This window comes from Artibeus jamaicensis, unplaced genomic scaffold (assembly GCF_021234435.1).
Source record: "Artibeus jamaicensis isolate MK-2021 breed Jamaican fruit bat unplaced genomic scaffold, CSHL_Jam_final contig_391, whole genome shotgun sequence".
Lineage (NCBI taxonomy): Eukaryota > Metazoa > Chordata > Mammalia > Chiroptera > Phyllostomidae > Artibeus > Artibeus jamaicensis.
In genome coordinates, this window is record NW_026521814.1 from 9,023,531 (window position 1) to 9,086,556 (window position 63,026).

The 63,026-nt window shown below is 47.3% G+C and overlaps 1 protein-coding gene across 1 annotated transcript; it reads left to right on the forward strand.

The window, feature by feature from the left end:
- Nucleotides 1–4,966: 4,966 nt before the first annotated feature.
- Nucleotides 4,967–47,828, forward strand: GAD1 (glutamate decarboxylase 1). The gene is made up of 17 exons (XM_037139537.2): nt 4,967–5,064; nt 6,454–6,598; nt 9,842–9,904; nt 15,381–15,539; nt 16,865–17,107; nt 27,223–27,313; nt 33,037–33,149; nt 34,371–34,486; nt 34,571–34,650; nt 34,874–34,928; nt 36,212–36,328; nt 37,394–37,458; nt 40,561–40,639; nt 41,687–41,836; nt 44,201–44,308; nt 45,520–45,609; nt 46,431–47,828. Exons 2-17 carry the CDS (start codon nt 6,517–6,519, stop codon nt 46,602–46,604), a joined length of 1,785 nt encoding a protein of 594 aa, XP_036995432.2. The 5' UTR covers nt 4,967–5,064; nt 6,454–6,516; the 3' UTR covers nt 46,605–47,828.
- Nucleotides 47,829–63,026: the final 15,198 nt, after the last annotated feature.

Genomic DNA, 63,026 nt, shown 5'->3' on the forward strand with positions numbered 1-63,026 from the left:
GAGCTACACCAGCCAGGGCTGACTTGAAAGTTTTTGCTTTTCCTCCTGTATGAGGCTGCTGAGAAGACTTCATGAGGTCCTTGAAAGGAGTCCTTAGCACTCACAACACAAGAAGACTCCCCAGTAAGGGGAGTCACAAAATACTATTACTAAATTATTTCAGATAAATGAAGCCTTATCTGGTCTCATCTGATACCCTAACTCTCCCATTACGGGAATCCGGAGACGGTGATTTCCCAAGGTCAAGTGGTTTCCGTGGCAGAGTTGGGCAGCCTCCCTGAGCAGTGTACAGGGCACTGGGACTGAAGGAAGAAGAGTTTCCAGCCCACTTCCCACGAAGGGTGTGCTTTGAGAAATCCTGGAAGCATCCCACTCTTTTAGGAAAGGACCGAATTTGCCTCAGTTTTTGTTGAACGAAGAACTGAAAACACAAATACATCCTACAAGCTGTCAGAACTGCAATCCAAATCTGTTACTTCCTCGGTCTCCAGTTTCGCAGTGAGGACCGTGCCTAAGGGTTCCCTTCGGACGGGCATCTTAGAGGAGCAGCTCCGGGAGAAATGGACACTCTGCACCTCCTTTCGCCAAAGGGACAGAGACTCGGGGTGTCCCAGCCACTTCCGGCGGCACCTCTCCGATTTGGAAAAGGCTCCGCTTTGTGAAACACGGCAAGGGATGCGCGTGACCGGCAGGGCCTGCAGATTCCCGGGAAGAAGTGCCCCTCGTGGGCCGTCGTGGGTGCTCAGAAACTGTTGTCTGTCGCCACCTGGTGGCCCTTTGTCTTCATATTCGGAACCACAGGAATCGGGCGTCTTAAGATTGGTACAAGATCTGCCCTAATACAAACCGCTCCGTCCTCCCTGATTAATTCCTTTCCTATTAGAACACTTTCATCCTCTGGATGTCAAGGGGGAAGGGACCGTCTGCCTGCTCCCGGAGCGATGCAGGGAAGAGGAGGGAAGGCGGCGATTCCGGAGTCCGCCCGGCGCCCGGGCTGCGAATCCGCCTCCCTCGCGGCCCGTTTAACCCGCCCCGGCCGCGGGGGCGCGGCGGCGGCCTCCGGGTCCAGGACGATCGGGGGACTATCATTCAAGTCCACAGACACGCCGGACGCGCCCCGACGAAGCACAGCGGGCGCCCGGCTCGCACCGCTCCCCACGGCCCGGTCCCGGGGGCGACGCCGCCGTTCGGGCTCCTTCACATTCCCGTCTCTCATCAGACACTGAAACAGACCCCGAAGAGCCGGCTAAAAGGAACAAACCCCGTGGCTCTAAATCACCTTTCCCGGAGGCTGTAAATGCTAAACACGTCAGAAAGAAGAGAAACAGAGAAAATCGAGATGGACGTTTCTCATTCACTCACCTTGACGCGGACGCTATTTTACGCACGAAACTCGCCCCCGCGGCCCGTGGGGCGCCCGGTGCCCGCCTCGCCCTCACCGCCCACCGCTTCCCGCGCCGAACGGCTCGTCCCGAGTCCGGAGGGACCGTCACCTCAAGCCTCCGGGGACCGGGCGCCGTGGGCGCGCTCGCGGCCCGGCCCACGCCGACCTGCCGGGGGGGGGGGGCGCGCGGGCGGCCGGGGTCGCGGAGCCGGGGCTGCGGGTACTGAGCCCGGGGCACGGGGTCCGGAGCGGGCGCGCTCGGTGCGGTTCCTTCAAGGCGCCAACACTCGGATGCAACGGGAACGAAACAGCTGGGCGGCCGCCGCCCCCTCCCGGCCGCCGCCGCCGCCCGCCAGTCCCCGGAGAGGAGGTCGTCCGCCCGCCCGGCCCCATTGTCCGCAGCGTCTTCCCCGGCGGTAATAAAAGATAAAAAAAGAGGGTGAAAAAACACAAAAATAAAGATTCCAAATGTTCTGAAGAGCCAAAAGACGGCCACAACCACCCCTCAGCGCGACGTCTTAGGAGGAAGCGAGAAACGGGCGAAAACTCCACCACCGCCGGCGAGAAGGGGAGCGAAGCGCAGCCGCTGCCCGGGGAGGAGGCGGCGGGCCGGGCGGCCGGGCCCCGAGCAGCCGGCGGAAGAGGCGCGACGACCGCCGCGGCGGGCGCTGTCCTTGGTGCTGAAAGGCCCGGGCCCCGCCTCCGAACTCGACTTGCTGGAATTGTGTGGGATTCCAGACCCCCAGTTCCTTCCCGTCTCCTCTGAGCCCAAGATTCTGGCTTGGGATGAAAGATTATGGGAAAATAAATCAAAGTCCCCCAAGTCTGTTACTCCCCCCCCCCCGACTGGGAGGCCAACTCCCCGAGTGCAGGGATAATACGAGTTGTTGGGACACTGTAAGCCCCATGAGAACAGTGTCTGGCACATAGCAGGGGCTAATATTCGTTTAATGTCTAATATTTCATTAAACATTTTAAAACTAAGGGAGAGCCCTTATCCCTCCCCGTCCATAAAGGAGAAAGGGAGGGATGTCCTCGCAGCTGGACCAACTGCGCTTTACTTTGTGATACCTGGTCTCGGAGACTGCTTTTCCCAACGAGACTTTTCTGCGCTAACACGTTGGGGGTGAGCGGTTTGGACCCTGGGGTGCGGAGGGGAGTGGCTGGAAGTTTCTCGGTCTGATGACACAGGGGAAGGTGGGCAAGTCCGCCTGCAGGAGACCCGGGCCCCGGGAGCGTGGAGGAGACCCGGGGCAGGCGGGCGCCTTCCCAGAGCCGCGGACCCCGAGGGGCGCGGGGAGGCGTCGTCCCTCCGCTCCCGCCCCGCCCCCGGCGCCCAGCGTCGGGCACGAATTAGCGCCGGCGCGGGGCTCCGCGATTGGTGCGGCGACGCCCCCGGAGGCCAGAGGAGGGGGCGTGGGCGGCGTTCGAAGCCCCAGCCGATGACGGTGCACCGCGAGTTTCCAGCCGCGCAGAGCAGCGGCGCGGGGCGCGGTTCGGACGGATCCCCGCGCGCAGTGGGCACGCCCACCCTCCCGGGCCGCGGACTCGGGTCTGCAGCCGCGGTCACCCAGGCCCGCCGTTCGGGGTGCTCTCGTGGCTCTAAACAGCGCCCGCGCTTTTATGGTAAGGCGAAGAGAGGGCGACAACGGTATTTCCTTTAGTCTCAAGGACAACGCGGTTGTTCCAAACCTCACAGCGAAGGTCTCTTACTGATCGGACTGTGTCTGCTCGGGGCGAACCTTCCATCTCCCTCACGGAATTTTCAGAGATTCGTAAGATCTCTCCGCATTCCCACTGTGTCGTGGTGGATAAGGCGTTGGGAGAGGAGGGCCAGGCCCCGGGTGGACCAGCAAGGCCGCGAACCTCTCCATAAATAACCTTTGCCGGCTGCGCCGCAAAAGGGGAAAAAAAGTCACCGTGAAAACGAGTAAAGGTTACCCGGTGTTATCCAGACACACAGAAAGATCAATTTTGTTTTGCCTTAAATAAAAAGAAGCTCAAGCAGAGTAAAGAGGAGAACATAATGTAGCAGCGAGGGTCGCTGAAGGGTGGCTTGGAGGGGCAGCAGAGCGCAGCCCGCCCCTCCAGGTGCGAGTTCCAGCCGGCGGACGGCCTCGCGGTTTCTGGCGCCCTCTGGTGGGCATTTTCCCCAAACGCCTTTTTTGGTGAGGGGCTTGCAATTCATTAAATACGCTTAAATATTGCAAAAGGAGAATCCTTCAAAAACCTAGGGCTTACACACCAAAAACACACACCGTGACAACACAGTGCTCGGGTTCCCCCATGTGGGTAGAGAAGCCTCGGACATGTTCTTAACCTTCAGATGTGATCGGAATACTTCTTTCCCCATCACCAAGAAGACCAAAGCCAGTGGGGAACAGAAAAAAAATAAAGTCACTGTAGTCAAGCTGCTAAATTACTAAAAAATCAAGTAGGTTGAGGCATGAGGAAACAGTTCCACTCTTATTTTAACTAATCTGGGAACTTCAACTTTTTTAACTCCCCGGTCTTGCCCCAGCGCCTGGATATCCACGAAACCTCCAGGCAACCCCACGACCGCCCGTGAGGACGGAGGAGAGAGCGCGCGGGGGTCCAGGCCGCCCGACAGCCGCTGCCGCACCGCCCTGCGGCCCAGAGGACACCACCTCGCCTCAGCCCAGAAGCCCAGAATGCAGGGCTGAATTTTAAGAATTTTTACTGTGAGAATCCTCCGCCTATCTTCCTTTTTTGGAACTCTCTGGGTGTTGCCTAATTGTGTTTCTGGTGTGCAAACTCTAAAACCCTTGACTCTATCTTTACCACTTATTTCTAGCCCAAGCCCCCGATTCGTTTATACTGGGCGGACACTCGGAGGGGGCGCACAGGAGTGGGAAACGGGACTATTTTCTCTGCCGTGGCCCTGGGTCGCTGTGCTCAAACCACGCACTTTCGGGGAGACCTTGAACGGAACGCGAGAACAGATGCGAAGGAAGTGGAGATTCCTTCAGGGGTCTGGGCGCCCCCCTCGCCCCTGCCTCCTTTGCTTCTAATCCGGGCTAAGTGGGGAGCCAGGGGGCCCACAGGACGAGCTCTCTCGCGGAAGGGCCGCCGACCTGGGGAACTACTGGAAAAGAAATTGAGGCGAAGCGGCTGCTTTCGTCTCCTCAAATACGTGGGGGAGGGGAGAGCAGAGGGAGGAAGGGGCGCCAGCCAAGCAGAATTCCTCCCGGGGATTATCTTTGCCCTCGCCTCACTCGACACTCCCTGTTTTTAAAAAAGTGGACGGCTTTGAGTACATTCTGGATTACTCATAGGGCCCCCCCCCTTTTTTTTTTCCGTGCGCAAAACCGTGATCTGGATTTGTAATCGCCGTATAAAGCTCCAGAAGCGGTCAGGCACCTGCAAAGGAGCCCCGCGGCGCTGCCGACTAGCTGCCCCCGCGAGCAGCGGCCGCGTGATTCCCCCGCCGAGCCGGTCCCGCCTCCCTGCTCCGCCCCCGCCTCCCCCGAAGCCGAGCGGCAGCCTCTCCCCGCGCCCGGCGCTAGCGTGCGGGACACTGCCAGTGGGAGCGCGGCGGCAGCTGGAGGTGACGCCGGGCGGGCGAGCCGGTGTGTGGAGGAGCCGGACGAGCCGACCCGGTCGCTGGGCGCTGCGCGGCGGAGCGGCGGGAGCGCTGGGCTTGCTGTCTCCGAGCCAAGGTGGGTAAGCGCGCGGGCGCCCGGCTTTCCAGTGCCCGGCCTCGGCTGTGCCGCTGGGTCTTCTTCACCCGCGGATTTTCGGACTCCAACACCCGGCGTCCGCCACCCACCCTCCGCAGCCAGGGCCCACCGCCGCCGGTCCGGGTCCTGGCTCTCCGCCGGTGCGCCGTGCGGAGACCCCCGCCCTCGCCCCCGTAACGAGAGGCACGGCCCGGGGATGCACGGCCCGAGGCTGAGGCTGGCGCAGAAGTGGATCAAGAGTGATTTTCCGCTGCGCTTCCCAGCTGCCAGCACCCGTCTCACCTGAGGGCGGCAGCCGCCGAAGGCGCGACTGGGAGCGGTAACCTGTTACTTTCCTGGAAGCCACGGCCTGGCCGCGGCCGGCGTCCCCGTGCGCGCGGGGCTAGGCGTGGGGTCCTAAGCAGCGCGAGGAGGACGCGGCGGCCGGTGGACGTTACTCTGCGGGCTCTGAGACCCGCCGCCGTTCGCCCTCACTCCCAGCCCCGGAGTCGTCGGACGCCAGCGCGCCCGCGCGGGGCGCGGAGCAGGGGGCGCAGCGCGCCAATCCTCGTCTCCCGCCGTCAGCGCGCTGGGCGCAAATGTGTTTCCCTGGTGACGTTCCCCCTTTGTGCCTTCCTCATCCTCTCGGAATCTGTGCGGCGAGAAATCCGGGGACCTCAGAGATTTGGGTGGAGGGGAAACACAGAATCCTGGACTGAGCCTTGTCCGGGGCTTCGAGATGGCTCAAAGCGGGGTGGGACAGGAGGGAGACAGGCGAGGCTGCCACCCTCTGCTTTCTAGCTGTTTGGGGTGCAGGTGGCTGTAGTTCGTCCCCGGCCAAGTCTGAGTAAGAACGGTAAGATCTGGGCCTTTTCTTTCCTCACCTTGTCTCACCGAAGTCCTCGGTCCCCAGGGCAGTTAGCCTCCTTCTTTCCAGGGAATTAGCCAGACACAACAGCGGGAATCAGACACTGAACCAGACGTGCCCGCCCCGCGCACCCTCCCCGCGTCTGCCCGCCCGCCGGCTGCCGACAGCCCAATGGGGCTTGTCGCGGCTCGGCTGGAAAATCGCGCCCTGAGCCTCCGGTGCCCGGCCCAGCCCCCATATCTGCGAGCTCCGCACTTGCCTTGGGCTCCTCTCGTCTCAGCGCTGGGCTCCAGGTCGCCTCCCTACTCCGCCGGACCGGAGAGCCGCCCGGGGCTACGTTGCCGGAGCCTCGGAGCTGGCGCGCGCGTCCACCTCTCCCGCACCCCTCCCGGCGCGCCCCGACCCAGAGGGCTAGCTGCCCTTCCTCCCGCTTCTTTCCCCCCAGCCAGGAGTCCAGTGGGAGCCTACGGCGCGCCGGACCCCGGAGGCCCTCCCCGCACAGCTCTCGCTTTTCTTTACAGCCTGCCCCTGCTCCTGACCGGCCGAGGACCCCGGACAGCAGAGGCCCCGGGACGACCGAGCTGATGGCGTCTTCGACCCCTTCTTCAGGCGCTACCTCCTCGAACGCGGGAGCGGACCCCAATACTACCAACCTGCGTCCCACAAGTAGGTCCTGCCCCAGATTCCTGTCTAATAGATGCGGGGAAGGTGAGGACGCTGGGACGTGGGGGAGGCTACGCTGGCGGAAAGGGGAGAGCGCGACGGTGGCGGCTGGAAAGAACTGGGTCCCTGACCCTTCGCGGCCAGAGGTCATTCGACTGACAGGGCTGCCAGGCGATTTGGGGGCGCTGGAGGGTGGGAACCTCGCAGGGCCGGGGCGGCAGCGATCCTTGAGGGCTTCGCGGCGAGGGGGAGGGACAGGCGGCGAGAGCGTTGTTTTTCTTGTGCGTGGTTTCTTTGCTTAATAGGACGTCGGGTGTCTGGATAGGGAGCGGTGTGAGGAGTGGGGAGTCCCCGTGGGAACTGAGTTTTCTGTCTCCGGCTTTCGTTAAGCGGAGGTCTGCCCCCCTCCACTTTTCCCCCTGCACTGCGCTCAAAGTCTGTAATCAGCGGAAATTTAGACGTTAATTGCAGCTTTTAGAAAACTCGGGGTCCCTAATTGCTCCAAATTTGCCTCGAGCTATTGACGAGTGAGAGAGAAGCCAAAGGCGAGAAAGGTGCATAAAATAGTTTGGGGGGGGGGTGAGCCTGGACGTTTAAGACAATTAATTACATCTCAGAGACCAAAAAAAAAAAAAAGGAGCGGCAGCACTCAGAGTGCGGAGGGTTGAGGGACCAGGAGGCCAGAAGGTTTGCCCCGGCAGGGCGAGAGAGCACCCCTCTGTTTTCTTGGGGGCAGGAGACTTCTCTGCAACTGACTCGTCCCCAAGAGAGAAGAAAAGGGGAGCCGGAGGGCGGAGGCGAGAAGGAAATGTATGCTTCCTTACTCCTAGCTCAGTGAGCTCTTCAACCCATTCCAGAATCTGTCTTTAATCCAGATGGATTTCCCAGTTTTTTTGTAGAGCCAGGGAGGTGAGGGAATTGTTTTTCTTTTTCCAGTTTGGATTGAAATGTGCCTCCCCCCAAATCGATCCGTTCCAGATAGTAACGGCCCCCAAATTTCTATGTAGGAGAGGCGCAAGGACGGCAGTGTGTTCGAGAGGGCTATTGTTGTGCTTTTGTAGGGCTTTCTATGAGGCTAAGAGGACGTGGATTGTTTCCACCTTAGAAGATGGGGGATGTTATGGGGTAAGCCCCCCTCTCCAGCCTCTTAGTGCTGTCGGGCTGGAGTCCTTATCTTCAGCCCTTAGGCTGCGTCTAGTTCCCTTTGCAGCCGCCTCTCCCCGGCGAGCTACAATTGCCCGCACAACAAAGAGGGGCTCCGGAGAGCCGTCAGCCCTGCCCGCACGTGAGTCCGGCACTGGCGGCCGAGCTGGGTGGAACAGGCCGAGAGGAACGGGAGGCCCGCGCCTCTTTGTTCGTTGCTTTGGCTTTGAAGGGTTCCTTTCCAGCCTTCTCCACGTTTCCCGCCCCTCTTCTGCTGCCCAATGGGGGCTGGGCGGCCATTGTGTTCCCCTGCCCTTGAGTCCTACATCCCCGCCTCCGACCGAGCTCCTACTTCTCGGGGGCAGCCGGAGGTGGGGTGCATGTGCCCACCCCCGCGTCCGAGACCCCCTGGAGGATCTGAACTGAGTTAGCACGCGGCCTGACGCAGTTGCTAATCCGCCGAGGCAGCCGGAAGATAGTCGAAAACCCCGCGAGTAAGAGCATACAGGGCTGCCCGCCGCCCACGGCCCAGCTGCGGCGTGAGCACCCCGGGCCGAACTCGCACGCCCGGCTCCCCCCGGCCCTCCGCCTCCGTCGCAGACAAGGCCTCGGCCGTGCAGCTGGCTCCACTCGTTTGCCCCTGCAAGTTCTCCTGGGAGGTGGCCCCGCTCGGTCTGCACAACTGAGCTGGTCTCTTGCTCCAGCGACCCCTCCTCCTCGCTCTTCGCCACTGACTACATCAAAGGCTCTCTCAGTTCCTCTCCCCAGTCTCGCTTTCCTTTTCTTTTTCTACCATCCCCAACCCTGAAAGGCCGAGCAGTAAGTCTGAACAACCAACGCCCCAGCTGAGTGACCTTGTGAAACTCGCTTAGTCTCTCTGAGCATCAGTGTTGTGTGTTTGTAAAGTGAGTCTTCGATGAACACTCCTCTTGTTTCATAGGGTTGTTACGAAAAGTAGCTCAGACGGTATTTAAAGTGTAAGCACCTTATAGGCTTTTTACCTGCCAGGTATTGTTCTTAGGGGGTTGCTTGCCCACCGATTTCCTGTCTGTGAAGGGTTGTCTCACAGACGTCGGGCCATTTCTTCTCCCCGCTGGGTATCCGGTGCGCTTTGGTTTTAATGGATGTCACTCTTCTCGTGGCAGCCGACAGTCGTAGGGGACTGAAGGCACCGGCTAGGGTGGGGTGGGGGATGGAAATGGGTGGGGGAGCCGTGCCTTGAAGGGTCGGGAAGGGAATCGCACAGTGGGCGCACCACCGGACTCACAGGGGACTTCGAAGGCACCCTCGCCTCCCTGCTGGAAGTTGAGCCCCGAGGGCAGGATAGACCCTGAGGAGTTTGATAATGCGGCACCTTCCGGGCCCGCGGTCGGGCCCCAGAGGAAAGGTGCTTGATTCCCTTCGCCATCGCCAGCCCGCAGGTGTTGAGGGGAGGGTTAAGGAGGGGCCGGTTGGGGAGAAAAGAACGGGAATGGAGATCGGATGCGCACTATTGTCTGCTCGACTCCCCGGCCAGACTGAAGGGCATTCAGGCGAGTCCGATCATCTAGTCAAATACTATTTTTCACCCAATTAATTCCTGAACTCTTCCGCGACCCCATTTCATGCCAGTTTATTTTAAGCTGCCACTCGGCTGGAGACCCGCCAAGAAATTATGAGACGTGTTGGTCCCAGATGCCTCGGTGTTCCCTTTCCGGGCCGCTGTGGTTTCCTTTCGAGTCCTGGGGCGGAGACCGAGAGACAGGGCCTGGCGGGTGGGTTCCGGGCAACTCGAGCTGCCGAGCCTGGCCCTTTGCTCTTCGGGTCAGTCTGCCCCAGCCGGACCCCCACCCACGCCCTTGCGGCTCCCCAGCAAGGGTCACTTGGAGGCCGGGCGGGGCGCGGGTGCGTGGCCTCTCAGAGACACTATTCTGTACCTGAGAGTGGGAGCAGGACACGAGTCTGCCCGTCTGCCCACAGATCCGGCTTCTCGCTCCTTCCAGGAAAGAGCTTTTAAGGAGGCGCACTGGCAAAGACCTGCCCCCCCTTTCCCAGAAAAACCTTTGCCATCACCCGGGTCTCCCGCGGTGCGAGCCTCACTGACCGCCCCCTCTTGCTTTCCAGCGTATGACACGTGGTGCGGCGTGGCCCATGGATGCACCAGAAAGCTGGGGCTCAAGATCTGCGGTGAGTGCAAGGTCCTGCTGGGGCCGGGCCGGGCGGCGCGGTCTGCGGGCTTGCGGGTGTCGGAGAAGAAGGCTCGCGAAAGGGGACTCTGGCTATTGGGTCTAGTTTTCTACTGTATCTACAGCCCTGAGGCGGGGCGGAGACGGAGCTCTACAGCCCTTGAACCTCCTCTGCCCCCTCCTGACCAGGTCCCGGGGGCGCTTTCCGCTGGCGTCCAGGGCAACCTGAGCCCGCCAGGCTCCCCTCCGCGCGTCCAGGCTGCGGAGCTCCCCCACAGCGCCCCCGTGCGGCAGCCCGGCTCCTCTGGCCGCGCGCAGGGGCCGCTCCTCCCCTTGAGCTCTGCCCCGCGCGCGCAAAGGTCGTGCAGGGAAGGGGAACTGGCCCGGCTTTCCCGGAGAGCAGGCCTGTGGCGCGCTATCTGCCTAAGACGGTGGCTGACACGTTGTCCCCCTTCCCTCTCCACCATCCTGCGTTGAAAGCGGCCTCTCAGGCTAGAGATTTTTGCCCCGAGATGCCATAACAGATTCAGGTTTCGTTCTTTGGGGCCTCGGAGGGCAAGAGAAAGGATTGTCCGCAGCCCCCGGTGCCCTGCCTGGGGCGAGTGCTGGCGGCGCGGGCCTGAGGGTTTGCTGAGCTTGCCCTTAAAGTAGAGGCCGGCAGGGAAAGGGAGCAGGCGAGGGCGGGGGTGAGGGGCCTGCAAGAGAGAAGGGGGGAGCCGGGTGCGGTCTGCCAGAGAAAGGAAAATAGATCTGGGAGCTGCAAAGGAGAAAGAACAGCTCTCTGGAGACGTGCGGGTCTGAAATGAAAACGCCCAAGGGATGTAATTTTTTTTCAGAGAAAAAGGAGATTCGCACGAATGGACACAGCCAAGTGTCTCTGGCTGAACAATGAGGACTTGCTTTCCTTGATACAATTCATCGTCTAAAATCTTTAGCATTATCGGGCTAGAAAATACGGGCGTCCCCGGGCAGGGGGTGGAGCAGCCCGGTAAGATTAACGAGGGGCTTGTTAAAGAGCCATCCATCAGCTGCTGCGCGCCGGAGATAGCGGCGGAGCCGCACCGAGCACGCCGCCCGCCCGGGCCCCCGAGCTCCCGCTGGCGGGCGAGCGGGTGCTCTCTGGGCCTGAGTTTCCCGGATTCCCTGCGTCCCGGTCCCCGGCGGCAGCCGAGGGGTTATTTAGCAGCTTCTGGGTGCCACTCCCCCTTTCCAAAAGCTCAGCGCCCTCCCTGCGTCTCGGGGGCTCTGTGATCTGGATCCTGACGAGGTGGTTCAACTCCAGATACAGCCGTTTTACAGGGAAAGCCCAGCCCCGGGGTTTGGCCTTCTCCCCAGCACGCGAGGCCCGTGGGGCGCGTCCGGTAGCCGGGTCCCTGGCGGGGGTAGCTGGCAGCAGCCTAGCTTTGGTCTATAAATAGCTCCCTCCCCCTGCCGCCATTCCCGGCCTAATGGTCCGTTCCGCGCCGTGTCCCTTCCGCGAGGCGCTGGGCTTCAGCAGCCGTCATTGTCATGCAGTCGGGCAAGCAGAACCGAGCGAGCCCTGGGCGCCCGCCGAGGTGGAGGACCGGGTGGGAAGGCTTGGGGCGAAGTTCGCGTTTCCTGTGGTCCTGGGCCTGTTGGGTTGGGAGGCAGCCCTCATCCACCCCAGTCCCCGCCTCCTGCCCTCCGCCCCGGCCGTGCTCCGTGCTGCCGGCACTGCCGGGCCTTTGAGTCCAATGGAAGAAAAGATCTAAACTCCTCTTTGGGGTAAGGTGCTCCTGTTGGCCCTGGAATAGGGGACCAGAGTTTGCATCGACGTCCCCTGAGAGGAGAGCTCTCAGGCATCAGGGGGCTACCTTCTTTACAGAGTTTTTTCTTTCTCCCCCCAGCCCCAGTGCTAAGTTCAGGACAGTCGAATCCACGTGGCAGGCAGATCAGGGCTGGTAGCTCCTTAAGGGGGAATTGCCTTCTGGGAAACGCATGCTTTGGGGCTACACCTTAGGAGGCTTCATGTGAGGTTTGATTCTAAGAAGAAAGAAAACGCCAGAAGATTTGTTTTCCATACCATGAGCCAACTCCGCTTTCCATTTTAATCTAGTGGAGGCCAGGCCCAGTTTTGTTTTGACCTGAATCCGCAGCCCCCTCCCCTGTTCCCCACACAGACATGTCCACTCACTTCATTCCAGACTTTCCATGGCCTGAAGGGCTCCCTTTTGGCCTGGCACCATTTGGGGTTGGTTTGACCTTTCACCTTAACAGGACAGAGTGACTCATGGTCTTCTTCCCACGTCCATGGCCCTGCCCCTCCCAAACTTCTTCAGCGCCTTGCCAAGATTTTACCCCCATTCACTCTCCTGCCCCCTTCCCTGGAAACCCTCCGGAATGAAGCTGCAGGGAGGACGATGGGTCTCACCAGTAGTGTCCTCAGCTCTGGAGGCAAAATCCCTGGGAAAGGAGTCAACTAGAAGGAACCCAGGGTCTCGTCGAGAGGTAGAGAGTGGGGTGGCTACAGGCATGGTGGCATCGCCTCGATAAACAGAAGGAGACGCAGTGGGCCCTACGTTCTGGGTCTGGGCTCTGCTAACTTCCCAGTTTGTCCTTGCGTTTCCATCATTATCTATGCAGAGGCCCCAGACTGGCTGCCAGTTAAAGACTCTGAGCTCTTTAATTTAGCCTATGCAATGTGTGTGTGTGTGTGTGTGTGTGTGTGTGTGTGTGTGTGTGTGTGTGTGTTTGATTTTGTGTCAGTTGCCAACTTTTAAACATAGAGAGACTTCAAGTTTTCTGTACTTACGGCTTCTCTGGAACAGTAAAAGGAAAGGAGGCAGGGAGATCTGACAGGGTACTTTGATCCCATAAAAATCAGACCAAGAGCCCCTTCCTCTTGTTAGATGCAATTCCCTGCTTCAGCAGGTGAGAACAAGGGCTGGGCTTCAGGCCCCACTTACGCCCTTGGTCATGTGCTTTTATACTCCATGCCACTCACAGCTCCGCTTGGAAACAATTGGCTCTTGCTAGGTGCACCCTAGTTCCCCACGCTTCCCCCAACTCCCTGGGCCCCCTAGACCTTTGCGTTTGGTGGCAGCGTAAGGAACCAGCAGCAGGATCTCCCCACAGCCAAGAGGTAGAGTCATGGCAGGACTCACTTCCTGTCCCCCGCTTGAAGCCCGACCAAAGCCAACTGCAGCTTGGCTCTCACTCTCTTATGCCTGTCTGCCTCTTAAGAATGTGGCACTGGGTTACTAGTTACTCACAGTCTTAGACAAGGTCCTCACAGCCAGGGTGCAGAGCAAGAGGGGATACAGTCTGCTTCAGTCTCAGGGACTTCTTGCCAGCCAAGGAAGTTGTCAGCACACTGACCTCAAGTCATCCACCACCTGGTCCTCCTCGCAGAAGCACATGGTGCCTTCCAGAGCTGCTCAGAGACCAGAGGGCCAGCTCATTTACCGTTTATGAGGCTCCCAGTATTTAGAAAACAAATACTTTCTGAAATATCGTTATCTCCGTAACAGTATGCAGTAAGTGATTGTATTGTCAGATGAATGGTTTTTGCCACAAATTATAATGCAGTGTAAGTATGCTTTTCATAAGATCACTCTGGGATGTACAGAAAATATGGATTCGTGGGGCACTCCAAGGAATGAGGTCCAGGAACGGACGCAGGTTTGAAGTGGTGTCACAGTGGTCATCGCTCAATCCTGTCAGGCCACCTCTCAGATTTAGAGACAATACCCAAAGCCTAAGTGGACATCCGAGGCCCAGTAGCTGCCCAGAGAAAAGGCATTTCTAAGAGGTTTCAGGTAGAGACTTGCCACTTTTCCTAGGAGTGGACTGGAGCCAACCAGGGTTTAAGGACCTAAGAGCAGGATTTCAGCAGGCAGCACCTCACTGCCATTGGGCCACACAGACTTGGTCTTTCTGGCCTAGCAAATTCCACATCTCCCTGTTCCATGAGCAGGGAGGCAGGCTCTGAACTCAGGAGCCAGGTGATCCTGATCCCTCTGGGAAACGAGTGGTGGCTGAGTGTGGTTCCCGGTTTTGGCCTTTGGGGATTTGGAGGAGGAATTCAGAAAGTAGGAGAAGAGGTGAAGGAAAAGATAAAAACCCCACCTTTATATCCAAGTGTGGAGCTCTGTTATACATTAGTATAGTGATCTTCAACCTTTTTCATCTCATGGCACACGTAAACTAATTACTAAAATTCTACAGAGCACCAAAAGATATATTTTTTGCTAATCTGACCAAAAAAAAAACCCGACCCAGTTACAATTTTGATTCATTCGCACTGGATGGCTATTGTTGTGTTGGCTATTGTCATTTTTTTATTTGACAATCTAAGGGAAAAGAGGTTGGTACCCCCGGTTGAATAGGCAGGTATTGCGTGTTTTAAAGCAATTGCCAGCGTGCTGCAGCACACCGATTGGAATCGCTGCAGCGGTGTGTTTTTCCCCTCCTGGTGTCCTCTGGGACTTTAGCAGTAAGTTTTCAGGGTGCTGGGAACAGTGAAGGGATGGTGTCTCTGCCTTCCTATTCTTCCCTCCAAAAATAGCCCCTGCTCCTGAGTATGTAGGAGGACTCTAATCACCCCAGCCTTCCCGCTGCACCCCTCCTTCCTCCACCCCTCACCACTGAATTGCAGTCCTGGGGAAGTAATGCCAAAGCCCTCACATTAACTCGCCTCTTCTTGAACCTCCTGAGACTTTGCTCCAAGTCTGCTTTGTGATGTGACTCCCCAAGGATCTCAGTAGCTACAAAGACAGCTTTGGGGTCACCAAAAAGCCTAGTCCTCTCTTCCTCTTTCCAGTCTGGTGCATTTCAGGCCGAGGGGAGAGGGAGCCGGCCTGCAGGCCCCAAGCCCCAGGGGATGTGTGCAGGCCCTGAAGGAGGCTCTGTGCTCAAGGCCCTTTGAGTCCCACCCTGGGCTCAGAGGTCAGCTCTGTGGAGTTCTTGGATGGCTTTTTAGCTTTAGTACCACGTTGGCCACCATCTGCCAAACTGTAAGCCCCTGGACAGTAGGGGTCTTCAGAAAAATTATACCTACATCCCGACCTGTGAGCTGTCCTTGGTGGCAGAGGACGGCTTCTAATCCCTGCTGCTGGTCCTCACTCCTCCCTCTAATTGCACAGCCTGGAAACCCAGTGCTGGCAGCATCCTCTCTGATCGTGTCCTTCCCTTGAAACCCCATCCTGGGGCTGGTTACTGGAGTGGAAGCTGTCCAGTTGACTTAATTCTGAGTTCACTGTCACATTCAGAGAAGAGAATGGTCTTTGCTTACTGTTTTTCTCTCTTGCATGACTGGGTCTGTGCCACAGATGACACTTGGCACTGCCCCCTCCTTGCCTGAGGGAACAGTGCCAGAGCCCTAAGCTGTAAAATGCAGACACTCAGCTTCTCTGGAGAAGTGAGAACCTTGCTCGCAGAGTGTACCTGGCTCGGCAGCTGGCCTTCTGACGCTGGAGTTCAGGTCACTACCTCTGACCCAGCTTCCTGTGCTGCAGGCTTCTTGCAAAGGACCAACAGCCTGGAAGAGAAGAGCCGGCTTGTGAGTGCCTTCAAAGAGAGGCAGACCTCCAAGAACCTGATTTCCTGTGAAAACAGTGAGAGGGATGGCCACTTCCGGCGCACAGAGACCGACTTCTCCAACCTGTTTGCCCGAGGTAGCCGCTCCCCACCCTCACCCTTGTGCCCCACTCTCCCAGCTCTGGTGCTATCCAGTGGGCTCCCTATTTGAGTTCCTCGACTTTTTCCTGAAATTTTACCAAAAATGTCACTTCTTTCTGTGAACTGCCATGAAACTAGTTTTCCAATGTCTGAATCCCTCCTTCCTCTGTGCCAGGTCTTCCCTGTTTTGGAAGCCAGATGAGGGTAGGCAATAAGACAGTCAACGCTAAAGACACTTTCAAGGACAAATGTGGATTGGTGGACTCTCAGAATCCATAGGACTGTCACATACAGGAAAATCCAGTAATTCCCTTAATAGCATCTATCCCCCAAGGTCAGCAACAACCTCAGCGACAGCAAGAACAAAAGCACTCACAGGGCCTCATGACCAAGTGCTGTCCTGAAGCTCACTTCCTTTCCTCGTTTACTGTCACCAACATCATTGGTCTCAGCAGGGGCCTTCCCAGTCTCTCTCCCCAACAGCCCAAAGGTGAACCCCCCCTACCCACTTCCATTTACTCCCCACAGGCTAGAGAGCCTAGACCAGACAGGAAACAAGACTTCAGTGAACCTCAGAGACGACCCAGGGAATAGACACAAAGCATCACATAGAATCGTTCTGCTTCTGAGCTGTGGCTGACCACCTCAGGCACCTCAGGCTTTCCACTCGAACCCCTAGACTGACTCTGCCTAATGGAGGCAGTAACCCAAATTCATCTGCAGACACCCCAGAGTGGGGGCCAAAAGGACGAGGTTAAAAGAGAGGCAGGAGTTCCCTCTCTCACCTCTCCAAGTCTCATCTTCCAGTTCTAGTTTTCTGTCTGAGGACACCACAAAGGACCACCCTCTTCAGGGGACACCTCAGCCTCTGCCCACAGAGGCCCTGCCCTCCACCACCAACAAATCAAGCATATCATGACACCAAACCAAAAAGCCCAGTGTGTCAATCAGATGTACAGGGACACACTGCTACCAGGGAGCAAGGTGGAAGGCCCCTCCTCCACAAACCTGACAGGTGTCCGTTCAGCCTGCAAATGCGCAACTGCAGTGGCAGCTGCTCACGGCTCCGTAAAGCACTCCATTTCTCTTATGAGCAGCCTGCTACCAGAGAGCCTGGGAACACCCAGAAAGGGGTGCAGAACCTCTGTGTATGTGCTCATGTGCATTTTTCTAGGGAGATGGTACACCAGAGTCTCAATGTGCATGCATATCCTGGGATGAAATTAGGCCAAAAAAGATATCATGGCTGACATGGGATTTTTTGGCCTGGGAAAGGCAGATACGAGTCAAGTGATAACCACTGATTGGCTCCCCCTCCCAGATCTGCTTCCGGCTAAGAACGGGGAGGAGCAAACTGTGCAGTTCCTCCTGGAAGTGGTGGACATACTCCTCAACTATGTTCGCAAGACGTTTGATCGCTCCACCAAGGTGCTGGACTTTCACCACCCACACCAGCTGCTGGAAGGCATGGAGGGCTTCAACCTGGAGCTCTCTGACCACCCTGAGTCCCTGGAGCAGATTCTGGTTGACTGCAGAGACACCCTGAAGTATGGGGTCCGCACAGGTAAGGGGAGGAGCAAGCTGGAGGAGCAGCGCGAGCTTGCCCTGCACCACACCCCTTCCAGTTGTGAGGATGTCAGACTTCATCCTCACAAACCTAGTGGAAGGAGAAACGCAAACCTAGTGAGGGAAGGAAGCAAAGTGCTCAGTGACCACACAACAACCTCAGACAGTGACAGGTCGTGGAAGAAAGGCCCCAACCCCAGCAAAAGCCCATCATCATTTATCGTTGTAAAAGTAGGTTTAAAAGATGTACAGTACCTGGTATTATGTCAAATTCTGTAAAAAGTTTTCATTCTTGGTTCTAAGCTGTTCACAACCTAAAGATAGCAGAATGACCCTTTTTATGCCTATGTCATTCTGATAAATTCTGTCTTGCATGTTCTTGAAATTGGGGAGAATTGGGCCTATATCTCTCCCTTTCTGTTGCCAAAACAAGTCACTCAAACTGAGTGACTTAAAACAATAGAAGTTTATCCTCTGCCCATTCTGGAGGCTAGAAGTTTGAAATCAAGGTGTCTGCAGGGCCAGACTCTCTTTCTGGAGACTCTTGGGGAGGATCTGTCTGTGCCTCTTCTAACTTCTGGTGGATGCGGGTATTCCTTGGCATCCGTTGGCATGGAGATGCCTCATCCCAGTCTTGGCCTTCACCTTTACATGGCATTCTCCATGTGTCTGTGTCCAAACTTCTCTCTCCTTGTAAGCACACCAGTCTTTGGAGTAGGGCCACCCTAACCCATTATAGCCTCATCTTAACATCTTACCTTGATTACATTTGCAAAGAACCTATTTCTGAATAGTCACTCACCAGGAGATAACACTTGAACAAATCTTTTTGAAGGTGTTGAATTCAGCCCTCAACACCTTCGACTGGCTAGGCCAGCACACACACTCCAAATCCTATTCTTACCTCCAGAGTTCAGACACCCTAAACCCCCAACTCCTATCTCCATCAGGAAGCCCTGGAAGATGCTCTCTTACCTCCTTTTCTTGTTACATGAGCCTTCTCTAATCAGCAATGCTGGCCAAAATGGTTACTTTCTTTTTTAAAATTTATTTACTTCTTCCTTTATTTTTAGAGAGAGGGGGAAATAGGGAAAAGAGAAAAAGAGAAACTTCAATAAGCAAGAGAAACACAGATCAGTTACCTCTCGCACATCCCCATCTGGGGACCTGGCCCACAACCCAGGCATGTGCCCTAACTGGGAATTGAACAGGCAAATTTTTGGTTTATGGGGTGATGCCCAACCCACTGAGCCATACCAGTGAGGGCTAAAATGGTAACTTTTCCATTGCCTCAAGGTCAAGGACATTTTGAATCTCTCTCTGGCTATTTTGAAGTCTAGGAGTTAAGCAATGGTTTCTTCTCCATACTGTCTTTCCCCACGGCAGCCTGGCTCTTGGGAGCTCTCAGGCAGACAGGTGGGTCTGCAGGAACTGGCAGTCCATGGCAGAGTAGCCACCAGATGGGAGCCTCTTGTTCTTTTGTCTTCTTTTTCTCTCCTGTATCATCCCTCTCACTCTTCCTAGTCATTTGAAAGTCTGAGTGGGGCCGTTGGTGGTGATAGAGCTAAGACTATTAGATGTCAAAACCAAAGTGTTACAATGAAATAATGAGGCTGTCCAAAGAGGCATTTTTAAATAGAGAATCCCAAACAGCTTTTGAGGTCTGCCAACACCACTAGAATAAGGGCAGCTTCCTCCAATAACTGTAGGATAAAGACTTAATTATATTACAAAGTCCGTGTTTGATTTTTAAAGAAAAGCACACCTATCCATTCAGTTACATCTCACCTTGGTGTCTGATGGCTAACCCGCTTTTGATGGAGGTTTAGTAGTGCCATTTGGCTGGATAAAAGGAGTCAGCGTTCTCCACGTATGTTTTAGCTTGACGTACTTTGGCCCAGAATTTTTTAGTTTGTCAGCTCACCCTACATACACTTTTGCAGAGAGATGGGACACCATACTTTTATCCCTGAAGCCCAGAATAGTGTTGTCCCTCAAAGAAAAATACATAGACTTTTCATAATAGCAACTCCTATTGCCTATAAACCTGCAGCATCACCCGGTCAGAGAAACATGGACCCTTTTAAATCATATTTTTCAATTACAGTTTACATTCAATATTATTTTGTATTAGTTCCAAGTGTACAGCATAGTGGCTAGACAGTTGTATACTTTACAGAGTGGTCCCCCCAATATTTCTAAGCACGCACTTGGCTGGAACCATATGCGGTTATTACAGTATTGTTGACTATGAACCCCAGGCTGTACTTGACATCCCCTTGACTGTTTTGTAACTACCATTTTGTACTTTTAATCCCTTCACCTGCTTCACACAGCCCCCTTTCCCCTCTAGCAACCAAGTGTCTGTTTGCTGTTCTATGCCTCTGTTTCTATTTTATTTGTTCCTTTATTTTGTTCCTCAGATTCCACATGTAATGAAATCATATGGTATTTGTCTCTCTCCGTCTGGCTTATTTTACTTAATACCCTCTAGGTCCATCCATGCTGTAGTAAATGGTAAGGCTTCACTCTTTTTATGATCAAGTAATACTCCGTTGTGTATGTGTACAGATAGACACTTGGGCTGCTTCCGTATTGTGGCTGTCATAAATAACACTGCAGCGAGCATAGAGGTGGATAGAATCTTCCGGATTAATATTTTGAGTTTCTTAGGATATATTCCCAGAAGTGGAATTTCTGGGTCATAAGGCAGCTCAGCTCCATTTTTAATTCTTTCTGAGGAACTTCCATACTGTCTTCCATACTGGCTGCACCAGTCCGCATTCCCACCAACAGTGCATAAGGGTTCTCCTTTCTCCACACCCTCACCAACACTTGCTGGTTGTGGATTATTGATGATAGCCATTCTTACAGGTGTGAGGTGATATCTTACTGTGGTCTTAATCTGTATTTCTCTGATGGTTAGTGACGTTAAGCATCTTTTCATATGTCTAGTGGCCGTCTGTATGTCCTCTTTAGAGACATGTCTTATTCAGGTCCTCTGCCCATTTTTAACTGGATCGTTTGAGGGGGTTTTTTGGTGTTGAATTGCATGAATTCTGGATGAATTTTGGATTTTAACCCCTTATTGGCTGTATCATTGGTGAATATCTTCTTCCATTTAGGAGATTGATGGTGGTTTCCTTTGCTGTGAAAAAAACTTTTTAGTTTGATGTAGTCTCATTTATTTATTTATTTTATTTTGTTTCCCTTGCCCAAGGACATGAATCATAAAAAAATATTGCTAAAAAAATGTCAGAGATTTTTCTGCCTGTTTCCTTCTAGGACATTTATGTTTTTGAGACTTATATTCAAGTCTTTAATCCACTTGGAGTTTACTCTTGTATATGTCCAACTGTTCCAACCATACATTGAATAGACTGTCTTCACCCCATTGTATGTCTTGTCTCCTTTGTCGTATATTAATTGACCCTATCGGCGTGGGTTTATTTCTGGGCTCTGAAACGTGGACTCTTGTTAATCCAGAGTACGAGTCCACTTAGATATTCACCCTGCAGCCATCCAGCCCTGTTCCTCAGAGCAGCTTCTGGGAGCGGATGTTCGCATCTGTGGAGCTTATCGTCTTGCAGACAGTGCGGAGCCTCCTGCTGCATCTCAGGGTGTCAGCCTGGCAAAGTGGGCTGTGGCTGCCGTGGGCAACCAGCTCCCGGGCGCTGGGCTCTCGTTTAGACGTAGATACCAAATCCTAGGCCGAATCCTGCAGCTGGTTGCACGTGGTGGAAGATTTCTAAAAAATGATATCAATACTCAGCCAAAACAATGAATTGCATGTTTTTAATTTTTAAAAAAGACAGTATTTATTTTTAGAGAGGGGGGAAGAGAGGGAGAAAGAGAAGGAGAGAAACATCAATGTCAGAGAGAGAAACAACGATGGTACATGCCCTCAATCAGGCACTTGGCCCGCAACCCAGACGTGTGACCTGGCCAGGAATCGAACCGGTGACCTTTTGGTTTGCAGGATGATGCACAACCCACTGAGCCATACCAGTCAGGATTGAATTGTGTTTTAATAGTGCAGACATCCTGATCTGGGTATACTCCAGGAAGGGATGATGATGAGGCATTTGGGGATTTCTCTACAAATTAGCAGAAGACTTCTGAAAAAAGGACCGGTGTACTTAGATTGTCCGTGAGCTGAGACAGACGCCGATCAGCCCTCAGTCACAGTCAATATGTTGACTTCCTTAATTTTTCTTTTTAACTTTGCATTATGGAAAGTTGTACACATATACAAAAGTAGAATAGTATAAAAAATGAGCCCTAGGTCCCCAACACCCAGCTTCAACTATTATCAACTCCTGCCAATTTTGTTTCATCTTTCCCACAGACTGCTGGCCCCCTTCTTTATTATATGGAAGCACATCCCTGACATAATATTATTTTATCCACAGACACTTTTTACTATGAAAGTCTCTTTAAATAAAAATAATCACAATATCATTACTATATCCAAATGTCCCACGAAATTTACAGTTTCTTAGTGTCAAATATTCAGTCAGTGTTGAAATTCTAAATGTCTCATGAATGTCACAGATGTTTTGTTTTGTTATAATTCATTTGAGTTAGAGCCCAAGTAAGTCCCTCACGATGCAACTGCTTGATATGTCTCATAACCAAAGTAGATTTTCCCTCCCATCTCCCCTCTTCTTTCTTGAAGTTTATTTGTTCAAAAGTTTTACTTTAAAAAATTACTTTCTTTCTCCACCTCCCTGACTCTTGACCATGTGCTGTTCAACATCATATCCGTCATCTGTTATTTTCATGGAATACAGAGAGTGGAAATGGAAATTTACACTAAGTCATTTTGTTACTTGATATGAATTCTGGTCTTTGTTGAGGGCATAAGCCTGTAGCTATAAGAGAAAAGTAAGGTTTTAGGGGACTTTGTGTCCTTTATATTTTAGTGGAGAAGGACATACTATTTCACTTTTATTTGAGGGCATTTCTATCGGTTTGTCTGTCTTTGAACCTCTTTTCTCTATGCCAGGTTGTGTGGTTTTCATGCACTGTCAAATAGCGCAATTGAATTTATTTATGATTCAGTTTTGTATTAAAATGACAGGTTTGTTAAAAGTTTTCAGATGGGTATCACATGTATTTTTAAATGAATTTTAACAAAATTATTACAGGAGAGCTCCAAGATGTCGCCGACACTGAGCAAAGTAGAGTGAAATAGGCTAGTTTAAGCTATTTAGTGTAATCTACATGGGTGGCTGGAATCTGGCCTCATCCTTACACTAAGCTTAATATTTATGCCTCTTTTATTCTAAAAATCAGTAGTACTTTTTGAGGACTGTTGAGATTCAGGGATCGGACTATTCTAAGAAGTAAGAGTCCAGATGTTCTGCATGGGTCTCCCTCACATGTGGGAAGGAGCAGGCATTCTCAGAGAGGAAACTTAGGTGAGGAGCATTCAAACGCTAGCTTTCTGACAGTTATTTCAGAGGCAAAAGCAATTTCCACAGGAAACACAGCAGTAAGCAGATCTTTCCAACACCAGTTCTCTGTCACATACCCCGAGATAATCTATGGCATTGACTCCTTTGGGTCAGCAGAGCCAAGCCTGCTGATGTGGGGCTGAGTTTTCCTGTGAATGCCAAGTTGGCCAAAGCTTGGCAACAATCCTCAATTCGCTGAGAACAAAGCCTGTGAAAACACACTCTGGGTTGCAAAGGGCTTCAAAGTTACGTAATAAAAACAGTTATTTTACCAACAACCTAATGAGTGAGTGAGGCTGTGTCTGCCCACGTTTCACAGAGGAGATGCCAGGTCATCTCAGCAGTAAATTTAGTTTAGCAGTCACTTGTCTGTATGTAGTCAAACATACTGGTGCTTGATGTCACATCTGACTGACACAGAGACCCAGAGAGTGACGGCATGCCCCCAGCATCCGCACCGCAGCTGGCACTTCCCCTGGGCTTGGATTGGTCCACGCTGCACACTCTCTCTGAGGCCTGCAGCCTCCCCTGTTAGTAAGCCTTGATTTGAGGATTAAAGGTTGGAACATGGTTGAGGAAAATCAGGACCACTATACTCTGATATGTAGTTTATTAATTTATTTTTTTAACATTTTTTAATTGATTATGCCATTACATTTGTTCTATTCCCCCCTTTCCCCTCCACCCTGCACACCCCTCCCCCACCATTTCCCCCTCCCTTTAGTTCATGAACACGTGTCTCAAGTTCTTTAGATTCTGTATTTCCCCTACTATTCTTACCCTCCCCCTATCTATTTTCTATCTACTGTCTATGCTACTTATTTTCTGTACCTTCTCCCCCCTTCTCCTCCTCCCACTCCCCTGTTGCTAATCCTCCACGTGATCTTCATTTCTATGGTTCACTCCTGATCTAGCTGTCCTCTTAATTTGCTTTTGTTTTAGGTGTGGTTGTTGATAACTGTGAATTTGCTGTCCTTTCACTGTTCATCTTTTTTTATCTTCTTTTTCTTAGGTAAGTCCCTTTAACATTTCATATAATAAGGGCTTGGTGATGATGAACTCCTTGAATTTGATCTTATCTGAGAAGCACTTTATCTGTCCTTCCATTCTAAATGAAAACTTTGCTGGATAGAGCAATCTTGGTTGTAGGTCTTTGGTTTTCATGACTTGGAATACCTCTTTGCAGCCCCTTTTTGCCTGTAAGGTCTCTTTTGAGAAATCCGCTGACAGTCTGATGGGAAGTCCTTTGTAGGTGACAGTCCCCTTATCTCTTGCTGCTTCTAGGAGTCTCTCCTTCATTTTAATCTTGGCTAATGTAATGATGATGTGCCTTGGTGTGTTCCTTCTTGGGTCCAACTTCTTTGGGACTCTCTGAGCTTCCTGAATTTCCTGGAAGTCTATTTCCTTTGCCAGATTGAGAAAGTTCTCTTTTATTATTTGTTCAAATAAGGTTTCCACTCGTGACTGTTCCTCTTCCCCTTCTGGTACCCCTATAATTCGAATGTTGGAACGTTTAAAGATGTCCTGGAGGTTCCTAAGCCTGTCCTCATTTTTTTGAATTCTTGTTTCTTCATTCTTTTCTGTTTGGTCATTTTTTCCTTCCTTCTGGTCTACTCCCTTGATTTGAGTCGCAGTCTCCTTTCCATTACTGTTGGTTTTCTGTGCATTACCATTCATTTCAATTAGTTTAGCTTTCATATGTTTCTCTAATTTGCGACTATAATCAACCAGTTCTGTGAGCATCCTGATCAGCAGTGTTTTGAACTGTGCATCTGAAAGTTTGGCTCTTTCTTCATTGCTTAGATTTATTGGCTCTGGGGCTCTGAGTTATTCTTGAACCATTTTTGGTCTGTTCGTGCCGGTATAAGAAGTGGAGCCTTAGTTGTTTACCAGGGCGGAGCCAGTCAGGTCGCTGGTTTGTGACGCTGTATGTGGGGGAGGGGTCAGAGAGGGAGCAATGGCGGTCCTGTCGGCTCGCCAGTCCATCCCACCTCCCCGCCTGTGTATCCGAGGCCTGTGTATCCGAGTGTAAATGTTCAAGCCCACCGCCCTGCGCTGTGCGGTCTCAATGCTCGCCTCTTCACTGATTTATCTGCGTGCAAATGCTCAACCGACTACAGACAGCCAGCCATGCCTCTTCCCTGTGCCCACCCGTTGGTTGCCCGCACCTGGGATCTGGCCTTCGGCTACTTGCGCACCACCTGATCGGGGATCTTTTTTTTTTCTTACCAACCCGCCCCGCTGCTGGCTTCGCTCCTCTTACTGGTTTAGCTGAGCATTTCGTTGTCTTCGGACTTCGTATTGTCAATTTTCTGTGTGGTTTGGTTGTGTTTATTATTGTTTTTGTTTTTTTTTTGGTTTTTATTCTTTTTTTTTAATTTTTTTTATTGATTATGCTGTTATAGTTGTTCTATTCCCCCTTTATTCCCCTCCACCCTACCCCCATCCCCACCATCACCCCCCCTTTAGTTTATGACCATGTGTCTCAAGTCCTTTAGATTCTATATTTCCCATGCTATTCTTGCCCCCCATCTATTTTCTATCTACTGTCTATGCTACTTATTTTCTGTACCTTCTCCCCCCTTCTCCTCCTCCCACTCCCCTGTTGCTAACCCTCCTTGAGATCTTCATTTCTATGTTTCCACTCCTGATCTAGCTGTCCTTTTAGTTTGCTTTTGTTTTAGGTGTGGTTGTTAATAACTGTGAGTTTGTTGTCCTTTCACTGTTCATGTTTCTTTAACTTCTTTTTCTTAGATAAGTCCCTTTAACATTTCATATAATAAGGGCTTGGTGATGATGAACTCCTTGAATTTGATCTTATCTGAGAAGCACCTTATCTGTCCTTCCATTCTAAATGAAAGTTTTGCTGGATAGAGCAATCTTGGTTGTAGGTCTTTAGATTTCATGACTTGGAATACCTCTTTCCAGCCCCTTCTTGCCTGTAAGGTCTCTTTTGAGAAATCAGCTGACAGTCTGATGGGGACTCCTTTGTAGGTGACTGTCCCCTTAGCTCTTGCTGCTTCTAGGATTCTCTCCTTCATTTTTATCTTGGCTAATGTAATTAAGATGTGCCTTGGTGTGTTCCTTCTTGGGTCCAACTTCTTTGGTACTCTCTGAGCTTCCTGGATTTCCTGGAAGTCTATTTCCTTTGCCAGATTGGGGAAATTCTCCTTTATTGTTTGTTCAAATAAGTTTTCCACTGGTGGCTGTGCCTTTCCCCCTTCTGGTACCCCTATAATTCGGATGTTGGAGCATTTAAAGATGTCCTGGAGGTTCCTAAGACTCTCCTCATTTCTTTGAATTCTTGCTTCTTGACTCTTTTCTGTTTGGCCATTATTTGCTTTCTTCTGGTCCACTCCATTGATTTGAGTCCCAGTTTCCTTTTCATTGCTATTTGTGTCCTGTGCAATTCCATTCATTTCAATTAGTTTCGCCTTCATATATTTGTCTAATTTGTCCGTATAATCAACCAGTTCTGTGAGGATCTTGATAACCAATGTTTTAAACTGTGCGTTTGTGAGATTTGCTATTTCTTCATCGCTTAGATTTATTTCTGGGGCTCTGAGATCCTCCTGCGCCATTCTTGGTCTGTTCAGGCCCTTTAAGAAGTGGTGCCTTGGATTCCCAGGTCGCTGGGTTGTGATGCTGTATGTGGGGGCGTGGCCCGAGCGGGGAAATGGCGACCCCCTCTGCCGCTTCTCACAGCTGGGTGCGGAGGAGCAGTGCCTTAGGTGGTTCACCTGGGCCGGGCTGCTCAGAGTCGCTGGGTTATGACGCTGTATGTGGAGGTGGGGGTCAGAGCAGGGAAATGGCGGCGCCCTCCACTGCCGCTTGCCGTGGGGACCTGCCGGCCCGGTCCAATCGCCCACTCCCTCGCCTGTCCACCCGCGCACAAATGCGCGACCTCAGTCAACACGCAGCCCCGGCCCGGCTGTCTCCCCCGCGGTCGCTCGCTCTGGTTGCTCGCGCGGTTGCTCACTGGGTCCAACCCTGCGCCTGGATTCCGCACCTGAGCCCGTCTGACCGAGTTTTCCTGTGCAACCCTGCTCCGCCAGCCGCTGGTTTCGCCCCTTACCGGTCAGGCTGAAGAATTTGTTGTTAACGGACTTCCGAAAAGTTCAATTTTTTCTGTGTTCTGGCTGTGTTTTCTGTTGCTAATATTTAGTTTTCTCTAATCTTGGTTGTGTGAGAAGGCACGGCACATCCACCTATGCCTCCATCTTGGCGGAAGTCCGTGTTTATTATTGTTAAAACTTTATTTTTAGATTTGGTTGTGCACGGATGCAAGGTGTTTTTACCTATGCCTCCATCTTGGTGGAAGTCCCCTGATATGTAATTTAAAATATACATACAATGAGAATTTCTTGTGGAAATTAATTAAGGTATTGGAAAGATTATTGGTTTCATAACATTATATTTTTTACTTAAAGGCGTTATGCTTTAGAAACATACAAATTTGGGGGACACCATTCACGCTAGAAGTTGGTGTGGGGCAAGTCAACCTGACCTTCCTTCTCCATGTCCCTGGCAACCCTGTTAAGCCGTTGGGTTGGAGGCGCCATTAGTGTGGCCCTAGTAGAGCAGGATTTTGCTTAAAAGATACCTTGCAGAAGCTGGGTTTGCCTTGATGTTTCCCTGTTACTTACCTGTCTAGGTCATCCTCGCTTTTTCAACCAGCTCTCCACTGGACTGGATATCATTGGATTGGCCGGTGAATGGCTGACATCAACTGCCAATACAAATATGTAAGTCTCTCGTATTATTTTCATATAAGCAACCATGATGTATGATTATGGTTTGTTACTTTAAAAATCTAATCCAGTGGCTTTATAATACAGTTTTATTACAGTTACCCTGGTCATCTTTTCTCTTTAAATTTTTTGGGTTTATCACCTTATAAATCTCTTAGGTTTATACTGATTTAATAGTGGATAATTGATGACCTGCTTTTTAGTTGAATGATGTATTTTAATAAAAGCATAGTTATAAGAAATAATAACTCTGTCTTTCAAAATTTAGTGTGAATTCCATGTTAAAAGACTCCCTATTTCTTAATGATATATTAAAGAGGTTCTGTTTTAGAGTACGGTCTTGGTCCATTTTCCTATCCAAACACATCGGTCCTTACATTGCAGTTGTATTTCCTTCATAGTTAAAGCTGCCTTAAAGCCACAGACTAATTTGGTCAGCCTATTGCTTAGCTAAAAATTCCCAAACAAAATTCAGCTGGTAGTAATACAATATATATCTCTCAAAATCATTGTTTGTTTTTCTGAATTTGACTACTTTTTTTCCATACTAGTTTGAGTAGGCAAAGCCTTTGTTTGGTTTTCAGTTCTTGTAAATTTACATGAAACTGACTCTGAGGTGGGGGGTGGGGGGCGGGCAGGGAGGTGGGTGTACTGGGGTACTAACCTGGGCAGCCAGTCCTCTGACGATTGTCTCAGCTTCCTCGACATACGTATTACGTTTTTGGAGACAAGGACAGGTGATAAGGTGATGGGGGGTCATGATGGCCCACCGAGTCCTGCCTCTCCTCTCAGCACAAAGGTCATGTTTTCCCACTATCTGACCCCTGGACAGCAGCACCACCATTGTTATAGTAGCCAAGAGAAATGATGAAACAAGTTTCTCACAATAACGGTAGCTTTAAAATAACTACATAAGAATTATATGGGGTTTAGTGACTATGGAAACATTTAGAAAATAATCATCTACCTTTTCAGTTTGTGGTAAAATAGAGTTGAAAAATAAATTTAGGTGAAAGGGTGGTATTATTTAAAATAAGCTATTCCATTTGACATCAAGATAGAATGGAAGTTACTAAAGTTCAAAATACTCTATTTTTCTTAAGCAAACTACTCCCAACCACAGAATCTGAAATTACTTATTGAGTCGTATGTGTTCCAAAAAAACACTGTTTAATGCTGTGACTCAGAATCCTTAACTACTTGTAGAAAGTTTATATTAATTAAGGGTTCTTGTTATGTGTGCTAATTTAAGATAACAATGACATATTTTTAAAAGCAGATGTGACAAGTGAAGCCTTTCATGCTAAAAGGCATAAAAGATTCCGTTGATTGAAATTGAAAATGTTTTTCATGCTTCCTGCTTGCCAGTCACGGTTAAGTTCACGGAGCGTCCGTGTTAGACCATGTAGGCTGCAAAGGGCAGGGAGGGATTTGGGTCAAAGACACAGTTACTTGTCTGGTCTCCTCAAACCAACCACTCGCCTTTGCAGTTTTTGCTGTAGTATAATTTGTGAGATAAAAGCATATCAGCAAGTACAGACATCCTAATATACTAATTGTAACTTGAAAAGACACTAATGCTTAATTGGAGCATCTCACACTAAGGAACAATTTTAATTAGAAAGTACAGCTTTTTAAAAAACTTAATTATTTGGTAAATGAATGAGAAAAATAGAGTAAAAGATACACATCTATTAAGGCCCAAATACTCTTATTAATATAGGCCCTGCATTTACCCAGCACCTTTAAGTGTATATTCTGTAGGCCTTCCAGCTGCAATTTCCATACATACAGACACACACACACATGGGTTATGTATTATTTACCTTGAGAGTGGGATATATATATATGTATATTTATACACACACACACACATTCCAATCTCAAGGTAAATAAGAGGAACTCCCCCTTTGAACCATTTATGACCAGATCGTCTCCTAAAAGGCTTTTCTTCAACCAGAGAGTTCTCACTAACTCTCCTTTTTGTGGTGTGTGTTCATAAAAATCAAAGTCCCTTATATTTCCTTACCTCAGCTCAGCCAGGAAACACTAAAAATGTCCCAGCCATCTGAGGTCAAGGCCAGTCCAACTAAATGGCACCTAGTAATTGCAGCTGGACTGGACAATGGACATTTATAAAATATGATCCTATTCCAACAGATCGATAGAGAAGGTTATTTAAAATAGTGAAATAGTTTCTGTCAGTTCTGGAGACAGGCATTGTCTGAAGAAGTAATAAGTATTATCTAGAAATTGTCCTAATCCGGTCCCCCTGGAAGGCCATGAAGTGTGGCAGCTCTGTCAGGAGCGGATACAGAAATGTGCTCCCTGTGACAGTTTCTTCTCCAGCGGGGGACAGAGTTCAACATAAGTCCGAGAAAGAATGGCAAAAGGCTCTTGTTGTGGCAGAGTAGGGTTTAGTGATGTGCTCATTTTTGTTTTACCTGCACTATAATTAATTGTGGGTGGTATGGATAATAGGAAAATATTCCTCAGTATAGTATTTATTTTTTTACCCTCACCTGAGGACATACTTATTGATTCTAGAGAGGGGGGAAGGGAGGGAGAGAATCACTGATGCAAGAGAGAAATATTAATCAATTACCTCTCGTACATACCCCAACCAGGGACTGAACCCACAGCCTAGGTATGTGCCCTGACTGGGAATCGAATCCACGACCTTTCAGTTAATAGGACAACACTCCAGCCAACTAAGCCACACTGGCCAGGGCTCAGCATAGTATTTTAAAAAGAAATGTCCGCTATCCTAATTCAAATGGCAAAGTGTTAGATGTCTGACTCTTGGGGTAAAAACAACGTTAATATTCGTGCATTTATACCTGCCTGTGCATACATCTTTGAGATACGTTTTTCCAAGCAAGGACCCAGGGAGGATCCAAAGAAAACCTCACAAATGTGTAGTTTCCGTGGCGGGTGCAGCTCTTGTCTCCCCACACAGGGCCAGCAGGCCCAGGTCTGCGCGGGTCGGGCAGTAGTGCCCCAATGTAAACCACAGCCTCCCCGCAAGTAACTGAGCACAGTACATAATCTTTCCAGCGAGATCCATCACAGCCCTTTGTTATGAGGTTATGATTTCAACTCCCTAGTGCTTTATTTTCATAGAAATTACCTGGGAGAAATTTTCTATGGGAGTTATCAGTCATTTTGTGCTACGGGGCAGGCTGTCAGAGAGGCGCCCGCAACAGGCAGTTCTCGCTTGTCACAGAAACGCAGCTGCGACACCGAGGGCTTGGAACTCTGACTCTGAAACATACTAACTGGGAGATCTTCGAACAAATCACTGACTCTCTCTGAGCCTCAGTTTCTTCTTCAGGAAAATGGGGGGTGATAACATCCATTCTACAGAGTGGTTCTGAACAGGCACTGGTCTTAAGTGCCCAGGGCACGCACGGTGCGGCGCGCACCCTCGCACTGAGGAAAGGCAGCCACCCACAGGTCTCTGTGGTCATCCGACCACAGCCTATGTGCTTCTAAGAGAAGATATCAGGACTGAGGTCAGGACTAAGATACGCTGGTCTTAGCTGTGAAATAACTGGTCCTTCAGAGCCAGGCAGGAGCTGTCAAAAGAGATGCAGCTTAGTCAAAAACCAGATGCTGGATTCATCCTTGTAAGTTTCTTCCTCCCAGTTGAGAATGGTGTCTTATAACATCTTTGTCTCTTCACTACCTAACAAGCCACCTGACAGAGAATAGTCATTCAGTAAGCATCTGTTGAGCAGAATTGAAAGAAAGGTTTATGAACTGGGTACCTGGCAGAAATAAGAAACCCGAAAAAGATAAGATCAGATGGCTTCATGATCAAACTCTAGACTCTTTCTCCTAGTCCTTAGAGTAGGAAGACTAACTCTAAGACTAAACCTGGGGCCTAGATTAGTTCAAACCGTGAAGTAGACCACCCCCCAACCCCCAGCCCCATCCCTTCTCCCTTCCCCGTGTGGTCCCTGCCTGGCTATCTAACACTGATTTGAGTCCAGTCAGCTTCCATCTGGTCTGTGGTAAGGTTCCGATAGTGCTGTGTATAATTTCACATTCCTTGCCTATTGTGAGATTGCAGCACACACCCTGCCACTAGTACGTATTAACCATGCAAACATTTTTTGCCATTCCAGTATTTCCAAAAAATCTTTGGCACTATCAACACATTTGTTTAAGAATATCAAACACATCATGAGTTTGACTCTTGGTCCAGCGCAGGCTAAAGCAGGGACCCTTCCCTTCTTCTTCCTTTATCAGACCCTCAGACATGAGGGGGTGTTGGTTGCTGTGGTGATGGGGCTCAGAGTAGAACCAAAACACGACTGTGACCTCCAGAGGTGATGGTAACGGAACACCTGATTTCCAAGGCTCTTCCTCCTACATTTCAAGGGTCCTACTAAGGAAAATGAACATATTCTTTTTGGGGAGCTGTAGGTGGGAGACAAAATTCTTCTACCAACATCTATATCCTGAGGGTCCTCCAGGATCTTTTGGTGCTCTTTTACAGCCATGTGATTAATTTGATTGCTTTTTTCTCCATGATTAAAACTTAGTACTTTCACCTGTGTCTCATATACAACAATTGTTATCTCATCCTTGCAAAGAGCTTTGCTAAATCATTAAGCCAGTGAGAATTCCCATTAGTCCTCAGCATTGACATTCAGCTCAAACACCTTATCCAATGATGAAGTCTCCCCCTATCAGTCCGCTGAGTCAATCTAGGCATCTGTCTGCAGTGAGCATGGTCTGAGCCGAACCCACAGACTCCAGTGCTTGAGAAGGTCAAACAAAGGAGGAAAGACAAAGAGCCTCAGAGCCAGTGAATATCTTTTTGTTTTCTGGCTCGATTTTCTTTGATTTCTCTCAAGCCCTATGCTTGGCACCACGATCTTGTCTCGATGACTAGTCTACCAGACTGCGCTCTGTTTTGAATTGCTTTGAGAATGGCATGGCTTGCTACTTTTAAATCAGTTTGTTAGAAGACAAAGGTAACCTACCAGGATATCTGATGCCCACAGTTAGCTGTTGATGCCAATTGACCATCTTCTTGTTTTTTATAATTGGTAATTAGGAAATCATCCCTCATAATTATTCTCGACAGATATCGACTTCAAAGAACTATAGAAACATGCCATCCCTGGGGATTAACAGCAGAAAAACTGCGTAGATAATTGTATGGAGATCTTTGAAACCTGGGTCAATATTTCCAATTATCTTCACAGTTAGCTTCCAGATGTTTACATTGTTTTTAAAAGATGGAGTTTGGCCCTGGGTTTTATAGATTCTACAAGTGTGAAATTAGCAGTCATGTTTTTTTAAATGTTGCAAACCAATTTTATATAAAACTTAGAATACATATTTTCAATTAACATTTGCATCATCCTACAATCTTAGAGGTGAAAAGGACCCAGAAAAGTCATTTTCTTTCCTCCTATTTCTCTTGGTGGACCACACCTAAGACATTCCATTCAGATGAGAATCTATTTTGCTGGTGAAGAATCGGAGAGCACGCACCTCCACCACCTCTTTTGGAAACCCAGGCTGGTTTCTGATGTTTTATGACTGGCAACCTCATGCATTTGCACAAATGAATTGTTTTAGTGGTTTTGAACCTCTTTTTTTTTTTTAAGATCCCAAGTACAAACACTACACCAGTCATCTGTGTTCCCCAGATAAGTGGTTGAATTCTTTACTTTCATTCATTTTTACCACCTTTCCAGGTTTACTTATGAAATTGCTCCAGTGTTTGTCCTCATGGAGCAAATAACGCTTAAGAAGATGAGAGAGATAGTTGGATGGTCAAATAAAGATGGCGATGGGATATTTTCTCCTGGTAAGTTGCTATTCTCTTTCCTCGATACTCCTCCAAGTTTGCAATATGGATCCTCAGGGCCCTTTTGAGAATATTAAACACAGAATGAGTTTGCAAAAGAATAATAACCTTTAAAAATACTTGTTTTCTATACTCCATCTTCCTATTTTTGTCAGGGTGGAGGCTAGCAAGAACACTGCATTCTGTGGGCGCTAACCTGAAAAGGCTGTGCCTAACCTGTGTAAACTGACAAAGGCTGTGCCTCAATTATGCTAAACAGCTCCAGTTTGTCAACAGCAGTTGATTAAGCTGAGGATCAGTAAATCAAGCTTATCAGTGGACTAATCAGTTTCTTCCAAAATAGTTTATCTACTTTGAATCTCTAGTTTGATGTAGAGGACAGATATTCTGGGTGTTAGGAAGGAATTTGGAGTGGTATCAGAGACAGTGCGGTTGTGTACAAGGGGAAGAGAAGAAATTGTCCAGGTGATTCAAGCCTTCCACCAATTTGCCCGTTTGAGTGTCAGGTAATCAATGCGAAAGTGAGTTTGTGTTGGCCTGACATACCTAGTTACCTCAGTTCTCCTAAGTCCTTTGAGGAGAGTATCCAGGGAATGACTCTTTGTTTCCTTTGGGCCCCATTATTCTCTCTTTCTCTGTCTCTCTGCCTCAGGAAACAAATTCATCTTTACTCAGTAAATAGATTGAGCAGAATGTGGCAGCAGGGCTCAGGTTGGCTAGCTCAGTTGGTTAGAGCATTCCCTTGATACGCCAAGGTTGTGGGTTTGATCCCCAGTCAGGGTACATACAAGAATCAACTAGTGAATGCATTAAAAAGTGGAACAGCAAATTGATGTTTCTCTTTCTCTCTTTTCCTCTCTCTAAAAATCAGTAAATAATTTCTTAAAAATAAATCAGAAGCAGGGAAGTTGTAACTCACCCATCTTTTTGCAGCCACTGCTATCTCTCATGTCTAGGCTTTGGCTGGGGTGGGCCCTAGGGTTTGTGACTCACCTCCAGCCAAACTGACTCAATAGCTTTGGCGATGAGTGTGACTGCTGTGTTCCCAGTGCAAAGGGGCCAGAGGGAAGCCCTGGCAATAGGAAGCCATCAAAACCTATCAAGATATTATCCTTCTCCTCTCTGACCTCCCTTGTCTCTTGAGACACCAGCTTAGCCTTTGCTGTTAGAAACAATAATGAAGGAGCTCCAACACCTCCCAATGTGTCTGCTTGCCAATAGGGGGAGCCATATCCAACATGTACAGCATCATGGCTGCTCGCTACAAGCACTTCCCGGAAGTTAAGACAAAGGGCATGGCGGCCGTGCCCAAACTGGTCCTCTTCACCTCAGAACATGTGAGTTGGGTGCTCTTGCTCATGGACTGTGGTGTTTTCCAAGGGACTCTTTAATGTCTAACTTCAGGCCTCTGTTTGTTACAGAGTCACTATTCCATAAAAAAGGCTGGGGCTGCCCTTGGCTTTGGAACCGACAATGTGATTTTGATAAAGTGCAATGAAAGGTAGGCAGGGGAGAGTGCATATTCGGTTCTTGATGTATTAAATGTGTTCATCTGTTAAATTTGTTTTATTGTGCTTAAGGACTGACTCAGTACAGTGTGCTGAGCTGCTAATGGTCTGTTGAAAATATCTGATTAAATTACTTTTTGCTGTGGCTGAAATTTTTTTCATGTGCAGTTTCATTGATTTTTCATATTTATTTCTCTCCTTTTATAATAATTACAGGGGGAAGATAATTCCTGCTGATTTAGAGGCAAAAATTATTGAAGCCAAGCAAAAGGTATATACTCTATGGTACATCTAAACTCTGGTGAATACAAATTTTAAAAAATACCTTCTTTCTGCTGTAGACAATAAAAGTCTTTGATAATATAAGAAATTATTTTGTTGTGTTTCTAAAACTCTGTTCTCAAGTGTTTATTTATTTCCAACTTGTGAGATAATTTGGCTTTAAAGCTCTGTCTATACCATATCACTTTTTTTTTTCAAAAATGAAAAATTCAGTCATTAAACCACTGGTCCTATCTTGATTGTGCCAAAGGATTAGTGTGATGTACTTCAGTAAATCTACTACCCAAGCACCATGAAGACACAGCCTCTTCAGGTTTTCATTCGCTACATGTTAGGTGTAATCTTCTTTTAACAAATATCATTCTAGCTTAGGATTCTGTTTAACAAAGTGCTTCTGTGCCCTGGCAGATGGCCAGTGATGCTTGGTGAATCAGCCTCAGCAAAGCCTACTAAACAAAAAATCTCATAGAACAGATGTATCCACAAGAAACTGCCAGGTAGTTGTCAGGCCATTTACCAACTTGTTTTGGTTACATCCTTCACCTCTTTCTCTAACTGTAGTTGTTTGCTGGGGTCTCAGCAGGTGAGACTGGTGGAGATGTCACTAGGACTGAGCAGAAAGCAGAGGTGGAGCCAAGCTCCAGTAGAACCCAGGACTCACAGATTTCCCCCAGCCTGCCTCACTCCACTTGCTCATCTATTTCTTGTTCACATCAAAATTTTACCGTGTCCACTCTTAGTGAAACGATGTATATCCAGTTTTAAATAACCAAACAATGCGTCAGTATGTATTATTATTACATCAGTACACTTAACATAACACAGCTTCTAAAACTACAAAGCCCAGATGAAAGTCAGAGCTACCTGCCTAGCACCTGAAACTAACTATTACTCTTTCCTGCTTTACTGTTTACCATAGAATTTGTCAATAGCAAACATACTGTGTATTTTGCTTACTTAATTTTGTTGGTTATCTGTCACTGCACAGTAGAATGTAAACTCCATGAGGACAGAAATCGTCATCTCTTTTGCTCACTACTGTATTCCCTACTCCTACAACAGGGGTCGGCACATAACACACTGCTCAGAAATGATCTGTTGAATAAATGAATGAATGAGTGAATGTACTGACCAAGAATACTCCCAGATGTAGTATCTGTTACCACATCAGCTCAGCTGATCTCCAAATAAATGCCACCGCAATTCAGCCGCTTCCTGTGGAAAGGAGAAAGGTTAAAAAGGGCTAATCAGCCTGTCTCTCTTGCCTTACAGGGATATGTTCCTCTTTATGTCAATGCGACTGCTGGCACGACTGTTTACGGGGCCTTCGATCCGATACAGGAGATTGCAGATATATGTGAGAAATACAACCTTTGGCTGCATGTCGATGTAAGTGCTCTAACTCCCAGAGTTGCCCAGTCCAGTTGGGGGTGGAAGCCGCTCCGCTCTGTGGTTCACCTCAGGCCTCTTCCGCCACCCCAGCTGCCTCTCTGTCCATACCACGTTAGTTCTGCTCCTCTGTGATTCATTTCAGAACATGGTCTCTGTCACCTTCCCAGGTGGCTTTTCTCTGGAGAAATAGCCACAGAGAGAAATATAACTGATTTCAGAGGGAAAAAAATATAAGATACAATATGTAGAAAATAGTCATGAATCTGGATGCCAAGCTAGCTGTCTTCAGCCAGCCATCTATGACACTTTTCTAAAAAAAAAGCATATCTGGTTCCTGTAGGAAAAATAAGACAGTATATGGAAGGAGTTACCACCTAAGAGATTTAGTCCCAGATTGTCCCAAGAACAGAAAAGATACATTTTCACATACGTGACTGAGTATATTTTTCTCCTTTTTCTCGCTCCATTCTCTTATGGATATAACTTCTCACAACTGGACAGTTGGGTCCCCTGTGGTACTGCTGAACAAATGACTAACAAAGGCTGTTCTTGTGTCATGTGATGTCCCAAGCTATTCTGGAAATGTATGCATCAGCGTCCCCACAAAAATGTCGGGGTGTAGCGGGTGCTGTGGTGCACATCCAAGCCTGGCAGGGCTGCTGCTTTCTGGGTTTGCAGAAGCCCTTAGGATTCCGCCCTCCAGAGAACCAGATAGCAGGCCCCGGTCCTTCGCGCCACTCCCAGAGCCACCCCTCGGGGTCATCGAGTGTCCTCTCCCTTTCCAGAGGACTTGTGGGCTTTGGGTGCTGGCACCACAGGCTCACACGCGATGCACCTGTATTGCTCACAGCTACTCTGACGCTAACCTGGAGGAACTTATGAAGAAGCAACAAATGACGAATTACAACCGCCACTGGTGAACAATCAGTGTGGATTCCTTTTGTCAGAGAAGCTTATGTTTTGTGACCATTTGCTTTCTCATGTTTTAGTGGAGGTGTGGAGCGACTGGGTTGGATTCTTAAATGCCACTGTCCCCCCTCCCTGCTTTCTGTGTCCTCACAGGCTGCCTGGGGCGGTGGGCTGCTCATGTCCAGGAAGCACCGCCATAAACTCAGCGGCATAGAGAGGTAAGGGCCAGAGTCCAGGCCTCCTTCCACCCAGGCCATCAGACAAGCCGTCCTCGAGTCCGCTGGTGTTCCCACCATCTCATTTCAGTCTGACTAAGCTCACTCTTGCTCAGTAGGCATTTGTTGTGCGTTTATGGTACGTTAGGCACTGCTTTCTCAGTCACATGACTCCTCCCCCCAGTGAGTTCACAATTTAGAGAGAGAGAGAGAGAGAGACAAGTAAACAAACAGTTACCACCCCATGTGATAAGCACAGCAACGACGTGATTGCTAGGTGCCCAGGGAGGAGAGAAGAGAAAGCAAGCAATTGGCAGGTTTGGAGGCTGGACGAGAGTTTGCCAGGGTTACAGGAAGGGGCACTGATTTGTTTCACTCTCCTTTCTCATTAAACTTACTGCTGGGAGAAGGGGAGGACACTCAGCTCATCCAACTTAATTTTCTTGTTCACCATCCAAGTTCAGTGGGTGTGCTAAGCCAAATATGATTTTGACCTGACTCTCATGTGTTGATCCCACTGATTGAGCAAATATTTACTGAGCACCTGTCACAAGCCAGGCAGGCATGATGTGGGCACTTGGTTACCCACCTTCCGTCCAGTCATCTATGGCACTTTCCTACAAAATGTGTGCCTGGTGGTACATGCAGGAAAAATAAGGCAGTATTAGACTGACTAGGAGATTTACCCTCCCGAAGCTTACATTCCAGTGGGCTGGATGTACATAAACAAAGAGATAGTCCACCTCTCTCATAGTAAAGAAAACTAAAAGAGGTTAAATAGCAGTGAGTGCCAAGGCACGTGGTTTGAGACGGGGTGGTCAGAGGCCTTTCTGAGGAGGTGACATTCAGCAGCACTGGAATAATGGAAGACAGGAAGCAAGGATACAGGGAAGCGTGTCTAGGTGGCAGGAAGGACAAATGCAAAGGCCAGGAGGCAGGACCGTTCTTGGCAAGATGGTGGAGGACCGTCAGAGAGGCCAGTGTGGTTGGAGCACAGTGACAGGTGGGAGCAGACAGGGCTGGAGAGGACACTGGGAGCAGGCACACCCGGGCTTCTCCCCCAGAAAGAGCTCCGGCTTGAGGCGCTGTTGCCTCTGCGGTGGCTCTTCCCTTCTGGCACAGTTTCGAAAGGCCAGTGTCAAGGTGAGTGGGACTGACTCTTTGCAGCATAGTTATTTGGCTCCATAACTTGGAGGATAATATATTAAATACAGATGAGCCAGTTCAGCTGTACTTTAGAGTTCTTAGGCAATTTTCACTTTCCCTCTGAGTGTAGGGAGACAGTTTGCATATGTTAAAACACATATGTCTTCTGAAGGGAACTGAATCCATACCGTATCTTATTACTTTCCACCGGTAGCAGCAAAGGATCATTTACTTCAGACCCTTAGGACATCGCAAAACCACTTAATATAAGCGATCTAAATATAATTTTTAATAACTCAGTGGTTATAGCTATGAGAAAATTGATTAAATCTACTACCTTTAAAATATGGCTTGACACACTAATGCATTTTAATGGCTAAGCATTTGGTCAACTTTTCTTAGAGCTTTTCATAGGTCTCTTTTACAAAGGTTTTCTTTATTATACACTCAGGGGCACAGGACTTCAGTCCTTTCTCTCTTACCTTTAAAAAAAAAGATTTTATTTATTTTTAGAGAGAGGGGAAGGGAGGGAGAAAGTGAGGGTTAGAAACATCAATGTTGAGAGAGAAACAGACTGGTTCCCTTTTGCACGCACCCTGACCAGGGACCGAACCCACAACCCAGGCATGTACGCTGACTGGGAATTGCACCAGCGACCTTTTCCTTTGAGGAAGGACACTCAACCAACTGAGCCACACCAGTCAGGGCTCACTCTTGTCTTTGAAACACAGTGCATACCTTACTGTCACATTTACAGTAAATCATTTTCCCTCTAAATGACCTAAGCAAGATGAAGAGGTTAAAAATTCACAGCAAGGATTTAACTATAGGGAGTACAGAGTCCATATAATTCAGAGCTAGTTGCTGTGTCTTGGGAAAACACCCTTCGCAGGTGTTGCAGCCTGGGCCCAGCTGTGGACCAGGCCATTGGGAAGGACTCTAAACCACTGAAGCAAGTTACTCAAGTTTTAATTGTCATGCATTCTACTTAATAGTTTCCATAATGTCCTCACTGGTGTGCTCCTTACCCATTTAATTGTGTCTGACAGAGTGATGCAGTTGCTAGGAGACCATGCTTGTTAAGCTATCTTTGCAGCCTAAACTGGCAATGTCATGTTCATTTAGCATTTAAACAAAGCTGCTAAGTAGTCAAAGTCTAGAATTGTTTAAATGATTCTTGCTTTTAAGCGTCACTCTTCATACTACCTCATAAATAGTCAGGTCAGCATGGCCAGCCCATTGCATAACTAAGAACAGGAAGGCAGAAGCAGCCAGAGCCCAGCCTAGAAGGAGGCAGGTAGTGCTGGGGCAAGGAGCACTGGCTCTGCGTTCCACTCCCTGGACGTGAACCTGGGCTCCTGCACCTCCTCACTGGGTGACTTTGGGGGATGCATTTAGTCCTTTTGTGCCTCAGTTTCTCCATCTAAAATAGAGACTAGTTCCTACATCAGAGGGTCGTTGTGAGAATTAAGTATCCCAGGTGCAGTTATCAGCAATATGTATTTATTAACTCATCTTCTCCTTTATTCAATTCTATGACAAATACTCCCCATTTTACAGGTGGGAAAACTGAGGCACAAAGGAGTTATGGAACTTGCCCAAACCAGCAAATGTCAGAGCCAGGATTCAGATTCGGACAGTTGGGCTCCAAACTCCTGAGTTGTTAACCTTGACCCCATACTGGCATAATGCCTGTAAACCTCTCAGAGTAAGAGGATACATAAGTTCTTCGTAAACAGTAGCTGGTATTAGTAGCAGTTATTCAGAAGAGGCAGTCTGCAACTTAGTACCCTGAGACTGCCTGCAAAACAGTTGTTTACCACTTGGTTAGTCAGTTTAGGGGACTGGGCGTTGAAAACCTGGACTGACTTGGGTTGTGCTGGGTGGTGGTTTCTTTAAGAGGGCAGCTGCCTCTTGCTGATTCCTGCTCCTTTCTCAGAGCGCATGTGTTTCTCTCAGGGCCAACTCAGTGACCTGGAACCCTCACAAGATGATGGGCGTGCTGTTGCAGTGCTCTGCCATTCTCGTCAAGGAGAAGGTCTGTACTCCCTCCAGAGATGAGCTGCTGGCCTGCGTATCCTTTAGAAGGCACAAGAGAGCAAAGCATGGGGTCTTTTTACAGTGCTGGGTGGCAGACTCAGGAGGTGGACCGCCCCTGTTGGACCGTGGTTGCCGCTCTCCCCTGCCCTACCCGTTAGTCTGCAGCTAACCCTGTGCCTCCCCTGGGCTCTCGCTTGCCACTGCCCTTCGTTCTCCCTCAGTGCTCAGGGCCCTGTCCGTGACAGAGACTGTAAGGGCAGTATTTCATTTCACACTCCTCATGCTCTACAAGCAGAAGGGAAAGCAGTTGGAGTACCAGCTCTCGCCTCAGAAAAAAAGAGTGGTCACTGGAACATACTTGAACTTCTTAGAATGAATTCATGGTCCCAAGAGCTGAAAAAGAGTTGACCTTTCCATGTTACAAATGTCAGCTCAGATGAGCAAGAGCTGCTGACCCCAAAGCTCCTACAAATGAATTAGTAGTGTTTCCCTTCCATAAGTATCTAATAACAGGATGCTGCCCTCAGGCATCAGGTGCTCCAGGGAGGCATTCCGGGAAATCCGTCTCCCCCTGGAGGAGCCAGAACATGCACAAGCTCTTTACCCTGCTCCCAACTACAGTGCCTGTGAACTTCATAGGCAATCCTGAAAGAGATGGGGAGACTTCTTAGGGCGTGCTTTTGGGGAAGGAAAGTCTTTGCAACATGAGACCATCTTGTCCCCTGCCCAGTGAGGGCCGCCGCACTTCCCAGCCTTTGAAACAACCCAGAACACCCACGCCTACTTCCAGATGCCCTGAGAGGGACAGTGGAGGCCTTGTTCTTGGCCCCTGAGACAAAAGATTGCATTCTAATTAGACTGACAGAGGGAAAAGGGCAAAGGTATTTCCAAGTGTGGTTTCAGAGAACATCAGAACAAGCATGCGACCTCCTAAGACATTAGAAGGAAGATTGCATGTGACCCCAAGTCCAGCCAGCCGTTTCAAAGCCATCCATGTCTCTGACTTGTGAATACAGATGCACACCTGTCTTGATTTCCACAATAGGGGATACTCCAAGGATGCAACCAGATGTGTGCAGGCTACCTCTTCCAGCCCGACAAGCAGTATGATGTCTCCTACGACACTGGGGACAAGGCGATTCAGTGTGGCCGCCACGTGGACATTTTCAAGTTCTGGCTGATGTGGAAAGCAAAGGTATGAGAAAGGGAATTCAGGAAATAGAGCAGAAATGTAATTTGCACAGGCTGGTTGGCAAAAGAGAGGGAAGGTATATCACAGATAACTCAGTATGTGTTCAATCAATATCTAGGTAATTGAGTTAACTGTATTTTCTTTGCAATGAAATCACTTTATTTTTCAAGTCAAATTCTCCCATCCTCAGCCCTGGCTGGTGTAGCTCAGTGGATTGAGCGCAGGCCTGGGAACCAAGCAACCACGGTTCGATTCCCAGTCAGGGCACATGCCTGGGTTGCAGGCCAGTTCTCTCCCTCTCTCCTTCCTTTCCCCTCTAAAGATAAATAAAATATTTAAAAAAAAAAATTCTCCCATCCTCTATTCAGTCTCTTCAGTTTGAATTACCATGAAGTTTCCTTATAACTTTCTCTTCTAACAACTAGAAATGATGCCAAAATAGGGACTTCCACAACAATTCTTAGGTATGCTGCAATTATTTAGTGTAGATGTAAAGGAAGAGATAAAGATGAAACTACTGCATTATTGTGTACAGAACCCTGAATTCCTTTATGAGGCCTCAAATCATGGGATACATAAGACAGTTTTAAATCCTGTTCAAATAATGGTTTTCCCTTTATTTGTACTTTATACACCATCCTGGGAAATATATACTTTATTGTAAGAAATCCTACTGTTAGACTGAATGCTGGTTCTGCATTCATCAACCCTCCAGGTTACATTTCTGTGTCTAGAAAAAAAACAAAACAGCAGGCCCTGGCTGATGTGGCTCAGTGGATTGAGTGCCATCCTGTGGAACCAAAGGGTCTCAGGTCTGATTCCCAGTCAGGGCAACCGAACCCAATTGCCTGGGTTGCAGGGAAGGTCCCCAGTAGGGGGCTCACGACATGCAACCACACATTGATGTTTCTGTCCCTATCTTTCTCCCTCCCTTCCCCTTTCTCTAAATATAAATAAATGAAATCTTTTAAAAAAAGCAAACTATTAGAATTTTCCCCAAAATATGGGTGAGGGAGAGGATTACCACTTGACTATTTGTTTCAAAAGTACTCTTATGCAATCAAGTAAGGGCAAGTTTTATTTCACAGCTGTATACCATGTCCATTATTTTTATTTACCTACTGAAAATTAATTTTAATAATTTTCATGATTAAGATTGGGTCTACCTAACACCAAAACAGCAAGGCTTTCCAGTGAAATATCTAGTCAAATTTTTTTCCGTAGGAAGAATTTGACAGATCATTAATTCTTTTTCTCATTTAGCCATTTTGTCTTAATATAGAAATAGTCTGAATTTGATGTCTACCACAAAGTAATTATAGATATTTTAAGCACATAAAAACCATAAGCAACAAGAGAAAGAGCCCTTTCATTTAGAAATATAATAACCACACTGTCTCAGTAATTTGCATCCTCATTTTGCCTATAAATAACCCCTTGAACCATCTGCTGGAAGTTTGGCTCCTCGTGCAGTGCTTGCTGGGGTGGGGCCCTGGTGTAGCCTTACCTCCTGGGTGCAAAGTGGCCTGGCTGGTGTGTAGACCCGGCAGTGGCTGCTGCTTTACCAGGGTTGGACTTCACCCAGGCCCGTTAGCCATCCACAAGCCAGCCTTGTGCATCTGCTCTGGTTAACCCTGACCTGCTCAGCCACCTCCGCACTGCTGTTATTAATCAGTCATGCTGGCTTCTGAAACTCATGCTCAACCAGTTTGTCAATAGCCAAAGCTATTGCAGTCTCGGGGCATGTACTGAAACCAGTGACTTTCCCATCTGCCTGCCTGCCTGCCTGGCCCCACGAAGGGATGCTGCTGTCTGTGGGGAAGGCAGCCTGCCTGGGACTGTGGGGGACAGGTTTGACCAGGACTGATTGCTTCGGGAGGTGGGTTCTAAGTAGTGGTTCTCCAGCTCTCTGTGGTGAGGAGCCAGCGGGGTTTTTTAAACCTATCCAGATCAGTACCATAAAGATGAATTGCTTGAAAAATAAAATAAAAAACCATATGAGGTACAAGCACCAATTTTTAAAATGAGATTCAGTACACATTAAAATTATTCTGTCAAATCGCTATACAAGTTTCTTATTGCTTAATGTCAATTTCTGGACTCATCTTACCATGGACCAGTTACAGCTTGTGAACTGAGCAGCACTATCATACAGCAAAGCAGAAAATGCACTTCAGGTCTGGGCTGCAGGGAACTAGCAGGGAACTGAAGGCCTGTGGAGAATGACTGCCCTTCTTTCTAATCGTCTCCAAGAATATACTCATGTCCACTTCCAGAAGACGAGGACAGCACAGCCTTCGCAGATGCCCATCAGGGGGAAATACAACCTCTCACCAACGAACTTGACTTTTCTTTTTTTTCAAACAGGGAACAGTGGGATTTGAAAATCAGATCAACAAATGCTTGGACCTGGCTGAATACCTCTATGCCAAGATTAAAAACAGAGAGGAGTTTGAGATGGTTTTCAATGGTGAGGTAAGTTGTCATCGTGGATTAGACGTACAGCAGCATTTCCAGAAAATCCTTTGAAAGCAGCTCTGGAAGCCGTATTTTCTTACATTGCCAAACACTCTTTCTGAATTTTCATCCTTCTGCATGATTCATTCAACTCTGTCATTGTGTTGAATCCTTTGGATAAATTATTTCTCAGCTCTAAGAAGCTTATAGAATGGGCATATACTTGTCCCCCAGGACTGGTTCAGAAATGAAGTTCTAGTTTGCATAGGTTCGTTAGGAGGAGAGCAAGTGCGGTGGCTCTGCCCCACGTTCTCTGACACCATGCAGTGCGGTAGTTGTCACTCCGGTGTAGACCGAGTGCCCGCTGGGTGCTTGGCCCTGGCCCAGGAGCTGGGTTATGTGGTAGTGACCAGAACAGATACTGTCCCTGCCCTGATGGGGCTTGCAGTTGGCTAAAAAAAAAGTTTCCATCACTGAATGGGGGCCACTGTTGAATAAAAAAATTCACTCGTCACCCAGTATAATGTAACAACAGCTACATTCAGCTCAGCGGTCCACTTATTAGACAGTCTAGACTAGTAGGAACACCCAGGAGAATCACCAAAGGAGAAAGGAAGAGCCCAGGGCAGTTCAAATTGATGACACAGGGCTCATGCACTTCACCCTCGAGACCTTGCTCTGGTCAGCTACACCATTTTAAACATCCTCTGGGTTAAAGATTGAATGTCTCCAGCCTGTGAGAGGCAGGCACAACAAGGACAAACCCGGCAAGTAGGAAGGAAACCGAAAAACCGTAGCGAGAATCTGGAAGAACTAAAAAATGTAGCAGTCTTTAAGGGAGGGGCACTAAGTAGTTCCAGGCATCACAGTTAGTCCTGTCATATGGGTAAGAACTAATGTTCATTACGATAACCCTGAGTCATCAAGAGAAGAGTCAGTACGCCAGTATAATGAACTCAACAGAATACTTAGTTGTCAATAAAATGTGTTTCAAGCATCTTATAGGTATGAGGCACTACGGAATGGCAAGATGGATAGTACCCTTTTTTAAAAAAAAAAGTATTGGAATACAATTACGTTTTAACATTTCAATGTTTTTCCTTTTTTTGTTGTTCTGTTTGGTCAGAGAGCATTCCACCAGGGGTCTCAAGGGGTGTGGGAGAAGCCTTCTGTCAGGTTCTCCTAATTTTCTCTTTTGCTCGTACATTTGCTTATGAAAATCTCTGCAGCCCGAACACACGAACGTCTGTTTCTGGTATATTCCACAAAGCCTCAGAGGTGTGCCGGACAGCCCTGAGCGACGGGAAAAGCTGCACAGGGTATGGAGTCTCTCCTCTGTCTCATCTAACCCTTGGCCTTGCTGTGACTGGTCGGAATGTCCTTACGCTCCTGTGTTTTTCTAATGAGGGAGAGATAAAAATTCAGGACCTGGGGGTGGCGGGGAACCACCTTGTTATATTCTTCTTGGATCCGGACGCAACAGGGCCCTCCGAAGGGCACGTCCCTGTCTGAGGTCGGCGTTCTTTATTGAAGAACGGGCCCGTGCAGGCCGGCGGAATCGTACGCGTGTTCCTGGGAACTTCCATCTCAGCCTGTTTCTCTTACAATATATTTTCACCAAGTTCAAGTGTACCCTGATGCCGACCCATTCTGACTGATTGTTGATTTCCATGTCTAGTTTACATATTATTGCTACTTGTTGGTATATTTCATTTATGTGGCATTTCATTCATTCATCCAACCACTCACCAAATGTACACGGGGCACGGTCTCCACGCCAGTCTGCACGCCAGGCAAACTCCTGGGCCCCAGACTCCATAAGAGCCTTGATCCATGCTGTCGCCCAGAAGAGTTTTTGGTTTTTATTTTTATTTTATTATCATTGTTCTATGACTGACTGTCAAAATTCAGTCACATAGTATTTTCTGAGAGAACATACGACCGAGTAGACCCGAATAGTCACTAGACCTTAGCCACTGAAGAAACCTAGATACAAAATATTTCTTGTTTTTACATCAGTGTAAAAAGGGTAAAATGCAAACTGCTGTCTTTTCCAACCAAGAAATGAGCTGCGTTGTTAAAAAAAGAAAGAGCGGTGTTGACATCAGTCTCGAGCTTTGTTCTGTGTTCCCATCACAAGGTGGCTCCCAAAATCAAAGCCCTGATGATGGAGTCCGGCACGACCATGGTGGGCTACCAGCCTCAGGGGGACAAGGCCAACTTCTTCCGGATGGTCATCTCAAACCCGGCCGCCACGCAGTCTGACATCGACTTCCTCATCGAAGAGATAGAAAGGCTGGGCCAGGACCTGTAGCCACCCGCAGAGCAGCGTCTGTGGGGTCCCCTCCCGGGTCCCCTCCCCCGCCGGCACCTAGAGCAGCCTCCGTAAGTTGCCGAAACAATAGGCCATTTCACTGCGGGCGAACATAATATCTTGTAGAGTACTGTTAATCCCTTACTTAAACTCGTTTTAGTTAGCAGGATATAATGTTCTTTTTAAAAAGTTGCACATTAGGAACACAGTATATATGTACAGTTATATATACCTCTCTCTATATACATATGTATGTATAGTGAGTGTGGCTTAATAATAAATAGATCAGAGCATGTTCCCACTCCAAGACCATTGACTTGACCTTCAGCAGTTACCGAGCGACCAGACATGCTGCTAACTGGCTCCCCATGCAACCCTAGGAAAGATGTTTCTCAAGCCCTCGTGTTGTAGGGACTGAGGGAAATTCTGTTAGCAGGAGCTGACCTCGTTATCATTGTTTTTCCCACTGAAAGTGATGACAGATGAGAAGAAGCACCATTGGATGACAAGAGTCACACCCTCCCCATTAGTGTCCTGTTAGGGAAACATAGTAGCAGCTTCATTGTTTCAGGTGTACTGTTGCTGTATTTTCAGAGATCGATTTGTGTAGATTGTGCATATCTCTGTTGTCTGACCTTGGGGGCAAAGGGGAAACACATGTAATGATTTAAATGACTGTTTAATTGTAGGTAAATGAAATATTTGCTTATTTATATTCAGAGATTTACCATGTTAAAGAGGTGTCTTGTATTTTCTTCCCATTTGTAATGTACCTTATTTATATATTAATGCAGTAAGTTCTGAAAACTGTTTATGGTATTTTTGTGCATTTGTGAGCCAAAGAGAAAAGATTAAAATTAGTGAGAATTGTATTTATATTAGAGTGCCCTTAAAATGACTTAAGCATAAGTTTACTGTCTATAAGAGAATCCTGATACTGTACATAGAGCTATATATATAGAAATCGCATTACTAAACAGCATCTGCTCTCCTGTCACCCTCTGTCTGGCTGTATGTCTGGTGTTCCCGATGCTTTTCTAGTAACGGTTGGATAATAACTAGATCTCCTGTAATTTTGTAGTAGTTCATGACCAATCTCTGTGACTCGCTCAGCTCAAACCTAAGGCAGCATTTCCGAAGTCCTCCTGAAGATCTCAGATACATTGACCAGGCTCACCACTGTTTTTGAGGAAAGGAAATTCACACTGTGCGTTTGAGAGTATGCAAGAAGAATATAAATAAATAAAAATATTCTCCATGGAGAATTTAAACAAAATCTTCTTCCAGTTTGTGTTTCATGCAGAAAGAGAGATTTCCAATTACAGTCACTCGGATCGCCATGGCCCCTTCACTCCTCCATGGCACTACTCAGTACCCTTCCTAGGCTGGGACTTAACCCACTGGCACAGGTTCCCGAGCCCCTTAGCTACAAAATCATAATGATTACACTTTTAAAATTTTTTTGCAGTGTAAACCTGGGGGGAAAAAAGCCATCTCTTTCTCATTTTCCCTTTTGCGCCTCGGAGTTTCATTCATTCTGTCACTCACAGTGTTTCTTCCTCTGCACCAGGCACTGTCCTCTGACAAATTGTCCTTCTGGTGGGACTCCGTATCACCTGGTGTCTGTGGCATCTGAATGCCTCTAAGATGACAGGATTGCACCGTCCTGCTGCTTATGCTCATCCAGTGTCCCAGCTTTTGGTTCTGGAAATAAGGCCCATGTTCTGACATTCTGTTAGGCTGTAATAAGACCATCTCCCATGTTTGCAGTCCAAGGAGACCCCTGTTTAGCACATGTAGGAACAGGGCAAGACTCATTTGTAATCAGCATATTGATTGCATGTGTAACCACTGTATTAAACGAACTGGGGTCTACAGGGAGGTAATCATAAAAGTCACTTTAGTTTTTTCTCACTGTTCATTCAAATCCCCTCTGTGGGCTAATTCTTTTCACGTCCCAATTTGAATTCGGGTCAGTCCCGTAGCTTTTCCAGGCTCTCCGTCACAGGAACAGTCTCATTTCAGCCACTAAATGTCCAGCTCCATGTAATAAGCCAGTCTTTACATTCTTACAGAGCACAGAGTTCCTCTCTCTGTTTCAGACTGTAGCCCCACGGTGGAGGGAACGGCCCTGGCGGTGGGGCGGAGTCGGGGCCCCTTTTCAGCTTTCAGCTCATCTCTAATTCCTGGCTACTGTATTTCCTTATGCAGGGTCTGCCTGGTGGGTAGGGGACAAAGGCACAATTTTAGGTAGCTGTTAAATTACCGTCTGGCATCTGGGCCTGTGGTCCATGAGATTTTTTGTTGCCCATGGGACAGTTGTTTTGGAGGGAATGGGGATTTTTTTTATTATGGTAAAATTAAGATACAATAAAATTACTCATTATAGTGTATTATGTATAGTGTTCTGTCAGCTTTGACAAACCCATTCAGTCACCTAATACCACCATAAGTGAGATTTCAGACGGTTCATCACACCCATAAACTCCCCACACCCCTTTGCACCTAGCGCCTCTCCCACCCCGATTCCCGGAAACCTCTGCGTTGTTTTCTGCCCCTGGCGTTTCATCTGTCTCATCATGTGTATGGAATCCTGTCACCTCGGCCTTTTGATTCTGACCACGTTCACTTAACACAGTGCATTTGAAATTCACCAACACTGTGTCAGTTTTTCGCACCTAGTATTACTGCCTAGTATTCATTTGTACGGATGTACCACACTTTGTTTATCCATTCTCTCGGAGAGGGAAATTTGAGTGGTTTGCAGTTTTTGGCAAGTAAACATTAATGTGCAGATTTTTGTGTTAAGATACGTTCTCATTCCGCTTGGGTACATACCTATGTGTAGGATTGCTGGGTTGACCATAGTCAACATTCTAAGCAACTGTTGTCCAAAGTGGCGGTATCATTGTGCATTCTCACTAGCAAAGTACAGATTTTCCAGTTGCTCTGTGTTCTTGGTAATAATTGTGTTCTCATTTTTTTATTTTAGCCATTTCATTTTGTTAACAGTTTTATGGAGATCTCGTTCACGTACCATGTAATTCACCCATTTAAAGCTTACAGTTCCCTGGCTCGCAGTATATACTCTCAGAGCTGCGCATCCATCACCAGCCAAGTGTAGAACATTTTCGTCGCCCCCAAAAGAAACCCGGTATCCATTACCAGTCCTCCCTCACCCCCACAAACACGTGCCCTCTGACTCCTGGAAACCACTAGTCTACCTTCAGTCTGTAGATATGCCTTTCCTAGACACTTTCTAGAAACGGAATCCCATAACATGTGGTCTTTTGCAGCTGGCTTCTTTCACTTAACGTGTTCTCTAGGTTCATCCATGCTGTGCCATGTATGAGAACTTCATTTCCTTTATTGCTGACTAAATATTCCCTTGTATAAGTATACTGTATTTATCCTTCATTGGTTTTGGACAGCCACTTTTTGGCTATTGAAAATAATACTACTGATAACATCTGTCTACAAGTTTTTGTTTCAGTTTGCTTCTTCATGAGGCATTTTTGAAGGATTCCGCTGGAGTCCTTCCCTGTCACCACACTCAGAGCAATCAAGATCTGTCCTCCTGTGACCCACGCAGACCCTCAGACCGTGGCACCCAGCAACCTACATTCTCCAAATGGGGCCCCTCCCCCCAGCCAGCACTCTTGGAGGGGCCCCTCTTATGTAAAAATCAATTGTGTGTACGATGTAAGGAAGGTTTTTAAAACATACATGTAGAAGATAAAGAATGACAATAGCAATTTTTGAGTACCCACTACTCAGCCAAATAAACAGAACATTCTTAGTACCTCAGAGGTCTCCAGCCCACCATGAGCCCTTCCCAACTGCATGCACCTCCTTCCTGGGACATGGTCACTACTCTGACTTTTGCATTAGTCACTGTTTTGTTTTTCTATATTACAGTTTTATCACACATATATGAATCATCTAGTTTTACCTGGTTTTCTACTTTATATAAGTGGCATAATGCAGGACACATATATTTCTGTTGTTTGTCTTTCTGTTCAACACTATGGTTCTGTGGAGCCGGAACTAACCCATAGGGAGCCTTTGTGCAGTTAAAAAAAATCGAAAATGCAGCCCTTTCTTCAGGGACAGACATCCAGTATGTACCACTTGGCAGGTGGAGCACGTGACAGACTTTCGTGCCTACTCAACCCCCTCCGTAGCCTTAAGCACAGTCTTATGTGGTTGTCTCGTGCCGCTGAGATTCCCCCTTGATGATGGTTCCAGCTGTCATCCATTCGTTTTTGTGGCTGTAATGCCATTTTATTGTATGAGTGTACTTTGGTTGCTTTACCCATTCTAAGTTCTCTTCCAGTTTTTTGCCTTTAGGGAAATGTTGCTATGGACATTCTTGTACTTGTTTCCTGGTATACAGGGGCAATTTTTTTTTCTGTGGTGTATACCTAGACATGAAAGTGCTGAGTCTCAGGGTACTTGTTGAACTGTATCGAGTAAAGCAGAGAGGTCACACCAAGTTGCACTCCGACGAGCAGGGCACATTGCTCTGTAACCATCCCCTTACTGGGTCTAAAATTTGTGCTGGTCTGGTGAGTTTGGAAGAGTATCTCATATGGTTTTAATGTGTCTTTCCCTGATCACAAACGAGGCACCTTTTTACAGATTTTATGAACCGTTTGTGTTCTCTCTCCTCTGAAATGCCTAAATCATGCCCTTTGTCCAACTTTCAATAGAGGTGTTTGTCCTTTTCTTGTGATATTTAGACGTCCTTTGTATATTCTAAATACTAATTCTTTTTGATTATATGTTTGGCGAATATCTTCTCATTTGGGGCTTGCCTTTTTATTTGGTCAATGGTCCTTTTGAAAACATACATTCTTAAATTTAATGTAGTAGAATTTATCAATTTATATCTTTATGATTTATGCTTCTTTTGTGTGTCTTCTTCAGGAAAGTCTCCCTTACTCCCAAAGTCACAAAGACATTCTCATATATGGAGGCTTCTAAGTTTTATTTCTTTGACATTTAAGTCTTTAATCCACCTTGAATTGATTTTTCTATTTTGCTCTCCTCCAAGTGCCTTTCATTCTTCCATATACCTTTTAAAATCAATCCATCCAGTTCAACAAAAAAAAAAAAATCCTTTTGGGATCCTTATTGGAATTTCATTGACTCTGTGGATCAGTTTGAAGTACATTAACATATTTTCAATATTGAATATAGTAACCACAAGCATAGCATGTATCTCCATTTAACTAGGTCATCTTTAGTGTCTTTCAGTAAAATTTCATAACAGACATGCACAACCTCTGGTAGATTTACTCCTCAGTGCTTTTTAAGTGGCATTTTTTTTTCATTACATTTTGTAACTGATTGTTGCTGTTGTGCAGAAATGTAGTTGACTTTTGGGTAATGATTCTGTATTCAAAAAGCTTGGTAAAACACAAATACTTTTGATTCTTTAGTGTTTTCCAAATGGAGAAATATACCACCTATGGATAAAAAACAGCTTACTTATTCCTTTCTGATCCTTACACCATTTTTCTTTTCCTCAATATACTGCACTGGCCCGGACGTCCAGCACAATACAGGAATGAGTGTTGGTCACTTATCCTTACCTTATTCCTAATACCGGAGGAAATGCTTTCGCCAGTCACCACCTAGTTTTATCTTTCCTTTAGGATTTTTTGAAGATGCCCTTTACTGGGTTAAAGAAGTTTCTTTTTATTCCTAGTTTGCTAAGAGTTTCTATAATAAATGAAAAGGATTAATTAATGTTGTATAACTCACAAACTAAAGTTTCCATGTCTTCTTGAGTCAGTTTTTGTAAGTGGCATTTTTCCAGGAATTTATATACATTTTCAAGTCATTAGATTCACTGGCATAAAGTTAAACATAATATCCGCTTTTTAAAAAATCTGTTGTATCAGTACTTATATCCTTTATGTTTTTCCATAGTAGCAGTCATTTGTGTCTTCTTTTTCTATTAATTCATCTTAGCAGAGGTTCATAAGTTTCATTAAGCTATTCAGCAAATGTTTGTCTTGGTCAATACTCTTAATTGTATGGTTGCCTTTTGCCTCATTAATTTCTGCTTCTACATTTATGATTTCCTTTTGTCAACTTTTTTAGTTTTTTTCTAGATGCTCATTTTTCAATGCTTAGATAATTAATGTTAAGCTTTCTTTTGTAATGGAAGTGCCTAATGATATGCTTGAGCTATATACTACAAGTTTTCACATACAATATTTTATCACGCAATTCTAAATATGGTGGATTTATTGATTTTCCTTGTTTTATTTTTGCTTTGTTATTTGAGATAAACAAGTTTTAATTACCATATTTTTCTGATGATTTAAAACTTTAATCCTTATGCAGCGACTCACTTTTTGCCTTCTTGTCTATTTTGTCTGACATTAATATGGCTATGCCAGATGATTTTAGCTATAGCCTAATATATTGTCACCTCTTTCAATTATAACATTTCCTTATGTTTTAGGTGTGTCTCATATAAAAAGCTGGGTTTTATCATATTTTTCATCTGACCATCTTTGTTTTTTAACTTAAGGATTTCATATATTGTGATTACTGATATATTTGGATTTAACTCTGCCATCTTATTTTGATCTATCTGTTCCTTTTTCCTCCTTTCTTTTGAAAGATTTGGTTTAATTGTGGTTTGTTTGTTTTTTTGTTTCAGTTACCCTTCGCTGTTAACATATGAGAGTGTAACTACTCATACCTTACACTGTCTGTGTCGGTTTTTCATTGCTTACCCTGCATCACAGGGGCAAACACAAGGCCCATGGGCTGAATCCGGCCCTCCACCTTGTTTTATCCGACTGGCACCTTGTTTCTACCAGGTGGCAGCGCCAAGCTCTCACTTAACTGTTAAGGAGTAGTTACATTTATACGGCCCTAAAATTACATTCGGCCCTTTGAGGGCAACCAGGAGGCTGATGTGGCCCCCGGTGAAAATGAGTTTGACGCCCCTGCCCTGCACTTATTAGCATAAATACTTTTCCATTTAACATGCTAATAATTTCACTCTCCTGACAAATTACATTAAAACCTTAAAATACTTTTACTCTGATCATCCTCCTTCCATTACATATTCCAATGCTATCCAGTATTTTAAGTCTCTCTTTTTTAACCCTACAATTTATACATTATTAATAGTTTTTTAAATTTTATTTATTTATCCTTAGAGGGGAAGGGAAGGAGAGAGGGGGAGAAATATCAATGTATGGTTGCTTCTCCTGCGTCCCCTGCTGGGAACTGGCCTGCAACACAGGCATGTGCCCTGACTGGGAGTTGAACCACAATCTTTTGGTTCTCAGGCCCACGCTCAATCCACTGAGCTACACCAGCCAGGGCCGTTATTAATAGTTTTATTCAATTGACTTTTGCTTAGGTATACACATTTGCTCCTTCATTTGTACATAATTCCTTGTTACATCTCAGACCTTCTATTTGGGTCATTGTCTTTTTCCTTGATCTTCCTGCATTTGAACTTTTCTTTATTAAATGTACTAATAGCCTCTGTGATAACTGGCTCTCTAACTTTGCTTCCTGGGCATCATTTGTGAGGCTGCCTTGAAAGCACAGTGATAGGGATGATTTGCTGCCTTACAGCTGGAAAAGCTAACTATTAGATAAGGCAGGCTATGAAACAGGAAATGCCCCGGTCACATCAAGGGGCCCTGCTCCTGGGCCTTTGGGGAATTCTTTTATCTCTTACAGATCAAGGAATCCAGATACATGTGTTGAATTTACCTGCAAGAATCTTGAAATCCTTTCATCTGAGCTAAGGATGATGTAAAGCAATTTAATAAAGGGGAACTCACTGTATTTGAGACTGAAGAATGGAATTTTTTATAATACAAGGTTGCTTTAATATTCCAGTAAAGCCACTTCAAAACTCTTCATCCTGAGTCTCTCAGTCCACAATAATGGACATCTGTGTTTTATGCCTGCCCAACCCCTATTCTCTCTTCTGAGCACATCACTCTCATCTTCCTTCAAGAGAATATCCTTTCTCCATTCTTTCCCAACGTCATTTGGAGAGACGAGTCCACCCTCTGATTCCAGAAATGGTTATCTGACTCAGGTGTAGCCAATCAAGGTTGTCCATCCCCTGGGCCACAGGGAGGGACTCTTAACACTAAATAGGCTGAGGAGATTCCGGAGGTGGGTGATGAAGCCCTAGACAGTAAGGATTCCATGAGCAAAGCACCATGTGAGAAGTCAAGGAATCCTCGTCCTGACACAGCAGATGGAACAGGGGCCCTTCCTCGGAAGCCTGGGCTATGTTCACCCCACGGTTCTTTAACAGTGGCTGAGCTTTCCTATATTAGTTTCCTACCACTACTGTAAACAGCACAAATGTAGTGACTTAAAACAACACAGATTTACTTTCCTACAGTGTTGGAGGTGCAGCTGCGTCCCTTCTGGAGGCTCTAAGTGAACTGTTTCATTGCCCTTTCCAGTCGCGAGAGGCTGAATTCCCTGGCCCGTGGCTGTACTTCACATCTCCATCTTTGACGCACCCGCCTCCCTGTCTCCATTGTAAGGACCCTTGTCATTCCACCGGGCCCAACTAAATGATCCAGAATAGTCTCCCCATCTCAAAGTTCATAACCTAACCCCAACAGCAAACCCCGTCACTGTGTAACAGATAGGTTACAGGGATGAGGATGTGGACATCTTGGCAGTGGCGGGGTGGGGGGAGGGCGGCTGCGGGCAGGACCCACCGTGAGTCACACGTACACGGGGGCCAGGTGTCCTGATGGAAACCTCGCTGAGGAAAAAAGACAGTTGATGGTCTAAGGACAAGGAGTTGGTGAGAACAGGAATCGGTTAAGTTGAGCAGGGAATATTTTTGAGATCAGTTTTTAAAGAAGGAGACCTTGGGTTATTCCTAGGAACTAATACCAGGAATCTGTGAAGAGGAGGGGGTAAAAAGAGAAGCCTTTTCCCTACAAACTGTGAGAAATTTTGTCACAAAAATTCTCACAAGCTGGCATGACTTTTAGTCACATAAACGTGGACTCCCCGTGGGGGAGGCTGGGGGTAGAGTCCAGTGGCTCTGCGGGGAGGGCCAGGCCTTCGGGCTGGACTGCATTCAGTTGGGCTAGAGCAAAGACTCCAGTGATGATGCTTTCAAAGTGGTTAACTTTTGAGGGTGTTTTTTTCCACCCAAAGTATATTTCAAGGCCTTAAAGGAAGTGAAAAGGGTAAAAAGAACAAAGCCATCCTGCTGCCAGGGCTGCAGATGCGCCTGCTCCAATGCCAGGGTGACCTGACCATCACCGTGCTCCCCAGTCACCTCAGGAGGTGTGAACAGAGGAGCAGCGGGCAGACAAATGACAGCAGGACTGAGCTTGGTGAGCTGTTCCGGGGTCTGCCTGTGCTCCTGGTCCTTGAGGTGTGTGTGGGGAGGGTGGGGAGGGAGGGGAGGGAGGGGAGGAAGGAGTGAGGGGTGGTTTTATACCCTGTTCCAGGTTACTGAGTGGAGACTTTCTGTTTGCCCCAAAATTGGTGCTTAAAAACCAATTAGGGAGGCAAAAAGTGGTAAGTACCTCACATTCTAAAGACAACTGACAACCACCAGATAGCTCACCCTGCTCACAGCCTCCTGAGATGGTAGACCAGGCCTTTCCAACACCAACCATGGCCTCAGACCAGCACTCCAACCCCCCACTACCTTGTCCCAGAAAGGAGAGGAAGGATTTGTCGGAGGTGTGGGTTGGGGCTCAACACCCTGGAGCAGCTGGAGCTTGCGGCTGACGGGGAGGAGGCACCCGGGAGGAGGTACGACCCTCTCCATTCTGACCTGAGGGCGGGAGGAAGAGGCACAAGCCGTTCATGGTCCAGGACTTCCCACACTGGCCCCTTGAGTCACATGCCTGGCAGATGGGAAGCAGACAGCTTTGAAAAGCTGGGCTATCTTTTAGTAAGCAAGAGCAAAAAGGAAGTTATGGAATCTGAGGTGTTGCTAAGGAGTCCTCTACAGAGTGAGAAAGAGGGATTCAACCACTGGGACCAGAGCCTGGAAGACAAAACAGGTTCATGCTTTACCGCACTGAGCCAGGGTTGTTCAAAATTGTTAACAGTGAATTTACAGTAATGGCAGAGCGAGCGGCAAGGATCTTATTTTATCCTGAGAGTAGGCAAGCTGCCCTACCCTTTCCTGGAAGGGAGTAAAAACATGTGGGGAGGGCAGGGGAGGGGAGAAAGAGAAGCAAATGACACCTGTGGCTAAACTTAGTGAGGAGCCTTGGAGAAGAACATCAGCTGAAAGGAAGGAACGGAATGAGGTGAGGGTTACTGGTGCTCAGTGGGCTCCAATTACAGCCTGATAGAATAGCAAATGAGACTGGCTGGGCAATCGTTTCAGACTTGAGATAAAACATCTTACGATGAGTCTGACAGAAGCCAGAATCCTCCCGGGAGAGAGAGGTAGAAAGGTGCCTTGTTTTACTGTAACTTTCAGGGTTAGCGGTGGTGGGAGTGGTGATAATGGTGGGTGGAATAAATAGAAAAGAACAACAAAAGCCAAAGAACGCTTTCTTTGTGCCTTTTTAACAGGAAAGCTTTTATTCTCTCCCCAGGCTTGACAGATGCCACCTAGCGGGCAAAAAACAATCTCACACTCAGCTGACAACTACAGCCAGCCCAGGTTGGACATTTCATATTTACCTTGCTTTACCTGCCAAAAAAGAGGTGTAAATACTGTTTTAGCTCTTCAAAGGCTGCCCATCATGTTGGGATAGAGGCAGCAGCTGACCTGGGTAGTGGAAAGTGGCCCAGAAGCATCTGGGAGCCCCAAGAGCTGGTGTAGACAAAGGGCAGTAGCCTGGAACCAAAGAGGCAGAAGACTGGCCCCAGGTCTTCTGTGGTCAGCAACAAAGCCGGGGGCTGGAATCTGGGGCGCCTGGTGAAACGGGTTGGCACTCATCTGTTCTCCAGGCAGAGGTCGGACATTCAGAAGGTCATTATTATTAAACAGTGGCACTGGCCAGCAGAAACACGGAATACAGTGCTGAGATTCATTCCGGGCGGGGGCCACCTGTCCTCTGACCCACTTTGTATTTTATGCCACTGTGTGTGCACATTCTGGGCCCGGAGGAGACTTCTGGGGCCCGGAGGAGTCTGGGAGGGAGGAATATCTCAGCGAAAATAAATTGAGTTTTGTTTTGTTGATGTATAATTGACATATATTACATTACTTTCAGGTGTACAACAAAATGATTCAACAATAGTTTATATATTGTAAAATAATAAGTCTAGTCAACATAGATATCTTACATAGTTGCAATGTTTTTCTCATGATGAGAACTTCTAAGCTCTTCTTTACTTGCAACTTTCCAATATATTAATGTAGTGTTGTTACCTATAGTTACCATGCTGCGGCATCCCCCGTACTGATTCTTTTATAACTGAAGTTTGTAACCTTTTACCCACTTCACCATTGTGCCCAGCTGCACCCCAACTCTGGCAGCCAGCAATCTGTTCTCTTTATCTATGAGCTGGGTTTTTTTTATGCTGTTTTTAAGAGTCCACAAAATAACTAAGATCACAGAATTTGCCTCTCTGTCTGATTTTTTTTCACCCAGCATAATGTCTTAAGGTCCATGCACATCACAAATGGCAAGATTTCCTTCTTCTTTTATGGCTATGTGTATGTGTGTATATATATGTATATATGATCTGTCCATAATCTGTCCATAATCTAATGACAAGGACAAACACAGGACAAAGGAGAGGGCAAAGGGATCATACCTCTGTCATTTTTCTTACAAGGTGCCTGGAAGCCGCCACATGATACCACAGCACATGTTTGTGTTCCACTGACCAGAACATCATCAAGGGGCCAAGTCTAGGTGCTAGAGAGTCAGGAAATACCATCTGTATTTTGATAGGCCAGCAGTTTGGGGAACTGCTCCTATATTTTAGAAAAACATGGGATTGGTTATAAACAACTAGGCTGCTTATGGATTAACCTAGATAGGAAAGAATTAGTTAAATAGAATTCAGTTACTTTTTTCAACAAAATGACAGAAAATTGGAATCTTCCTCTGTGCAAAAGATCGAGAGTGTAGGATACAGGAGAGAAAGAGAAAGGCCTTGGTAGAGGAGGAATCTGTGTGCAGTGTGCGTTGGTCTCCTAGGGCTGCTCTAACCAAGTAGCACTGAGTGGGTGCCTTAAACACCAAAACTTTTTTGTCTCACAGTCCTGGAGGCTGGAGGTCCAAACTCAAGGTGTTCGCAGGGTTCGTTCTTCCTGAGAGGTCTGCGGCAAGGCTCTGTTCCAGGTCTCGCTCCTGGGCTCGTAGACGGCTGTCTTCCACTGTGTCTCTTCTCACCACTTTCCCTCTGTGTGTGTCTATCTCTGTGTCCAAATGTCCCCTTCTTAGAAGGACCCAGTCGTTGGATTAGGACTCACTCTAGTGACCTCATTTTAACTCGACTTCCTCTGTAAAGACATTCTCTCCAAATAAGGTTACATTCTGAGGTACTAGGGATTAGGATTCCAACATATTTCTTTTAAGGGACACAATTCAGCCTGTAACAAATAGTGAGGAGAAGAACGGCTGTGAGAAATTCTCTGCGGAGGGATAGCAAAGACCTTTAAGAATGGCAGTGTTTAATATTCAATTTAAATGAAACATGTTTTGTAGCAGTAAATCCCTCTACTACTCAAACCTTCAGTAAAGAGTCTGCCCCACCCCTGCAGATGACATTCAGGTTAGGGGTGCTTTGGAGAATGTGATTCTGCAGCCGAGGAAGCACGCTGGGCCCGCTGGACCTGCTCCGCCCCTCTGAACGCAAGCCTGGAGAGTTAAGGCCCTTCAAGCATCCCCCAGCCACTTCCAGAAAAGGTGTTGCTGGGTCACTACTCCAATTTCCTTGCCTTGGTACAAATCTGAGGTTCTTTTCTCATCACCTCCAGATTCCCCAGTGGTAACACATTCTTTAGTCACTTCCTTTCCCTCCTGACCTCATGTCTCCAGTTCCTCACTGGTGTTTCCTGGGGTCACCTCCCAAGTAAACTACTTGTTGTCAAACTCTAGTTTGAGGGTTTGCTACTGGGTGATCCCAAACTTAGACAACAACCAAACCTCTAAAATTTTAAACTGGAATCCAAGAGTTTTTTAGCTTATATGCATGGGGAAAAATCCTAATATTTTTAATTAATGTCTTTGACAACCCCCTGCCCCGGGAAACAATGATGTGCTGAAGTTTTATTTGTGGGCTTTCAGAATGATATTTGAAAGAGTGGACAACAAACATAATTGTATTTTCAAAGTTTATTTTACTCCCACCTCATACCTTGAAACAGGTGGTATCCATTCAAATGAAAATGAGGTGATTTTTATTAAAATTACAAGTGATTTATTAATCATACAAGTGATTTTTATTAAAATTAACATTTAAGTTTTGCTTTATTATGCATACCAAAAATAACTACGGGCTCCCGGTAAATAGGTTGTCTATATGACATAATTTATACCTATTCATGCCCTACCAATTACATTGAAATTATGACTGGAGTTACCACTGAACCTCAATAAACATTACTATGCAATTTGCAGTTTTCCAGATTGGGGAGCTCTTTGGAAGCTACAAGTAACTAGCCAATTGTTTTTAGAGAGTACAGTAATGACTGTTATTACTGAGGAGTTGAATGAAGCTCCTTTTTATGCCCTGAAGATTACTTGATAATTACACTTAATGCTATCATTAAAAGAAAAAGTACCAACAGATAAACAGACAGCAAGCTAACTGTAACAGTCCAATAATGTGGGCCAATATTGTTCACTGTGAAAATGAACGCATCTTCTATTGACTTCCATTTCTTTAATGGGAACACCTGCCCATACAAGTGCACTTAATTAGACGGATTGCCTTGCCTCATGAATGGCATTAGGAGAAAAATGAGTGAAATTAAAGGGAAGATTTCTGAGATTTTGCTTATTATGTGATAATACAATAGGCTGCAAAGAAGACTCGAACTAAGTCAGCTCCCCTAATTCAGCACTTGAAACGAACCTTGCTCTGTCCTCCCTCCAAAGCTCCTTGGATGGGGTGCCCAGACCCCCTGCCTGCATTTCCTTTCAGTGAGGTGACCCTGGACTGGACTGTGTTGATCACCATGGCCCACCTCTCAGAAAACGTTTTGTTTTCTGGAAATGAAGCCCATTAAAAGATTTCTTATATTTAAGTACTTGAAAACAATATTTCTCCTCTACTTTTTTCACTCTTAAAAACTAGGTTACTGTAGACTTTCCCCCGACACTTTTTTTTTTTGTACAGGTAAATGTACTTCTCATTTAGAATTGACCCCAGGCTAAAGTGTTAGGGATTCGGGATTAGAAGTTTGGTTTCAGTCCCATTAACCTCCTTTCCTGCCTCTTATTCCTCATCTTTAAAGGCTCAGTACAAGTCAGAGCAAAGCTTGCTTTTATGATAGTATCTCGTGCCAGCCCCTGTATTACCTTTCCCAGTGATAATTGCTCTGTAAAATTACCTCTAGGGAGCTAATAAGAGATTTTCTCTCAAGTTAAGGCACCTCAGCCAATGGGAGGTCAAGAGACTTCTGAAATTGGATGCCACAGTCTGCACCAGGTCAGGTTACCTTCCTGCAACTGGTTACTTTCCTTGCCCACCATCCTGACTTCCCTGCCTGAAGAACGGAAGTCCCTGCCTGAAAACAGCCATAATGACAGCATGGAGACTTAGTCGTTAATGCCCTCATTTTCTGCAGAAGCTATTCCAAAATAAAAGCTCCGGCCTTCCACTGGTAAGTTGCCCTGGGAACCACTTTACTAAGTCTATTAAGATTTTTTTTCATGCTGCTAGTATTGGCACCCATTTCTAATTTTAATTAGACTTATACTAGCCAGCACATTGAGATAGCCCTCTTATATTTTTATTCAAGTGATTAACTCCAACTGAACTAAAACATTTTATTTAACAGTCTCCAAAAGCACCCCATAAAATGCTTCATGAGTCCTTTCTTGGGGGCATTTTAGTGAGCAAGACTTCCTATACTTTCAAAATTCCTGAGCTCAAAGTCCCATCTACTTGTAGAGGACTCCAATTGGTGGAAATACCACCTGCAAAAAATCTACTGGCTGTGTGGAATGAAATGACAGACAGAAAAGATGGATAGAAAGGCTGACGTCGACACATTTGGGGTGCTGCTCAGCTCGCCCTCTCTCAGGACACTTCCTCATCCCCTTTCACAGAGTTGGGCCACTGACAGAATATTTATGCTTCTAAGTCACCGCTGCCTTTGGCCACAGCTGATTGGCCCTGAAGAGAATATGTCCGGGGGTGTCCAACCTTTTGGCATCTCTGGGCCACACTGGATGAAGAAGAGTTGTCTTGGGCCCCATTAAATACATTGTGACATATAATCACAAAAAGATCTCATAACATTTTAAGTAAATTTATGATTTTGTGTTGGGCTGCATTCACAGCCATCCTGAGCCACAGGCAGCAGGCTGACACCCCTGAACTTGGGTCAGTCTGATTCTCTGGCCCAGGAATTTGGAATTGAGGCTGACAACTTAGTCGGCCTGTACATGTTTGGCAATCTCGGGCACAGGGAGGTGGGGGTGGGAGGTGAATGTTATATGTGGACAGGAGAAGCAAGAAAGCAAACCTGAAGAGGAAAGAGAATAGGAGGAGAGGACCGGAGATAAAAATCTAGCGTTCTGATAGCATTCGGCTCCCAGACCCAGCCCTGGCTGAGGCTCAGCTTCACTTCCTCCTGCCCTAGAGCTCCAAGAACTTCCCCAATGGTGGGGGTTGTGGATACTTTTAAAATCTATCCACAAATTCTTTGACATTCCTTCCTTTACATGATGGAAACAGATTTCCCTCACCTGCAACGTGGTATGGACTTAGCGGCTCACTTCTAACAAAGAGAATGGGGGGGGAACTGACAGCTGGACTTCCGAAACCCAGTTTCAGAAGAGGCATTACCGCCCCTCCCCTTGCTCGCTTTCACCTTGCCCGTCTGGGGGAATCCAGTGCCTTAAGGGCACTCAAGCAGCCTGCGCAGAGGCCCAAGTGGAAAGGCGTGAGGCTGCCCACCACTGCCCTGTTCTTCCTGCCAGCCCTGGAAGTGGACCTTCCCACCCCTGTCGAGCCCTGGCCAACATTTTAAATAAAACCTCAGGAGATTCCTAGCCAAAACCATCCAGCTAAGCGTCTCTCACATTCTTAACCCACAGAAACTGTGAGGACGATACATGTTTATGGTTTTAAGCCACCGGGTTTGGGTGAACTTGTTACACAGCAGCCTTCGTGGCCCCGTGTGATCTGGAACCCCTTTCAATCTTCGTTTCTGGCCTCTGCTCCCCTTGCTCATTGTACTCTAACCATACATTTTCCTGCTTATGACCTTCACCCACACTATTCCCATTACCT

Coding starts and splice junctions, on each gene's coding strand:
- GAD1 (XM_037139537.2), top strand. CDS start 6,517: ATGGCGTCTTCGACCCCTTCTTCAGGCGCTACCTCCTCGAACGCGGGA. Junction 36,329..37,393: donor ACCTTTGGCTGCATGTCGAT/GTAAGTGCTCTA, acceptor GTGTCCTCACAG/GCTGCCTGGGGCGGTGGGCT. Junction 37,459..40,560: donor AAACTCAGCGGCATAGAGAG/GTAAGGGCCAGA, acceptor TGTTTCTCTCAG/GGCCAACTCAGTGACCTGGA.